We start from the raw sequence: 72,089 nt of genomic DNA, 5'->3' as shown, positions 1-72,089 counted from the left end.
CTGTGCCCCTGACCAAGGCAATGGAAAGAAGAACTGGAGTTGGTCCCCTGGAGCTGCAGCTGCCCACTACTCCTACACAATAGGATGGTTTAAATGCTGAGAACAAATTCGTTGTAACAATAAAACATGTAAGACTACAATGGCGAAATAAAGTGGCTTTCATTTACTTCAATCTCATGATACATGGAGCACACACTGCACCCACGGTTAACAGCAATAAGCAATTCCCATAAACATTTCTAGCTTTGACAATTCTTGTTTTCATGGTAGGGTTTGTGTGATTTCAGTCTCTTTTAGTTTTATATCCGAGCATATCTGTTCAAACCCGTACAGTAAAGCGAGATAGACATTCCTAAATACTAAAATAAATACCAATTCTGTAGCCCTAGCCTAAAGTGTATATGTCAAAAGAGCAATTTTACTTCACATGCCGTCATAGCTGTACAAGGTGGACTTCTAATAGTGATTATTTATCATTTGCAAACATCCAAGTGTTACATGTCTAGTATCAAGCCTGCAACTTTGTGCCCCCCCCCCCGATCACTGAGAACAGGATGCCCAACAGATGCCCCAGCATCCAGATCCAAGGATAAAACCTTGAAAATGCCTGTCACAAAGACTACATCTCTAACTAGAGATTATTAAGGAGAGTCACATCAGGAGATTCAAGCAAGGGTTGGCAGCGTAAGTGAAGTTGGGTTAAGTATTCTGAGTCAATGACCAACTTGGGTGTTTGATGTGGTCTTTTGTTTCTCTAGATATTGACAGAAGGCGGTAAGTGATTCAACAGAAATAAAGACGCTGTGTATAAAAGTGTGCAAACAGCCGTTGACCCTTGCATTAATTGTGGCACCATAAACCATATTGACTCAGGATTAACAGCTCTTGAACTTAACCAGGCATTTATGAGTTTGTCAGTGCTATTTGAGATATTTCACCAAAGTGTGGACTTTCATTTTGATTGATTAGTAACTCTTTTTGGCATCTTATCAGTGAAACCTTTCTCTAGTACACCAACAGTGACGTGATGTGGATACCAATCTGCTCTTATAAATTCTCACATATTGGTGGATTCCCCAACATCTCCTCTGCAAGGTGAGACTGAAGACATGGAATAACTGTTTCTATTGCGGCACTTGTATAATTTCTGTTCTTCATAATCAAAAATTGGGATTTGTGCAGGAATTAAGAATGAGAATATACAATGCACGGATATTTTATTCACATGTATTTGAAAAGGACTGTTTTCTCTATATTTTTTGCTCATTATCAGCAGGTTTGTACACATACCTTGTCAAGATTTGGTCCATAATGAGAGAGACATGGGGTATAGTGTTACTCCTCTTCCTACAGACCGTGGGAAGCACCTCAGGTAAACTGTCTAACAACCTTTTCGCTTGAGACATCATGATTTACATCAAGGTCTTATTCTACTTATCCAAATCTGAACCCTTGCTTTCCTGAAATGTGTACGTATACCCTCCATACAATGCAAAACAAACAAAAAACGAAACATCTATTTCAGTGATAGCTTTAAAAAAAACTGTTTCAGCTGCTGACAGAAGTCGTTGTCTTCGTGGAGTTTGGAGGAGATTTGAGAAGTCTTCAGAGAGTTTCTTAAGGAACAACCCCCCCCCCCCACCCATAATTAGATATGAGCTCAAATGATGAGATGAAAACCAAACCTTATTTGAACATTTTCAAATAAGGCTTGGAGAGCGTTTTTTTTAATATAATTTTCGAAATGTTATTTTTGTCATGAGTACTTTCACACCGAACGCGAATATTACGCGGCGGTAAAGAACGTAATTTCTCTTCTTTTTTTCTTTTTTTTTTTAGAATGGGGCCAGTTTTTCTGCGTTTTTTGCACCGCGAATAAGGCCATCAACCAATCATTTTGCGCGGAATGGATCATACGTCACAACTCCAAAAGACAATGACGGACCTGTCGAGTTTTTTTTTTAAATTTTTTGTTTTTTTGAAAGAGCACCACAGATGCGATGATTGCTTTGAGAATGTTGATTGAGAAGTATAGAGAAGGCCAGAAAGAGTTGCATTGTGTCTTTGTAGATTTAGAGAAAGCATACGACAGGGTGCCAAGAGAGGAGGTGTGGTATTGTATGAGGAAGTCGGGAGTGGCAGAAAAGTATGTAGGAGTGGTGCAGGATATGCATGAGGGCAGTGTGACAATGGTGAGGTGTGTGGTTGGAATGACAGATGGGTTCAAGGTGGAGGTGGGATTACATCAAGGATCGGCTCTGAGCCCTTTCTTGTTTGCAATGGTGATGGACAGGTTGACGGACGAGATCAGTCAGGAGTCTCCTTGGACTACGACGTTTGCGGATGACATTGTGCTCTGTAGCGAGAGTAGGGTGCAGGTTGAGGAGAGCCTGGAGAGGTGGAGGTATGCACTGGAGAGAAGAGGAATGAAAGTTAATAGGAGCAAGACGGAATACCTATGCATGAATGAGAGGGAGGACAGTGGAATGGTCAAGACACAAGGAGTAGAGGTGACAAAGGCATATGAGTTTAAATATTCGGGGTCAACTGTTCAAAGTAACGGGGAGTGTGGAAGAGAAATGAAGAGGAGAGTGCAGGCAAGGTGGAGTGGGTGGAGAAGAATTTCAGGAATTACTTGCGACAGAGGAGTACCAGTAAGAGAGAAGGGGAAGGTTTTCACAAGATGGTTGTGAGACCAGCTATGATATATGGGTTGGAGACAGTAGCACTGACGAAAAGACAGGAGGCAGAGCTGGAGGTGGCAGAGTTGAAGATGCTAAGATTTTCATTGGGAGTGACGAAGAAGGACAGGATTAGGAATAAGTATATTAGAGGGACAGCTCAGGTTGGACGGTTTGGAGACAAAGCAAGAGAGGCAAGATTGAGATGGTTTGGACATGTGTGGAGGAGGGATGCTGGGTATATTGGGGGAAGGATCCTGAATATGGAGCTGCCAGGGGAGAGGGAAAGAGGAACGTCAAAGAGGAGGTTTATGGATGTGGTGAGGGAGGACATGCAGGAGGCTGGCATGACAGAGGAACATGCAGAAGACAGGAAGAGATGGAAACGAATGATCTGCTGTGGCGACCCGTAATGGCAGCAGCCGAAAGTAGTAGTAATAGACACTAGAGGACAATAACAGGACATTTGAATAAACCCCGTTCATTTTCCATTGTAGGGTGATCTTAAGGATGATCCTACGTGCATCCTTAATTGGTCAGTGGTCACATTCATAGTTTATGGATTTCACAAGATTACAAACAGTCCTAGCTTAAAAAAAAGAAGAAGCGTTTTAAGGTGAAGTCTTCATTAAGTCCATTTGGTGTCATAGTTGTCACATGCGGTGAGGTCAGTGGCTGTGTAGGCAGTGGGCATTCACAAATCCAAATTACATGCGTTTGTGCTCACTAATGTTTTATAACAATCTGATCCTTCTTCATTCTTTCAACTGCCACAGAATTCTACAATATTGTGTCCCTCTGGCTGAACTACACTCCAAATGAAAACCTAAACAAAAATATTGTCAAGGGATATATGAATTACTTTTTTTTCTTGTTTGACATGGTTTTTGATAGCTGTGAAATGACCAGGTAACACCATCACCTTTCATTAGAGCTCCCAAAACCATTTTGGATTTCATTGTGGTCACTACTAACAGCAGTTATGAGATACTATTTGTAAACATTGTTGAAACATTACCTGGAAAGAAGGAACACAAACACAACACAAAGAAACAACATTTGTGGTAAAAATATATAATTCAGTATATGTAAAATATACAAATACATATACTGAAATTATGTATGTAATTATTTCATTTCCACTATTATAATGTATAATAAAATGACTGATAGCAGAACTGAGAGTGAATTCATGCAAATGAACTGGATGCTGAGGTGACAGAACGTTGAGATCATATGTACTGGGGTCACCTATAGATCAATTAAAAACACGAATCTTTGGGCATTACATGTGAAAATAGCAGTTAGCCACTTAGGGCATGCTTTTACCCAAAACGATTTAGAAGCAAACTTATAACATCAGCATATTAGGTGACAGATGGTGAGAAGGTAAACATATGATAATGATAACAATAATAATAATAATAATAATAATAATAAATTAAACTTATATAGCGCTTTTCTAACACTCCAAGTCGCTTTACAATAAACGGGGTGGTACAAGAAGACAGATAAACAAAACACAGACATAGAGGAGTGGATGGGAAGGGGGACTACGAGAGAGAGGGAGAAGCGGCAGCCACACACGATGCCAGCAGTACTCTCCGACTTGGACAGATACAAAAGGGAAAGAAAAACAAACATCATAAATCATATAAATCACAGATGAAGTCTGAAGAGGTGAGTCCCGACCAATGACCTGAATGTGGGCAGACCGCATCAGTGTCCGGTGCGCTTGGGGAGGGAGTTGGGGAGAGAGTTGAGGGAGGGGGCAGGTCGAGTGTTCAGTCCCCAGCCTGCCCCAGACCAGGGGTGGATGAGTGGATGGGGAGGGGGGATGCACGAGAAGGCAGTGGAGAAGAGGTGTGTCTTGAGACGGGATTGGAAGAGTGGGAGGGATACTGAGTCTCTAATGATTCGGGGGAGTGAGTTCCAGAGCCTGGGAGCTGCCCTGGTGAAGGCTCGGTCACCAAAGCCGCAGAGGTTGGACCTGGGGGTAGAGAGAAGGGAGGCTGAGGTGGATCTGAGGGACCGAGGGTTGGTAAAGGGAGGGGAGGTCGGTGAGGTATGGGGGAGCCAGTTTGTGAAGGGCTTTATAAGTAAGAACCGGGATTTTGTAATTGATCCGGTGGGAGATGGGTAGCCAGTGGAGGTCTTTTAGGACTGGGGTGATGTGCTGCCAGGATTTGGTGAAAGTTAAAAGTCGGGCGGATGCGTTTTGGACCAATTGGAGTCTCTTGATTAGAGCCAGCACTGATGCCATAGAGGAGTGAGTTGCAGTAATCAAGTCGGGAAGAGATGAAGGCATGGATCAGTATCTCAGCAGCAGGGCGTGTGAGAGAGGATCTTAGCATGGATCCCATCATTACTGCTTCTCCTGTGCAGTTAGATCCCAGTCCAGTTCAAGTACATAACATAACAACTTGTAAATATTTTAAAAAGTGAATCAACATAATCACAAAAATTGTACAATAAAAGTGACCAGTAACTATTATTTATGAGTAATTGCACTGATTTGTAGAAATGGAGGGGCGGCACAGTGGCGCAGTGGTTAGCGAGGTTGCCTCACAGCAAGAAGTTCCTGGTTTCGAACCCCGGGGTTGTCCAACTTTGAGGGTCACCCCAGGTTGTCTTCTGTGTGGAGTTTACATGTTCTCCCCGTGTCTGCGTGGGTTTTCTCTGGCTGCTCCAGTTTCCTCCCACAGTCCAAAGATATGTAGGTCAGGTGAATCGGCCATACTAAATTGTCCCTAGGTGTGAATATGTGGGCCCTGTGATAGACTGGTGGCCTGTCCAGGGTGTCTCCCTGCCTGCCGCCCAATGACTGCTGGGATAGGCTCTACCATCCCCGCGACCCTGATCAGGATAAGCAGCTTGGATAATGGATGGGTGGATGTAGAAACGGAAGACAAATTGAGATAACTTGCACAAATCTGTAAACTTAAAAATAGTTGACAACTTTCAGGGCTGTTTTTGATGTATTAGTGGGAGACGAGTTGTCCATCAATGGAAAGAAAATGTGGCATGATGCCTTGAGCCAGCCTGAAAAAAAACACAGCAAAACGAAGTAATTAAAAAAGAAAAGTAAAGTAAAAAAAGAAAAGAAAAGAAAAAAGACTGTGACTTGGGAAGCCATATATGACCCGTGTACTCATATGGCATTCACAGTTCTCATTTCACATTTAGCCAGTAGAAAACACAAAGCGACAAAAGCATAATAAATGATACTGGCTGCAAAGCATGCATGCAAGCATCCACTGCAGCTAAACACTTCAGTTCAGCTACACAATTTCAAAAGTGCATGAATGTAAGAACAGTGGCATACATTTGTGGACTCTACATTTGTATAGTCTGTGAATGTTCTCATTCATCCAGGTCATGGTTATCCAAAGGAGTTGAATCAAGTGCAACTGGACTTGGTATATATCCGTGAAGACGTTTCGCCTCTCATCCAAGAGGCTTCCTCAGTTCGTGCCTTTCTGACTAGACCAAGCTAGTCTGACTGGCTGGTGATGAGACTCAGTATTTATCCTCTAGGAGTCGTTGTCAGAGCTATTGATATGCGTGGCTCTTTGTGATCAGATGTTTACCAAGGCCCGTCGCTAACAGAGCCATAGATATGCGTGGCTCTTTTGTGTACCGATGTTATGGCCGCGCCCGTCATTATCGGAGCTATTGATATGCGTGGCTCTCCTGTGCTCCGATGTCCGGCCGCGCCCGTCGCCATCGGAGCTATTGATTTGCATTTGTTTAGCCGCGACGGTGGTTGGGGGTGTTGATTTCGACTTCATTGTTCAGTGGTCATGAGAGTCATTGGAGCCGTTAGTGACCGACTGTTGTTCTTGGAGGCTAGGCTTCTTGAGTCTCCTGGGTAGAAATGAAAGGACGGCGTTGTAAGTGGGAGATAGGTGGTGTCACAGACCTCCTCCTCTGTTGAGGAATGGTTTTTCCAGTTTTGCATAGATGGCTTCCTTCACCCCTCTTTCAAACCATCTATCTTCTCTGTCCAAAAAGTGTACGTTGCTGTCCTCGAAGGAGTGTGTCTTCTCCTTTAGGTGTAGATAGACTGCTGAGTCTTGTCCTGAGGAGTTTGGTGACCAAACTCCTCAGGACAAGACTCAGCAGTCCAAGCAGGTCCATGCCTGCAGCAGGAAAGGGTGCCCCAGGATGACCTCAGTGCCCCCAGCGGTGTCGGCCACAACAAAGTTCACACTTGTAACATAGCCCCAATGTACACTGGGATGTCAGCTTCTCCTAAGACTAGCAGGCCTTCTGGCCCGACGCCCTGCAGGGTTTGAGCAACCGATGGTGGTATGGGGGGGGGGGGGTCTGGCCTCTGTGGGAAAGGAGTTGAAGTAGTGGAGGGGCAGCACACTCCTTCGAGCACCAGAGTCCAGCAAGGCGCAAATCTCCAGCCCGTGCATTGTTACCTGCACACACGTCTCATCTTCCTTGCCTTTAGTGCGGATGACCGCTGTGCCTGGGTTAGATGCTGGCGTTGGCCTGACACTCACAGCATGCTGCCTGGGCCAGTGAGGGGCAGGGCAATTTCTTTGAATGTTTCCAATGCCCAAGCAGTTGTGGCAGACAAGCTCCCCAAAGTCCTTTTTCCCCTGTCTCTTATTTCTCTGGGCCCACCACCGCTGGTGAGATTTTTGCTCCCCCTCTGGTGGGTCAGTGGGCCTTACAGCTGCTCTCCCTGGTTCTTCACAGTGCAGCGCGTAAGCATTTTCACGTACCGTAGCTGCTCTGGCTCTCCAATCTGTAGAACTGGGCGCACCTGCCCGCATCAGCTGTGTGACTGCTTTGGCGGCCCTCCTAGTTGTCTCATACCTGTGGGCTATGTTATAGGCTCTTGCCAGGGTGCGTGGCTGCTACTCCAAGTTTTTGCACCATCTCTGCATTGGCAAGGGCATTAATGAAGGTCTCCACACCGATGGCGTCCTGCTCCAGCGCTGTATGATCAGCATACATGATAGAAACCTTTTCGTAGATGTCGTCTCTTAGTGCATGCAAGTGTTCACTTGCTTGCCTGATTCTTTGTCTCAGTTCAATTCTGATGAGTGCCACGTACTCTGAGCATGTTGGAAGCCTCTAGTGTCTTGCTAGCCTATTTAGCTTAGCCTGGCTCGTAGCTGGTAACAAACTTCACAGAGTCCGGACCAATTCTGCGGTGGAGTACGGGGCACTTTATCTCAGCACTGCAGTACAATTTAACACACAGCCTGCCTCTGATGCATAAAAATCATCACTTGGTAATGGTGGCAACCTTCCTATCTGTCGGCACACTGCTATCTCTGTGGCTGCGACTAAAAACAGAACACATACACGGCTGCGTTTACGTCACCCCCACAGATTACCCACAAAGCCCCCTCCTTAAAGGGGCAAGGCTCAGCTTGCAACACTACAAAAAGACTCACTGGCCGATCACCAGGGGGTTGGCCCCCTTTAGTCGAACAGTTAGCGATGTTGCCTTGTGGTGCAGTACACCCTGGATCAGCCAGTGAGTCTTTTGGTAGGTTACAGTACCTACTAAAAGACTCACTGGAGCTCACGAGCCAGACTGGTAACATATGAACAGGAAGTTAGGCAGGATAATAGTGTCAGTCCTTCTGATCTCATCGCTGGAACACAGGAGCATGTAGCTCCACTGCAACCTATGTCTTCAGCTTCCATTCAACCATCTGCTAATGTCAAAGTGGCTACAGTATCTTCATCACCTCCACAGGCAGGTGTGCTTTACCTTGCACATGCAGTTCAAGACAGCACAGCCCTGAACAGACTCCCAATGCCAGAGCCATCTGTATTCACTGGCGATCCAATCCAGTTCATTGAGTGGAAGGCTTAATTTATATCCCTCATAGACAAAAAGAAAATTTCTCCGGCAGACAAACTGCATTATTTAAAAAAAAACATATGTTGGAGGTCCTGTACGACAGACACTTGATGACATATTTTACAGAAACGATGAAGAAGCCATTAAGGATGCATGGAACCGACATAATCAGAGGTATGGTCAGTCCATCATACAAAGAGCATTCAGAGAAAAACTCAAACTGGCCAAAGATCCAGCCAAAGGATGCTGTGGGATTCAGGACATTTGCTGATTTCCTGAGTGCATGTCAGGAAGCTATGCCTCATACTAAAGTTCTGGACATTTTGAATGACTGTGAGGAGAATCAGAAATTGGTTCAAAAGCTACCTGACTGGGTGGTATCAAGGTGGAACCATCAAGCTACTCAAATCATGAAAGAAAAAGGAGAACTCCCAAAATTTGAAGATTTTGCAAACTTCATGACAGTGGAAGCAGGGGTTGCATATAATCCTTTCACCTCCTTTCATGCTCCCCGTACCTCAGACTTCACTACAGGCAAAAGCTATCTCAGAGAGAAGAAGCCAACATCTAATGTTCTCCACACACAGACAATCACAGAGAATGAAACTCAAGGCCACATAAAAACAAGTTTAAAGATGCCATGCATGCTTTGTCACAACAGTAAACATCGCCTGCACTGCTGTCCAGAGTTTGAAAGAAAATCTCTTGATGAACGACGAAGGTATGTTAAAGAAAAGAAACTATGCTATGGTTGCCTCAAGCTAGGCCACAGTGAAAAGGACTGCCGACACAGACAAACATGTGAAACATGCAAGAAAAATCATCCTACCTGTCTCCACGATGACAGCTACACAAAAGTTACACCAGTGGCAGTCCAAAATGAGAGCAACACAGAGAAAGCAACATCCACACAGTCTCTTAGTACAGAGACTGAAGAGCCATCTTCCAACAACTCCATGAATCAGGAACACTTTGTTTTGATTGTGCCACTATGGTTTTCTCCTATGAATCATCCAGGTATGGAAAAGCTTGTTTATACTCTTTGTCACACACAGAGTGGCAGTTTTTATTGACTAAGAAGTTATCAACAGTCTGAAAATAAAGTCAACTCCTGTAAGGATAAAGCTAACTACAATGCTCAGAAAGGATGCTTTAATGCACAGTGAAAGGGTCTCAGGCCTCAGAGCAAGAGGTTAAAACTCCAAAGTCATCATTGATCTCCCTCCTGCTTACACCAAGGACTGTATACCAGTGAATCGGACACATTCCTACCTGTGACATGGCAAGGCATTGGAATCATCTCAACGCAATAGCAGATGAAATTCCACCACAGCTGGAGGGTGAAATTGGCCTATTAATTGGCTACAAGGCTCAAGGGCACTGGCCCCACAGCAGGTAATCTTAGGAGGCGAAGACGAACCCCATGCAGGTCACACAGAACTAGGATGGAGTATTGTTGGTTTTTCCTCACCATGTCATGACTCCACAAGCATCACCAACATGTGCCACAGAGTCACTGTCAAAGTGCTCCCTCCAGTGACTCCAGCAGATGCTATTAAGGTTCTTGAGTCGGATTTTAAGGATGACAACAAAGATAGCAAGACAGTTTCTCAGGATGACATATTATTCCTGAACCTGTTGAAGGCAGGAATACCAATTGGAGATCCAGAAGTCAAAAGGATCCAGACACAATGAAAACAGGACATGTAAGTCTCTTAGACCGGCTGTCATTTTCTTCTTGACACAGAGCCACTCAAGCCATAGCACGTCTCCTCCATTGCGTCAAGAAAGACAAATCAGCATATCACATTACTGTTCAAGAAAGAGTGTGCACGGCACAATATCATAGATGTACAGAGACAAGTATATGAAGAGGAGATAAGGATGCTCAAAAAGAGGACTCCACTTCCATCTCAGAGCAAACTGTTTCAGCTTGATGCTTTCCTAAGGTGCTTTCCTAAGATGTGATCAAGGAACTATCTTTGTTGGAGCTCCAAATTAACTTTGTGACGCTTTAAATCAAGTGGACACCAGTCATCTCAACACGTTTCTGCCTGAAAAGCAGTGTGATTTCATCATGAATGCTCTCCATTCAAGTCATGAAGGTGGTGTATGGGAGAGGCAAATTAGAACAGTGAGGGATGTTCTTCGTTTCACTCTCTCACTTTCGTCCAGCGGACTGGACGACGCCTCTCTGCGGACATTCTTCTATGAGGCTATCGCGATTGTAAATAGTCGTCTGCTCACCATTGATCACTTGAGTGATCCAGATAGTCCAGAGCCACTAACTCTCAATTACTTGCTTACAATGAAGACTATGGTAGCCTTGCCACCTCTCGGCAGATTCATCAAAGAGGACATGTATGCTCGTAAGAGGTGGCGTCATGTTCAATATCTTGCTGAGCAATTCTGGAGTCGTTGGAAGAAGGAGTATCTGTCTAATATAACCAGACAACGATGGCATAATCCAAGGAGAAACCTCATGGTTGATGACATTGTCATGGAGAAGATGGATTGACCTCCTACGGAATGAGTGGAGGTTAGCCAGCATTGTGGACACAGTGGCTGGTAAAGATGGACTTGTGAGAAAGGTAAAGATTCATCTCGGAGACAAGAAGATGGGTAAGGAGGGACAGCATTCTAGCAAGCCATCCATCATTGAGCATCCAGTGCAAAAGCTGGTCCTGCTCTTAGAGACTGTGAATTCCCTCTTCACTTCACAAGTGTATCCTTAACAAGTTTGAAAGTTTTGTTTTTTGAACATTCTTAAAAGCATTGACAGTGTTTGATATCTACAAAGTTTAATAAGCCTTACCAGTTAGAGGTCATTATTGACTGTAGAAATCATTTGTGCTTCACATTCCATACTGTCGTTTAAAGGCCCTAATGATTTGCTGGGAGTGTTAATGACCTTAATGTAGCCCAGCATACTCCCAGTATCTATTACATTTAATGTTTACTCGTTTGTAAGTGTTTTGTACGTTTAAGTCATTAATTATATCATTCGTTTATATATTAAGGTTGACGCTCTTATTTTGAAAGGTTAATGTCGCGCAGTGCAAAAAACCTGTTAAATGATCCATAAAGGGGTGAAAAAGATGTAAACAAAGGAACAGTGTACATATCGCCATGTGTCTGCATAAGCCAGAGTTGTCTGCTAATTGTGAAATAGCTTAAACATTTAGCACCTGGCTGATAAGGGCACAAGCTCTTATGGTGTGTTCACTGAGCAAAAAGAGACAAGGAAAGGAATGGACATTGTATAATGCAAATAAACTTCTGTGAACCATCAGTGAAAGAGTCAGACCATCATTCAGCTGGGAGTGCTACGATTGTAGGTCTGATGTGAATGTGAAGGAAGAATGTGATGTGTGTGGTGTGGGAGTGGAAACATTTATGCATGAGTTTGCTGAATGTTATGAGTTGGAGGGATACATGTTAAGGTGACTGGCAAAGTGAACGGATGTAATGTTAATTTATTAAATTATGTTTTAAGCCATGCAAGGTTTGCTGTCAAGCTAAGGAGGAATACAGTCCATTACGAAAAGAGGAAAGCTGAAGTGTGGAATATTTTTAGGAGTGTAATGGAAAGAGCTGTTAATATGTTGTATGGTTATGTTAGAGAAGAGATTGTTGGTGGATTTGTAGTGGGGAGCACTTTTGTTGTGATTTGCGAGGGTTATGTTGGAGTTTGGTGAAACATTGTACTGTGTGTGGTATATGTGTATTTTTTCTTTGATTTCTTTGATTTGGTGGGGAATATGTGGACGGGAAGCCATGCCAAGGCCTACAAGTTCTGTTTTGTCTACCTGTGTTGTAATTTTTGATTCTTGTCCGCTTTGATTCTGTAGGGTTCAATGGGTTCGTGAAATGTTCTGTTTCCCTATTAGTTTGGTATATGTGTATTGTATTTTGAATGTTTTTTCTGGACAATAAAAGAGAAAAAACGCAATTTCACCTTGTGGTGCAGTACACCTCGGATCGAATTCTGCAGCGGGTGGAAATTATGCTCAGTTACATTAAGTTGCTTTTACCTTCAAAGATTACTTTCTTTAACTTTTAACAGAGGTGACTAGTACGATGCCTTCGATAAGTTCTGTAACCACATCTTCAAGACTACAGACCATCATTGCTTCAGATCAAGCCACTGCCAACTCAGAAACATCATTCAGCAACACAGCAACTGAGGGTGAGGTCCGCCTGGCCAATGGAAGGAACAGCTCCTGCTCTGGCAGGGTGGAGATCTTCCTCCGTGGACAGTGGGGGACGGTGTGTGACGATTACTGGGACTTGAACGATGCCCAGGTGGTGTGTAGACAGCTGGGCTGTGGCAGGGTACTGTCTGCACCATCTAGTGCCCGTTTTGGACAGGGTACTGGACCTATCTGGTTGGATGATGTCAGATGTACAGGCAGCGAGTCAAAGCTCTCAGAATGCAGACACTTAGGAGTTGGATCCCACAACTGTGGTCACCAAGAGGATGCTGGTGTTGTCTGTGAAGGTACAATGAACAGTTGTGACTATGAACTTTTATCTGTCTGTGTGTTTGTCCTTTATAGGATTATGTTATGTTATGGATGTATATACTGTATCAACGCTGCAACATTAAGTTCTTCATCAATATCATCCTCTAGATAGAGTCCATCTTCAAGCTGTCTGTCTGTTAACATCGTTGTGTTGGATGTTTTTCTATCTCAGCTGGTTCTCCAGTGAGGCTGGTCAATGGTTTGTCTGACAATCTCTGCTCTGGCAGAGTGGAGGTCTACCATGATGGCCAGTGGGGGACAGTGTGTGATGATTCCTGGGGACTGAATGACGCTCAGGTGGTGTGTAGACAGCTGGGTTGTGGCAGAGCTCTGTCTGCTCCCAGTTCAGCATATTTTGGACAGGGTACAGGACCCATCTGGTTGGACGACGTCAACTGTTTAGGGAACGAGCCATCAATAACACACTGTAGACATCTAGGGTTTGGGTCCCACAACTGTGGTCACAATGAAGATGCAGCTGTCATCTGTGAAGGTAAATGCAGATGTTCATGTTCAGTAAATTACAATTGTTTTACTCAAATGAAACTGTTTACATCACTTTATTGGCAGGCACTGTTTCATACCATACAGAGTCCACATCATTATATAGCATTACAATCCAACCAAGAGATCTTAGAGAAATCAAAACTGTGACAAGGTGACACCCGTGCTTTCTATTCTCATTTTACCCCTACTAAGATTGTAATGGCTGGAAAGTACATTTCCTGGACAAACAAGTGGCTGAGCTGAAGGTGCTGGAAAAGAATTTACAGTGGTCTAAAGGGGTGTTATGAATTGAACTGCACCATCACCAGTGCTCTCCACTTTAAGAGATTCCAAACATGTTTTGCTGTTCATGTTAAAAGGACATTTTTGGCCAAAATAAACTTGGAAATGTCACAATGTACAGGGAACTTCGCCACTAAAAATCAAATGACTTGTTTCTCTGCCCAACGCCGACCTACTCACAAGCTTTCAGGACAGTTTATCCAGCCAAAGCAAACAAACAGTTGTCACCAAATAAGCTAATGTTTTCAATGGTTTCTGCTTTCTGTTGAGTAGTTCAAATGTTTTTCTGTGTCATTGATTATTTCTTTTTTCTCTACACCATATATTTATGAATGGATACTGAAAGTTTTTGAATATGTGTTACGGAATAGCAGACATTTGCAGAAACATAACCACCGTAGCATTGGTAACATAATGAATAGTCTACCCATGGTATAAACACATCTATTCTAGAGGAGTTCAGAGTGCATTGTACCTATGTACAAACTGTTCTCATACAACAACTGCAGTGCTGTCATGCATTTCTTGGTAAGTTTGGTAGTGAAGGGTCCTGTAGTTGCAATTTTGCGACACTGAGAATTGTTTATTGATGTTTTTTTCAGTTCGCCCAGCTGTCGACACTACAGTTTCTCCAACAACACCAATTTCAACACAGACCACCAACTTCACCACCCCAGAAACATCATTCAACAACACAGCAACTGAGGGTGAGGTCCGCCTGGCCAATGGAAGGAACAGCTCCTGCTCTGGCAGGGTGGAGATCTTCCTCCATGGAGAGTGGGGGACGGTGTGTGATGATTACTGGGACCTGAACGATGCCCAGGTGGTGTGTAGACAGCTGGGCTGTGGCAGGGTACTGTCAGCACCATCTAGTGCCCGTTTTGGACAGGGTACTGGACCTATCTGGTTGGATGATGTCAGATGTACAGGCAGCGAGTCAAAGCTCTCAGAATGCAGACACTTAGGAGTTGGATCCCACAACTGTGGTCACCAAGAGGATGCTGGTGTTGTCTGTGAAGGTACAATGAACAGTTGTGACTATGAACTTTTATCTGTCTGTGTGTTTGTCCTTTATAGGATTATGTTATGTTATGGATGTATATACTGTATCAACGCTGCAACATTAAGTTCTTCATCAATATCATCCTCTAGATAGAGTCCATCTTCAAGCTGTCTGTCTGTTAACATCGTTGTGTTGGATGTTTTTCTATCTCAGCTGGTTCTCCAGTGAGGCTGGTCAATGGTTTGTCTGACAATCTCTGCTCTGGCAGAGTGGAGGTCTACCATGATGGCCAGTGGGGGACAGTGTGTGATGATTCCTGGGGACTGAATGACGCTCAGGTGGTGTGTAGACAGCTGGGTTGTGGCAGAGCTCTGTCTGCTCCCAGTTCAGCATATTTTGGACAGGGTACAGGACCCATCTGGTTGGACGACGTCAACTGTTTAGGGAACGAGCCATCAATAACACACTGTAGACATCTAGGGTTTGGGTCCCACAACTGTGGTCACAATGAAGATGCAGCTGTCATCTGTGAAGGTAAATGCAGATGTTCATGTTCAGTAAATTACAATTGTTTTACTCAAATGAAACTGTTTACATCACTTTATTGGCAGGCACTGTTTCATACCATACAGAGTCCACATCATTATATAGCATTACAATCCAACCAAGAGATCTTAGAGAAATCAAAACTGTGACAAGGTGACACCCGTGCTTTCTATTCTCATTTTACCCCTACTAAGATTGTAATGGCTGGAAAGTACATTTCCTGGACAAACAAGTGGCTGAGCTGAAGGTGCTGGAAAAGAATTTACAGTGGTCTAAAGGGGTGTTATGAATTGAACTGCACCATCACCAGTGCTCTCCACTTTAAGAGATTCCAAACATGTTTTGCTGTTCATGTTAAAAGGACATTTTTGGTCAAAATAAACTTGGAAATGTCACAATGTACAGGGAACTTCGCCACTAAAAATCAAATGACTTGTTTCTCTGCCCAACGCCGACCTACTCACAAGCTTTCAGGACAGTTTATCCAGCCAAAGCAAACAAACAGTTGTCACCAAATAAGCTAATGTTTTCAATGGTTTCTGCTTTCTGTTGAGTAGTTCAAATGTTTTTCTGTGTCATTGATTATTTCTTTTTTCTCTACACCATATATTTATGAATGGATACTGAAAGTTTTTGAATATGTGTTACGGAATAGCAGACATTTGCAGAAACATAACCACCGTAGCATTGGTAACATAATGAATAGTCTACCCATGGTATAAACACATCTATTCTAGAGGAGTTCAGAGTGCATTGTACCTATGTACAAACTGTTCTCATACAACAACTGCAGTGCTGTCATGCATTTCTTGGTAAGTTTGGTAGTGAAGGGTCCTGTAGTTGCAATTTTGCGACACTGAGAATTGTTTATTGATGTTTTTTTCAGTTCGCCCAGCTGTCGACACTACAGTTTCTCCAACAACACCAATTTCAACACAGACCACCAACTTCACCACCCCAGAAACATCATTCAACAACACAGCAACTGAGGGTGAGGTCCGCCTGGCCAATGGAAGGAACAGCTCCTGCTCTGGCAGGGTGGAGATCTTCCTCCGTGGACAGTGGGGGACGGTGTGTGACGATTACTGGGACTTGAACGATGCCCAGGTGGTGTGTAGACAGCTGGGCTGTGGCAGGGTACTGTCAGCACCATCTAGTGCCCGTTTTGGACAGGGTACTGGACCTATCTGGTTGGATGATGTCAGATGTACAGGCAGCGAGTCAAAGCTCTCAGAATGCAGACACTTAGGAGTTGGATCCCACAACTGTGGTCACCAAGAGGATGCTGGTGTTGTCTGTGAAGGTACAATGAACAGTTGTGACTATGAACTTTTATCTGTCTGTGTGTTTGTCCTTTATAGGATTATGTTATGTTATGGATGTATATACTGTATCAACGCTGCAACATTAAGTTCTTCATCAATGTCATCCTCTAGATAAAGTCCATCTTCAAGCTGTCTGTCTGTTAACATCGTTGTGTTGGATGTTTTTCTATCTCAGCGGGTTCTCCAGTGAGGCTGGTCAATGGTTTGTCTGACAATCTCTGCTCTGGCAGAGTGGAGGTCTACCATGATGGCCAGTGGGGGACAGTGTGTGATGATTCCTGGGGACTGAATGACGCTCAGGTGGTGTGTAGACAGCTGGGTTGTGGCAGAGCTCTGTCTGCTCCCAGTTCAGCATATTTTGGACAGGGTACAGGACCCATCTGGTTGGACGACGTCAACTGTTTAGGGAACGAGCCATCAATAACACACTGTAGACATCTAGGGTTTGGGTCCCACAACTGTGGTCACAATGAAGATGCAGCTGTCATCTGTGAAGGTAAATGCAGATGTTCATGTTCAGTAAATTACAATTGTTTTACTCAAATGAAACTGTTTACATCACTTTATTGGCAGGCACTGTTTCATACCATACAGAGTCCACATCATTATATAGCATTACAATCCAACCAAGAGATCTTAGAGAAATCAAAACTGTGACAAGGTGACACCCGTGCTTTCTATTCTCATTTTACCCCTACTAAGATTGTAATGGCTGGAAAGTACATTTCCTGGACAAACAAGTGGCTGAGCTGAAGGTGCTGGAAAAGAATTTACAGTGGTCTAAAGGGGTGTTATGAATTGAACTGCACCATCACCAGTGCTCTCCACTTTAAGAGATTCCAAACATGTTTTGCTGTTCATGTTAAAAGGACATTTTTGGTCAAAATAAACTTGGAAATGTCACAATGTACAGGGAACTTCGCCACTAAAAATCAAATGACTTGTTTCTCTGCCCAACGCCGACCTACTCACAAGCTTTCAGGACAGTTTATCCAGCCAAAGCAAACAAACAGTTGTCACCAAATAAGCTAATGTTTTCAATGGTTTCTGCTTTCTGTTGAGTAGTTCAAATGTTTTTCTGTGTCATTGATTATTTCTTTTTTCTCTACACCATATATTTATGAATGGATACTGAAAGTTTTTGAATATGTGTTACGGAATAGCAGACATTTGCAGAAACATAACCACCGTAGCATTGGTAACATAATGAATAGTCTACCCATGGTATAAACACATCTATTCTAGAGGAGTTCAGAGTGCATTGTACCTATGTACAAACTGTTCTCATACAACAACTGCAGTGCTGTCATGCATTTCTTGGTAAGTTTGGTAGTGAAGGGTCCTGTAGTTGCAATTTTGCGACACTGAGAATTGTTTATTGATGTTTTTTTCAGTTCGCCCAGCTGTCGACACTACAGTTTCTCCAACAACACCAATTTCAACACAGACCACCAACTTCACCACCCCAGAAACATCATTCAACAACACAGCAACTGAGGGTGAGGTCCGCCTGGCCAATGGAAGGAACAGCTCCTGCTCTGGCAGGGTGGAGATCTTCCTCCGTGGACAGTGGGGGACGGTGTGTGACGATTACTGGGACTTGAACGATGCCCAGGTGGTGTGTAGACAGCTGGGCTGTGGCAGGGTACTGTCAGCACCATCTAGTGCCCGTTTTGGACAGGGTACTGGACCTATCTGGTTGGATGATGTCAGATGTACAGGCAGCGAGTCAAAGCTCTCAGAATGCAGACACTTAGGAGTTGGATCCCACAACTGTGGTCACCAAGAGGATGCTGGTGTTGTCTGTGAAGGTACAATGAACAGTTGTGACTATGAACTTTTATCTGTCTGTGTGTTTGTCCTTTATAGGATTATGTTATGTTATGGATGTATATACTGTATCAACGCTGCAACATTAAGTTCTTCATCAATGTCATCCTCTAGATAAAGTCCATCTTCAAGCTGTCTGTCTGTTAACATCGTTGTGTTGGATGTTTTTCTATCTCAGCGGGTTCTCCAGTGAGGCTGGTCAATGGTTTGTCTGACAATCTCTGCTCTGGCAGAGTGGAGGTCTACCATGATGGCCAGTGGGGGACAGTGTGTGATGATTCCTGGGGACTGAATGACGCTCAGGTGGTGTGTAGACAGCTGGGTTGTGGCAGAGCTCTGTCTGCTCCCAGTTCAGCATATTTTGGACAGGGTACAGGACCCATCTGGTTGGACGACGTCAACTGTTTAGGGAACGAGCCATCAATAACACACTGTAGACATCTAGGGTTTGGGTCCCACAACTGTGGTCACAATGAAGATGCAGCTGTCATCTGTGAAGGTAAATGCAGATGTTCATGTTCAGTAAATTACAATTGTTTTACTCAAATGAAACTGTTTACATCACTTTATTGGCAGGCACTGTTTCATACCATACAGAGTCCACATCATTATATAGCATTACAATCCAACCAAGAGATCTTAGAGAAATCAAAACTGTGACAAGGTGACACCCGTGCTTTCTATTCTCATTTTACCCCTACTAAGATTGTAATGGCTGGAAAGTACATTTCCTGGACAAACAAGTGGCTGAGCTGAAGGTGCTGGAAAAGAATTTACAGTGGTCTAAAGGGGTGTTATGAATTGAACTGCACCATCACCAGTGCTCTCCACTTTAAGAGATTCCAAACATGTTTTGCTGTTCATGTTAAAAGGACATTTTTGGCCAAAATAAACTTGGAAATGTCACAATGTACAGGGAACTTCGCCACTAAAAATCAAATGACTTGTTTCTCTGCCCAACGCCGACCTACTCACAAGCTTTCAGGACAGTTTATCCAGCCAAAGCAAACAAACAGTTGTCACCAAATAAGCTAATGTTTTCAATGGTTTCTGCTTTCTGTTGAGTAGTTCAAATGTTTTTCTGTGTCATTGATTATTTCTTTTTTCTCTACACCATATATTTATGAATGGATACTGAAAGTTTTTGAATATGTGTTACGGAATAGCAGACATTTGCAGAAACATAACCACCGTAGCATTGGTAACATAATGAATAGTCTACCCATGGTATAAACACATCTATTCTAGAGGAGTTCAGAGTGCATTGTACCTATGTACAAACTGTTCTCATACAACAACTGCAGTGCTGTCATGCATTTCTTGGTAAGTTTGGTAGTGAAGGGTCCTGTAGTTGCAATTTTGCGACACTGAGAATTGTTTATTGATGTTTTTTTCAGTTCGCCCAGCTGTCGACACTACAGTTTCTCCAACAACACCAATTTCAACACAGACCACCAACTTCACCACCCCAGAAACATCATTCAACAACACAGCAACTGAGGGTGAGGTCCGCCTGGCCAATGGAAGGAACAGCTCCTGCTCTGGCAGGGTGGAGATCTTCCTCCGTGGACAGTGGGGGACGGTGTGTGACGATTACTGGGACCTGAACGATGCCCAGGTGGTGTGTAGACAGCTGGGCTGTGGCAGGGTACTGTCAGCACCATCTAGTGCCCGTTTTGGACAGGGTACTGGACCTATCTGGTTGGATGATGTCAGATGTACAGGCAGCGAGTCAAAGCTCTCAGAATGCAGACACTTAGGAGTTGGATCCCACAACTGTGGTCACCAAGAGGATGCTGGTGTTGTCTGTGAAGGTACAATGAACAGTTGTGACTATGAACTTTTATCTGTCTGTGTGTTTGTCCTTTATAGGATTATGTTATGTTATGGATGTATATACTGTATCAACGCTGCAACATTAAGTTCTTCATCAATGTCATCCTCTAGATAAAGTCCATCTTCAAGCTGTCTGTCTGTTAACATCGTTGTGTTGGATGTTTTTCTATCTCAGCTGGTTCTCCAGTGAGGCTGGTCAATGGTTTGTCTGACAATCTCTGCTCTGGCAGAGTGGAGGTCTACCATGATGGCCAGTGGGGGACAGTGTGTGATGATTCCTGGGGACTGAATGACGCTCAGGTGGTGTGTAGACAGCTGGGTTGTGGCAGAGCTCTGTCTGCTCCCAGTTCAGCATATTTTGGACAGGGTACAGGACCCATCTGGTTGGACAATGTCAACTGTTTAGGGAACGAGCCATCAATAACACACTGTAGACATCTAGGGTTTGGGTCCCACAACTGTGGTCACAATGAAGATGCAGCTGTCATCTGTGAAGGTAAATGCAGATGTTCATGTTCAGTAAATTACAATTGTTTTACTCAAATGAAACTGTTTACATCACTTTATTGGCAGGCACTGTTTCATACCATACAGAGTCCACATCATTATATAGCATTACAATCCAACCAAGAGATCTTAGAGAAATCAAAACTGTGACAAGGTGACACCCGTGCTTTCTATTCTCATTTTACCCCTACTAAGATTGTAATGGCTGGAAAGTACATTTCCTGGACAAACAAGTGGCTGACCTGAAGGTGCTGGAAAAGAATTTACAGTGGTCTAAAGGGGTGTTATGAATTGAACTGCACCATCACCAGTGCTCTCCACTTTAAGAGATTCCAAACATGTTTTGCTGTTCATGTTAAAAGGACATTTTTGGCCAAAATAAACTTGGAAATGTCACAATGTACAGGGAACTTCGCCACTAAAAATCAAATGACTTGTTTCTCTGCCCAGCGCCGACCTACTCACAAGCTTTCAGGACAGTTTATCCAGCCAAAGCAAACAAACAGTTGTCACCAAATAAGCTAATGTTTTCAATGGTTTCTGCTTTCTGTTGAGTAGTTCAAATGTTTTTCTGTGTCATTGATTATTTCTTTTTTCTCTACACCATATATTTATGAATGGATACTGAAAGTTTTTGAATATGTGTTACTGAATAGCAGACATTTGCAGAAACATAACCACCGTAGCATTGGTAACATAATGAATAGTCTACCCATGGTATAAACACATCTATTCTAGAGGAGTTCAGAGTGCATTGTACCTATGTACAAACTGTTCTCATACAACAACTGCAGTGCTGTCATGCATTTCTTGGTAAGTTTGGTAGTGAAGGGTCCTGTAGTTGCAATTTTGCGACACTGAGAATTGTTTATTGATGTTTTTTTCAGTTCGCCCAGCTGTCGACACTACAGTTTCTCCAACAACACCAATTTCAACACAGACCACCAACTTCACCACCCCAGAAACATCATTCAACAACACAGCAACTGAGGGTGAGGTCCGCCTGGCCAATGGAAGGAACAGCTCCTGCTCTGGCAGGGTGGAGATCTTCCTCCGTGGAGAGTGGGGGACGGTGTGTGATGATTACTGGGACCTGAACGATGCCCAGGTGGTGTGTAGACAGCTGGGCTGTGGCAGGGTACTGTCAGCACCATCTAGTGCCCGTTTTGGACAGGGTACTGGACCTATCTGGTTGGATGATGTCAGATGTACAGGCAGTGAGTCAAAGCTCTCAGAATGCAGACACTTAGGAGTTGGATCCCACAACTGTGGTCACCAAGAGGATGCTGGTGTTGTCTGTGAAGGTACAATGAACAGTTGTGACTATGAACTTTTATCTGTCTGTGTGTTTGTCCTTTATAGGATTATGTTATGTTATGGATGTATATACTGTATCAAAGCTGCAACATTAAGTTCTTCATCAATGTCATCCTCTTGATAGAGTCCATCTTCAAGCTGTCTGTCTGTTAACATCGTTTTGTTGGATGTTTTTCTATCTCAGCTGGTTTTCCAGTGAGGCTGGCCAATGGTTCGTCTGACAATCTCTGCTCTGGCAGAGTGGAGGTCTACCATGATGGCCAGTGGGGGACAGTGTGTGATGATTCCTGGGGACTGAATGACGCTCAGGTGGTGTGTAGACAGCTGGGTTGTGGCAGAGCTCTGTCTGCTCCCAGTTCAGCATATTTTGGACAGGGTACAGGACCCATCTGGTTGGACGACGTCAACTGTTTAGGGAACGAGCCATCAATAACACACTGTAGACATCTAGGGTTTGGGTCCCACAACTGTGGTCACAATGAAGATGCAGCTGTCATCTGTGAAGGTAAATGCAGATGTTCATGTTCAGTAAATTACAATTGTTTTACTCAAATGAAACTGTTTACATCACTTTATTGGCAGGCACTGTTTCATACCATACAGAGTCCACATCATTATATAGCATTACAATCCAACCAAGAGATCTTAGAGAAATCAAAACTGTGACAAGGTGACACCCGTGCTTTCTATTCTCATTTAACCCCTACTAAGATTGTAATGGCTGGAAAGTACATTTCCTGGACAAACAAGTGGCTGAGCTGAAGGTGCTGGAAAAGAATTTACAGTGGTCTAAAGGGGTGTTATAAATTGAATTGCACCATCACCAGTGCTCTCCACTTTAAGAGATTCCAAACATGTTTTGCTGTTCATGTTAAAAGGACATTTTTGGTCAAAATAAACTTGGAAATGTCACAATGTACAGGGAACTTCGCCACCAAAATGAAATGACTTGTTTCTCTGCCCAACGCTGACCTACTCACAAGCTTTCAGGACATTTTATCCAGTCAAAGCAAACAAACAGTTGTCACCAAATAAGCTAATGTTTTCAATGGTTTCTGCTTTCTGTTGAATAGTTCAAATGTTTTTCTTTGTCATTGTTTATTTCTTATTTCTCTACACCATATATTTATGAATGGATACTGAAAGTTTTTGAATATGTGTTACTGAATAGCAGACATTTGAAGAAACATAACCACCGTAGCATTGGTAACATAATGAATAGTCTACCCATGGTATAAACACATTTATTCTAGAGGAGTTCAGAGTGCATTGTACCTATGTACAAACTGTTCTCATACAACAACTGCAGTGCTGTCATGCATTTCTTGGTAAGTTTGGTAGTGAAGGGTCCTGTAATTACTAACTTTGCGACACCGAGAATTGTTTGTTGATGTTTTTTTCAGTTCGTCCAGCTGTCAACACTACAGTTTCTCCAACAACACCAATTCCAACACAGACCACCAACTTCACCACCCCAGAAACATCATTCAACAACACAGCAACTGAGGGTGAGGTCCGCCTGGCCAATGGAAGGAACAGCTCCTGCTCTGGCAGGGTGGAGATCTTCCTCCGTGGACAGTGGGGGACGGTGTGTGACGATTACTGGGACTTGAACGATGCCCAGGTGGTGTGTAGACAGCTGGGCTGTGGCAGGGTACTGTCAGCACCATCTAGTGCCCGTTTTGGACAGGGTACTGGACCTATCTGGTTGGATGATGTCAGATGTACAGGCAGTGAGTCAAAGCTCTCAGAATGCAGACACTTAGGAGTTGGATCCCACAACTGTGGTCACCAAGAGGATGCTGGTGTTGTCTGTGAAGGTACAATGAACAGTTGTGACTATGAACTTTTATCTGTCTGTGTGTTTGTCCTTTATAGGATTATGTTATGTTATGGATGTATATACTGTATCAAAGCTGCAACATTAAGTTCTTCATCAATGTCATCCTCTTGATAGAGTCCATCTTCAAGCTGTCTGTCTGTTAACATCGTTTTGTTGGATGTTTTTCTATCTCAGCTGGTTCTCCAGTGAGGCTGGCCAATGGTTCGTCTGACAATCTCTGCTCTGGCAGAGTGGAGGTCTACCATGATGGCCAGTGGGGGACAGTGTGTGATGATTCCTGGGGACTGAATGACGCTCAGGTGGTGTGTAGACAGCTGGGTTGTGGCAGAGCTCTGTCTGCTCCCAGTTCAGCATATTTTGGACAGGGTACAGGACCCATCTGGTTGGACGACGTCAACTGTTTAGGGAACGAGCCATCAATAACACACTGTAGACATCTAGGGTTTGGGTCCCACAACTGTGGTCACAATGAAGATGCAGCTGTCATCTGTGAAGGTAAATGCAGATGTTCATGTTCAGTAAATTACAATTGTTTTACTCAAATGAAACTGTTTACATCACTTTATTGGCAGGCACTGTTTCATACCATACAGAGTCCACATCATTATATAGCATTACAATCCAACCAAGAGATCTTAGAGAAATCAAAACTGTGACAAGGTGACACCCGTGCTTTCTATTCTCATTTTACCCCTACTAAGATTGTAATGGCTGGAAAGTATATTTCCTGGACAAACAAGTGGCTGAGCTGAAGGTGCTGGAAAAGAATTTACAGTGGTCTAAAGGGGTGTTATAAATTGAATTGCACCATCACCAGTGCTCTCCACTTTAAGAGATTCCAAACATGTTTTGCTGTTCATGTTAAAAGGACATTTTTGGTCAAAATAAACTTGGAAATGTCACAATGTACAGGGAACTTCGCCACCAAAATGAAATGACTTGTTTCTCTGCCCAACGCTGACCTACTCACAAGCTTTCAGGACATTTTATCCAGCCAAAGCAAACAAACAGTTGTCACCAAATAAGCTAATGTTTTCAATGGTTTCTGCTTTCTGTTGAATAGTTCAAATGTTTTTCTTTGTCATTGTTTATTTCTTATTTCTCTACACCATATATTTATGAATGGATACTGAAAGTTTTTGAATATGTGTTACTGAATAGCAGACATTTGCAGAAACATAACCACCGTAGCATTGGTAACATAATGAATAGTCTACCCATGGTATAAACACATTTATTCTAGAGGAGTTCAGAGTGCATTGTACCTATGTACAAACTGTTCTCATACAACAACTGCAGTGCTGTCATGCATTTCTTGGTAAGTTTGGTAGTGAAGGGTCCTGTAATTACTAACTTTGCGACACCGAGAATTGTTTGTTGATGTTTTTTTCAGTTCGTCCAGCTGTCAACACTACAGTTTCTCCAACAACACCAATTCCAACACAGACCACCAACTTCACCACCCCAGAAACATCATTCAACAACACAGCAACTGAGGGTGAGGTCCGCCTGGCCAATGGAAGGAACAGCTCCTGCTCTGGCAGGGTGGAGATCTTCCTCCGTGGACAGTGGGGGACGGTGTGTGATGATTACTGGGACTTGAACGATGCCCAGGTGGTGTGTAGACAGCTGGGCTGTGGCAGGGTACTGTCAGCACCATCTAGTGCCCGTTTTGGACAGGGTACTGGACCTATCTGGTTGGATGATGTCAGATGTACAGGCAGTGAGTCAAAACTCTCAGAATGCAGACACTTAGGAGTTGGATCCCACAACTGTGGTCACCAAGAGGATGCTGGTGTTGTCTGTGAAGGTACAATGAACAGTTGTGACTATGAACTTTTATCTGTCTGTGTGTTTGTCCTTTATAGGATTATGTTATGTTATGGATGTATGTACTGTATCAACGCTGCAACATTAAGTTCTTCATCAATGTCATCCTCTAGATAGAGTCCATCTTCAAGCTGTCTGTCTGTTAACATCGTTGTGTTGGATGTTTTTCTATCTCAGCTGGTTCTCCAGTGAGGCTGGCCAATGGTTCGTCTGAAAATCTCTGCTCTGGCAGAGTGGAGGTCTACCATGATGGCCAGTGGGGGACAGTGTGTGATGATTCCTGGGGACTGAATGACGCTCAGGTGGTGTGTAGACAGCTAGGTTGTGGCAGAGCTCTGTCTGCTCCCAGTTCAGCATATTTTGGACAGGGTACAGGACCCATCTGGTTGGACAATGTCAACTGTTTAGGGAACGAGCCATCAATAACACACTGTAGACATCAAGGATTTGGGTCCCACAACTGTGGTCACCATGAAGATGCAGCCGTCATCTGTGCAAGTAAATGTGCATGCAAATTGTGAATAAATTATAATTTCGGTTACACACAGTGAGGATGTTTGTGTTGTGTATGATTTTATTATTTTTCTAGAATGGGTGGACAGTATATATTCTTTGAAAAAATATTTAAGTGTACCTTTCAGATCTTCAAATATGATCTCACTTCGGTTTCATGTATTAGACAAAGTTTTTTTCCCCCCTCTCCTCTCTCTATCAATTTCTTCTGATTATCCTTATTGTCATTTTACTTCTTTCTTTAGTCAAAAGACCTCCAATCCAAGCTTCCCAGCTTGTATGTGGGCAGAATCAAATACAAGTTGGGCTCTATTTAGATAGCCTTGGATCTTCTGGTTTGAATGCATCCTCTGGACACTTTGCCAACCCCTGCTGCTCTGAATACAGAGAAGGTGATGGGATGGTGTGGTACCAAGTGAGGCCATGGGCAGACATCTGTGGAAATAAACTCACGGTGAGGATTTTCCTGCTAAATTTTGTGTAATCTTGTGAGGAAAAAAAAAGTTCCATAGGGGACAATTAAGTACTCTATTCCTCTGGTCCATTGGGCTATTCCCTGTACTATGACCGTTCTGCTGCAAGTTAGGGTTACATTTTAGGTGCTTCATGTACTAGCAATGTTGGCCGTGGTGCATTCTGGATATACAGCCCCACCATCTTGTGTGTATATTACAGGATTAAATTAGAGGCCTTTCAACATGAAGATATAAAAGAACTAACTAATTAGTGTTTCACAAAAACAATATCATGAGCGTCTGCAAAGTTTTAACTGCTATTATCAATTTGAGCTCTATGAGCAAATTCCATCTCTACTTTTCTACCTCATATAAAATCAGAGCACAGAGTTAGCAACAAAACGGAGCTCCCGGTGCTGGTTACATCTACACTACCGTTCAAAAGTTTGGGATCACCCAAACAATTTTGTGTTTTCCATGAAAAGTCACACTTATTCACCACCATATGTTGTGAAATGAATAGAAAATAGAGTCAAGACATTGACAAGGTTAGAAATAATGATTTGTATTTGAAATAAGATTTTTTTTACATCAAACTTTGCTTTCGTCAAAGAATCCTCCATTTGCAGCAATTACAGCATTGCAGACCTTTGGCATTCTAGCTGTTAATTTGTTGAGGTAATCTGGAGAAATTGCACCCCACGCTTCCAGAAGCAGCTCCCACAAGTTGGATTGGTTGGATGGGCACTTCTTGCGTACCATACGGTCAAGCTGCTCCCACAACAGCTCAATGGGGTTCAGATCTGGTGACTGCGCTGGCCACTCCATTACCGATAGAATACCAGCTGCCTGCTTCTGCTCTAAATAGTTCTTGCACAATTTGGAGGTGTGTTTAGGGTCATTGTCCTGTTGTAGGAGGAAATTGGCTCCAATCAAGCGCTGTCCACTGGGTATGGCATGGCGTTGCAAAATGGAGTGATAGCCTTCCTTATTCAGAATCCCTTTTACCCTGTACAAATCTCCCACCTTACCAGCACCAAAGCAACCCCAGACCATCACATTACCTCCACCATGCTTAACAGATGGCGTCAGGCATTCTTCCAGCATCTTTTCATTTGTTCTGCGTCTCACAAACGTTCTTCTTTGTGATCCAAACCCCTCAAACTTGGATTCATCCGTCCACAACACTTTTTTCCAGTCTTCCTCTGTCCAATGTCTGTGTTCTTTTGCCCATCTTAATCTTTTTCTTTTATTGGTCAGTCTCAGATATGGCTTTTTCTTTGCCACTCTGCCCTGAAGCCCAGAATCCCGCAGCCGCCTCTTCACTGTAGATGTTGACACTGGTGTTTTGCGGGTACTATTTAATGAAGATGCCAGTTGGGGACCTGTGAGGCGTCTGTTTCTCAAACTAGAGACTCTAATGTACTTATCTTCTTGCTCAGTTGTGCAACGCGGCCTCCCACTTCTTTTTCTACTCTGGTTAGAGCCCGTTTGTGCTGTCCTCTGAAGGGAGTAGTACACACCGGTGTAGGAAATCTTCAATTTCTTAGCAATTTCTCGCATGGAATAGCCTTCATTTCTAAGAACAAGAATAGACTGTCGAGTTTCAGATGAAAGTTCTCTTTTTCTGGCCATTTTGAGCGTTTAATTGACCCCACAAATGTGATGCTCCAGAAACTCAATCTGCTCAAAGACGTGCCCATCCAACCAATCCAACTTGTGGGAGCTGCTTCTGGAAGCGTGGGGTGCAATTTCTCCAGATTACCTCAACAAATTAACAGCTAGAATGCCAAAGGTCTGCAATGCTGTAATTGCTGCAAATGGAGGATTCTTTGACGAAAGCAAAGTTTGATGTAAAAAAAATCTTATTTCAAATACAAATCATTATTTCTAACCTTGTCAATGTCTTGACTCTATTTTCTATTCATTCCACAACATATGGTGGTGAATAAGTGTGACTTTTCATGGAAAACACAAAATTGTTTGGGTGATCCCAAACTTTTGAACGGTAGTGTATGTCTCGCTCAGGGGCACCTAAGTAGGATTAATTGCTCCTAACATTGCAGCTTGAACCTTCGTCCACTTACTGAAAGACACTTTTAAGCCATTATTCCACCTTGGTGCAGATAGCAGTTCAGTTGACTGAAAATATGATCACCCCCATTTTTTTCCAGACCAACAGCACCCACGCCATCTACTCAAACAGTTTATTTTTCTACTTCGTCACTAATGAGACCTTGGTCATTCCTGTGAGCGTTTCCTTCTCCTGTGCCTATCCCTTGGATACAGAGAGCAGCCTACAAGTGGCTATCAGACCTAACCTCCCGTAAGTAGTCCCATGTTTTTAGGTGAGCATTACTAAGACAGCACACTTTATTAATTCTACTACTACTTTTGGCTGCTCCCGTTAGGGGTCGCCACAATGGATTGTCTGTTTCCATCTCTTCCTGTCCTCTGCATCTTCCTCTGTCACGCCAGCCACCTGCATGTCCTCCCTCACCACATCCATAAGCCTCCTCTTTGGCCTTCCTCTTTGCCACTTGCCTGGCAGCTCCATATTCAGCAATATAACAAGCGTCTCTCTTCCACACATGTCCAAACCATCTCAATCTTGCTTCTCTTGCTTTGTCTCCATACCATTCAACCTGAGCTGACCCTCTGATAATATACTCGTTCTTGATCCTGTCCTTCTTCATCACTCCCAATGAAAATCTTAGAATCTTCAACTCTGCCACCTCCAGCTCCACCTCCTCTCTTTTCGTCTGTGCCAACGTTTCCAAACCATACAACATAGGTGATCTCACTACCATCTTGTAAACCCTCCCTTTAACTCTTGCTGGTACCCTTCTGTCGCAAATCACTCCTGACACTCTTCTCCACCCACTCTACCCTGCCCGCACTCTCTTTTTCGCCTCTCTTCTGCACTCCCCATTGTGTTAAACAATCTAGTTAAAAACTCCACTGCCATCTCTCCTAAACATCTCCATGCCTCCACAGGTATGTCATCAGGACCAACTACCTTTCCACTCTTCATCCTCTTCAGAGCTGCCCTCACTTCCTCATTACTAATCCTCATCCAACCCCATCTCTCTTTCATTCTATTCATTTATCAGCCTCTCAAAGTACTCCTTCCACCTTCTCAACACACTCTCCTCGCTTGTCAGCACATTTCCACCTCTATCTTTCATCACCCTAACCTGCTGCACATCCTTCCCAGCTCGGTCCCTCTGTCTAGCCAATTGGTACAAGTCATTTTCTCCTTCCCTAGTGTCTAACCTTTCATACAACTCGCCATACGTCTTTTCCTTTGTCTTTGCCACCTCTCTCTTTGCTTTATGCCACATCTCCTTGTACTCCTGTCTACTTTCTCCATCTCTGTGATTATCCCACTTTTCTTTGCCAATCTCAGATACCTAAATCTATGCTATCTTTTGTAATCATCCTTGTTGTTATATTGGCCTTTGGTTAGTACCATAAAAAGGGGCTGTTGAAAAAGACATCTTGAATGTGCAATAATTCAATAAGACATGCTTTTGCCTTTGTGTCCAGTGAATACAGATCTTTTGCATCACCAACTTCATTATAACTAGTTACACTCTTTATTAATGTAGGTATGTCTATTTTTTAACAGTTCTTAAATTGACAGGCTGACAGCAAGTCAGAATAAATCATAAAGACAGAAAATACTACATATACCATTTTAAACTGGAAATTTATGAAAAAACTGGATCGCCAGACTCATCACTATTGGGGAACAAAATATCAACTTGACAATGCACACAACACACTTGTGGTGGAGCTCTACTATGGCAGTTTACCTGAGGAGGGACAATGAAAATTAAGTAGCTTATATAGGCTGGTGGGCCATGTAACCTAACTACAGGACAGTTTAGATAACGGTGGCTTTGTGCTAACATTTGTTCCATAAATGAACCACAGTATGGGCTGAGATCAGCAAGGTTCAAAGCTACTTCACAGTGAGTGCTGATGTCTTATCAAACACAGCTCATTGTCTTTATAGCTGATTAAAGTCAAGTCAAATTTATTTATATAGCCCAATATCACAAATAAAAAATTTGCCTCAGTGGGCTTTACAGCAATAAAAAAATCCTGTCCTTAGACCATCGCATCAGAAAGCATTTATTGAGGTAGGAATCTCATGGCAGACATCCGCCGTGTCTGATCTTAGTTGCACTGTTAATGAACTAGTTCATGTTGGTTTATTGCATTTTGCAAAAAACAACAGTGTGCTGGAAAATTTGAGAGGATGGAGGGTACAAGCTGGGCAGGAACAAAAAAAAAAATATTGAAATTTTATAGCAACACTTCCGACGTAATAAAAAAAAATCGCAAAATTCTACCCAATTTTGAGATAGATAACATTTTATATCCTAAGTTTTGATTTTTAGTCACATTAACATACACCCGCAAGTCGCCCAACCCACTCAGATAGCCAGAGAGTCATGTGTTTCACTTGAATGGGTCTTTAGAGGAAATATATTTTTGACCTCTGTCAGTAATCAAGTGACATATTTTCTTGATAGGCTTGAAGATGACGTTTCAGGTGTCGGTGCTAAAGCCAGAGCCTCCATGTCTCTGTACCAGTACTCCAATTACACAGAGCCCTACCCAGTGGGCCAGGTCAACCTGACATTGGGCTCTGCGCTGTATGTGGGTGTGTCAGCAGAGGGAACCGATCCAAGCATTGCCGTCGTTCTGGAGGACTGCTATGCCACTCATTCCCCCAACCCTGATGATCCCATGCGATACTTCCTCATTAAGAACAAGTATATTCCCTTCTTTACCTCTGGCAAAAGAAATGTGACTGAGGAGAATGCTAAAGAAGATGTGTAATGAATAGAAGATTAATTCCCACTGTGTATCAGACTGACAACCAGTCCTCTCCGTTCTCCTAGGTGCCCCAGTGACCGCCGTCAGGTGAGGGTGGATGAGAGCGGGATGTCTCACCAGGCACGTTTCTCTGCACTGCTCTTCCTGTTTCAAAGAGAGAACAGCAGCATATTCCTTCACTGTAGCCTCAGTCTTTGTGACCAGAGGGGCTCTTCCTGCCATCCGGTACGTCACAAAAATGGCCCTCTGTCTGTCGATCAGCTGTAGCAGAGATAAAAGCTGCTCTGGTATCTCATTAATTCATATCTTTCCAACTGTCTGATCACCACTACCTGCACAGGCTTGCTCCACAAGGACATATCGCTCCGTTTCTAGATCTATAACCACCAAGCCCTTCACCATTGGACCAATCACCTGTAAGTATAAGTGTCTTGGGAGTGATGCCTCAGTTGTCACAACCTGGCTCAAAAGTATGTGACAAAAGAGGGAGACCACACATAGTCTTTAGAATAATGCTAAATGTTTCAATAAAGTAAATGAAATAAGCAATACCATAGGGTGTGTCTGTCAGCGGTCAGTATGTATGCAGGGTCTGTGTGAGTGGTGGGGAGTGAGTGTATGTATGAGGAAACACAAAATACAAACAAATGACAATATCAGTCAGCAGGCCAGGGGAACAGAGAGAGAGAGAGAGAGGATCTTGCAGGTCTGATTTATAGCCTCCTGAGCCCAGCCTGCTTTAAGGTGTGTTACATCTCTGACAAGGTCTCAGCCCCCCCCCCCCCCCCCATCAACTTCCTGGAACAAAAGGAAAAAATACAGCCAACAAGGAAGGACAAGATAGGGCCTATCCTGAGGCCCTCATACAATATTGTCAAGTATGAAATGTTAGAAAAAAAACATGCTTTTTTTTATTGTTGTTCTTCTTCAGGGGTGTTGTAGCTTCAGCAGCCTTCAGCAACACAGGAGCCGAATCTGAAGAAGAAGCACCTTGTCTCTCTCTTTGCATAAACACATCATGCACAAGATTTCAAGTTTGTTGGTCTTAGTTACCTACAGTGAATATCGTAGTGAGCCAAAGCATATTTCATCCATCACGTTGTTTTTATTTCATTTGTCTTTTGTTTGATAAAACAATGCAGGTTAAAACAAATGGCTCCCAGAATATTAAAATTTTACTGAATGTCATCATCTTTGCTGTCGTCAAGTATTTTTTAGCTTTTACAGCAGAATTATTTCGACCCCAAAATAATTGTAATGAATAATGATATGGGGGGAAGGGATCATTTTATCTTTGCAGTTCTGTGTAATCCATGAAATAAGCAAAAAGAATCTACTAAATGTATGACAGTAAAATTAATTTGCAAACATGTTTCTGGCCTTTTTAAATTTGTTCTCAAAGACAACATGTTTTCACTTTAGTTCACTAACCACAGACCCAATATACATACTATATAGTATATATCATTCAACTGCATGTTATAATAGGAAATTTTATACATTGAATGTTGTAGTGACTGTTAAAGTGTGTTGTTTCCTTCTACTAATAAGACTTTACAACTTGTTTCAACCCCACTGGGCTATAACTTCGGCACGTAAGGTTATACATCACGCTCGGTCCGTTATTCAAGGTGCAACAACATAAACGACCTCTGTGGAAACAAGGAACTAAACAATGGTTCCTAACAATAGTTCCTATTGTTACATCCTTTCTCTTTTCAGAGTTTCTTCTTTTTTAGAACCTTTAATACATTTTTTTAATTGTCTATCGCTGTAAACAATAAAATATAAACAAAACTCTTTGCTACTAACAGTGCTGGAATATCAACATTCAAAATGTTTTTCATATTAATAATGACATATATTTATCAGTTACTTATAGCTACTAATGAAAATGATCATTATCAACTACTGTGTATCAAAGTGCTATGGCTTCTCTTCACAGTTTAACATAACCAATGTTTAAATGAATACCTGAACTTGCAGATAACCAGGTGAACAAGAACATATGTACACAACATTTGTGATTCACTTTTTTTTCTTTTTCATCTATGCCCCCCCCCCCCCCAAAGTCCATTAGTGCTACAGATCCATTCATCTGTGTGAGGTCACAAAGTCTTTGTATCGCTGCGGCTGCACCACCGAGTGGCCTGATCTGGTGGTAACAGGGTTGGCCCTGTCACCAGTGTCCTTGGTTTTGTGTCCTGCTAAGACACTGCGAGAAGGAACACTCTCTGAACGTCCGGGTTCAACACTCTCTGGCTGACTGGGGCTGCTGATCTCCATGTCCATAGTGTCAGTGAAGATTGCCCCTGGTGCATGCCTGAGGTGTCTACGATTTCTCCTGATGACACCACCCATGTGCAGCTGGACCTCATAGGATCTCCTGTCGACCGGCCTCAACACCTTGCCCACTCTCTAGCCAGTGTGGGGTGCGAGAGGCTGAACTCTCACACATTCACCTGGGGCAAGCGTGTCCAAGTCTTTAGCCGACCTGTCGTAGTATGCCCTCTGACGTTGTTGGTTATTTTGTAAATCCTGTTTCACCTGCACAACTTTCGGCTGTAACAGGCTTGCTTTGGTTGGCAGTAGTGTTTTGGTACGGTGACTGAGCAGCCGCTGTGCTGGTGTGGTATCAGTACCCTGTGATGGCGTGTTGCGGTGGTCCAGAAGGGCGAGATAAGGATCCTGTCCAGCAGCCTTGGCTTTGAGCAAGAGTCTTTTTGCTGTCTTAACGGCTGACTCAGCTTTGCCGTTGCTTTGCGGGTAACCTGGTGATGAGGTTTTATGTTGAAATCCCCACAGTCGACTGAACTTCTGGAATTCTTGTGACGAATACTGTGGGCCATTGTCCGAGATTACAATATCTGGGATACCTTGGCGGGCAAAATGAGCTTTCAGCTTCCGTATCACTGTGGTTGACTTGGTATCTGCCAGGTAATCTATTTCCCAAAAATTTGAGAAAAAATCAACAATTATGAGGTAGTCTTTGTTGTCAAACATGAACAGATCCATGCCCACCTTTGCCCACGGCCTGCTTGGCACATCATGTGACATTAGTGTTTCTTTTTGTTGCTTAATGTCCATTGATCTGCAGATGTCACACTTTGCTATATATGACTTTATTTGGTCGTTCATGCCCTGCCAATAGACACACTCCCTAGCCCTCCGTAGGCATCCTTCCACACCCAGATGTGATGCGTGTAGGCGGCAAGTGATGTCTTTCCTCAATGCATCAGGGATGACAGCGTGCTCACTCCTAAACACTATTCCATCTTGGTGGCTTAACTCCTCTTGGAATTTTTGACTTATCGTCAGGCCATCCTTGCTGCATCATTTTGATGAGAAGCTGCAGTGTTTCATCCTCTTTTGGGGCAGATCGTATATCATGTAGCCTGTCTGCTGCGATAGGTAAGTGTTGTACCATGTTGACAGTCTCTAGTTCTGCATCAGGTGCACTCTCAGGAAGATAAGCTCTGCTCAGAGTGTCTGCTAGCAGCATGTCTCTACCTGGCACATATACTACATCTAGATCATACTTTTGTATGCGCAGCATCATTCTCTGCAGCCTTTTGGGTGCACTCTACTGAGTGCACCCAACGGCTTGTGATCACTTTGCACCGTCACTTTTCGGCCATATGTGTACTGGTGAAATCTTTCCATGCTACAAACCATTGCTAAGAACTCCCTTTTCTATTTGCGCATACCCACGCTCTGTTTGAGTGAGTGCTCTGCTTGCAAATGCTATTGGCTTACCCATCTGCATAAGCGCTGCGCCTAAGCCTGTGTCTGAAGCGTCACACTGCACTGTGAGTTCCTCATCTGGGTTGTAATATTTCAGTACTGGGACCTTTGCTATAGTTTCTTTCAATTTGAGGAAAGCCTCCTCGTGCTGTGCTGTCCAGTTCCACTCCCTGTTTTTGTGTGTCAAATCTCTCAACACTATGCACTGGTCTGAGAGGTGGGGACAAAACTTGGCTAGATAATTTACCATACCTAGCAGCCTTTGCACTCCTTTCACATCAGTTGGTGCCGGCATCTTCTCAACGGCACGCACTTTCTCTGGATCCGCCCTGAGTCCATCAGCCGTCAGGCGGTGTCCAATGTATGTGGTCTCCTTTTGTCTCAGCTTGAATTTGTCTTTGTTCAGCTTGATGTTCTTTTGTCTGCATCTTTCAAGAAACAGTCTCAGTTTTCCATCATGGTCACGCTCAGCTTCCTCCTGTGTTTCCCCTTGGCCTGTGATCAGTACATCGTCAGCTGTAATGTACAAGCCTGGTACACCGTCCAGCGCTTGTGTGAGCTTTCTCTGAAAGATTTCTGGGGCCGGACTTATCCCCATTGGCATCCTCAGCCACCTGTAACATCCGAATGGAGTGGCAAATGTTGTTAGATAGCTGGACTCCTCCAGCTGCACATGCCAGAATCCATTCTTGACATCACACACTGTGAACACTTTTGCTTTTGACAAGTCCGGTAAAATGTCCTCAATGGTTGGCAGTGGGAAGTGACTGCACTTTAGAGCTTTGTTCAAAGGCTTGGGATCGATACACACTCTTGGTTTCCCACTTGGTTTCTGTACCACCACCATTGCACTGATCCAATCTGTACTGCATTCTACAGGTGTTATGATCCCTCTTTGCTGTAGGTCTTGTAGCTCGTCCTTCAGCGGTTTCATCATGGCGACTGGGACCCGCCTCTTTGGCAGCTGTACTGGTTTCACTGTGCTGTCCACCTCTATTTTGTATTTTCCCTCGAGGCACCCATCGCCAGTGAACACATCAGCATACTCATCTTTAATTTGTCCCATTGTCCACTGTCCTGTTGTTGTTTCTGTTGTGACAATACTGTCTATTGTCATGATGTTTTCATATTGCACTTTTATCAATTTCATTGCCTCACTGGCTCTCCTACCCAGCAGAGGCACTGTACCAGCTGCATTCACCACCTGGAACTCTGAGTGATATAGCTTGTTGTTTCTCAGGTTTCTTATTTTCACTTTACATTTTCCCAGTGGTTTTAATTTGGTTTTGTTGTACATTACTAGTACACTCTTCGTGTGTTCTAATTTGGCATCTGGATTCAACAGGTTAATTGGGATGATATTGCATAAAGAAGCTGAGTTTTCTTCATTTTCTCAGTTTCTTTTACATCCTCTACAGTCTTTGTATGCACATCTTTCCCTGTGTCAGTCTCTACTGCATCTACAGTTTTTTTCTCAGTTTCAGTAACACAGGTGATAATATCTTCATATTCATCACTCTCAGATCCAGTTGTTATTTTACTCACATATTTCTTTTTCCTTAGTTCCGGTTTTACTCTGCATTTTGCTGCAAGGTGGTTCTCTCTTCCACACTTTGTGCACTTCTTCCCAAACGCTGGGCACTTTTGTTTACTTTTCTCATGCGTTTTTCCACAATATCTGCACTCCACAGTGTTGCTCGTCTGTTTCCGATACTGTGCTCCTTGCACTGCATGTACCTCTTCCACCATCGATCCCGAGATGGTTTTCACATTGTCCTTTGAGAGCTCAGCGGCTCTGCACAGCTGCAAACATGTGTCCCGTGTCAAGTTTTCTCCGGAGCAGTCTTTCTCTTATGATTGTGTTGTTACCTCCACACACAATCCGATCCCGAATGGGCGAGTCTCTCAATGTCCCAAAGTTGCATGTTTTTGCCAACACTCTCAGTTCCATGACATAACGGTCTATATTTTCACTGGTGCCCTGGTTTCTTGTATAAAAAGAAAACGATAACGTTCCACAGTCTCGTTAACGTTGGGGTCGCAGTGATCATCAAACTTCTTGATAACGTCATCTAACTTCCATGCATCCTTCGGTGTGTCGCCCAGTAACGTGTCCATAAGTTCCCTGCCGCTCTCCCCGACAAGACAGCTGAACAGTTTCACCTTCTGTTTGTCATCGGCGTCAGCCATGGCTAAATCCACATACAGAGCAAACTCGTCCCTCCAGGCCTTCCATGTCTTCGGAAGGTTGCTTGAGTCCAGACATAACGTTTGAGGTGGTTTTAGCCCATCCATGTCACACGGCAGTCTCACACTAGCAGCTAATGCTAACATATACTGAACGTTGCTCAGCAACACTAACTGCTCTCCCGCTCCTATAAAACTTTTCCGCACCAAACTTCAAACCGAGTCGTCCGCCGCTGCCACCATGTTAAAGTGCGTTGTTTCCTTCTACTAATAAGACTTCACAACTCGTTTCAACCCCACTGGGCTATAAACTTTAATAATAACTTCGGCACGTAAGGTTATACATCACGCTCGGTCCGTTATTCATGGTGCAACAACATAAACGACCTCTGTGGAAACAAGGAACTAAACAAGGGTTCCTAACAATAGTTCCTATTGTTACAGCGACAACAGCGCTGAACATTTCTGGCAAAAGTGTATACCCAGAGGATACATGATGACACTGAGAAAGTAATGGCAAAAGAATCATTTGCATGAACAACTCTTTCTTGATTACATGTTGTTCTTCTTTTAATCGGATTATTAGGTCACAAGAAACTGGGAATAATGTAGAGTCGGTATATTGCTTTTTTTGAGAAAGCAGCTGAAAACAGTCTTAATCTCTGAAAATCTTTAACCTAGTTATTTGGAACAGAAAACTATCTGCGTGTTTGTTTACTTATAGGCTTTGCCCATTGCTAAAATGCGGAACAGTCTTGATGTTATGATAGCACTGAAAAATAGTTTGGTTTTGCAGCACTAGCACATGCACATAAAAGCAAATTGTAGGGAAGACACTTCGGAGATTATGCCCTTGTGAATATTATTTTAAACCATACAGCTCGTTTGTTATTTTGTAAGGCCTCATATGAAAGCCTTTCATAAAAGACCAAGTTCATTTTTTCCCTTGCAGTCCCTTCCCATTGCAGCATACATTCCCTTCCAGAAAATGCATGCTTCATGAGGGCTGGCTGTGTTATGTTGTAGATTCCTTGGCCTGTCTTTCTTGTCTTTCTTGTTAGTGCTCTGTATGAAGGTAGTAAGCCCTACTATAAGTATAAAAATAAGATACAAACATCAGGCATGGTTAGAACAAGTATGTAGCTGGGTATCATGAAGAAGCCTGTGAAGCCTTTAAATCTTGGGCTGTGACATGCAGACCCAGACAAGGGCCTGAGCTTGAACACAAGAAGCGCACTAATACAAGATACAAAATTGTAGAGATGAGCAAGCCATGAGGGCAGATTCCGTGGCTAAGAAGGTGCTAGGAAATAATCCTGCTAATTTTTGGAAAGAAGTGAGAGTTCTCCAAAGGAATTGAATCGAGTGCAACTGGACGTGGTATTATCATACCACGTCCAGTTACACTCAATTCAATTCTTTTGGATAACCATGACCTGGATGAATGAGAACATTCACAGACAAGTGAGAGTTCTCAACAACTATAAAACATCTCATCTCTACCATGCACTGAGTTATGGCGACAGCATTATAGTACCTTATTCAACTGTGTCCAAAGTAATCTGTTTAAGGTGGGCAATATTGAGAGTGAAGATTCAATGGTGATCATGTCACACGAGGTGTACCAAGCTATAAACAAGCTGTCAACAACGCAAGTGGCTTAGATCATGTTACTGCTGAACACCTTAGATATGCCACTCTGAGGATAGCTCCTCTCCTTGCTATTTGTTTTACTGGCTTTATGGTCCATGGCTTGTTACCAGACTCAATGTTGTTTGTACTGTTAGTGCCAGTCATTAAGGACAAAGCTGGTAAAATATGCAGCCTAGATAACTCATCGGTTCTTATGTGTTTTATTGAGGCTTCCAAAGCGATCGTGTTAATCATAGAAATTTGTTTGTTATGCAAGTAAAATGGGGTAATAGCGTTTCAGTCCCATTTGGGGTTAGCAATGGTGTCAGACAAGGGGGAATTCTGTCTCCAGTTCTCTATAATTTATACATTGATAATTTGTCGAAGCAGTTGAAAGCTTGTAACACTGGGTGCATGATTGGTAATACCTTGGTGAACCATATTATGTATGCAGATGACCTTGTCATCCTTAGTCCCTATAGTGCTGGTCTCCAGCAGCTCCTTGATATGTTCTGTGTATGGTGTGGAACATGATATCAAATACAATGCTAGTAAGAGTGTTGTCATGATCTGCAGAACCAAAGAGGTCAATCATCTAAAATTTCCTGATTTTAAATTGTCTGATAATAATCTTGGGGTATGTAATAAGGTAGACTATCTTGGGCATTATATTACTGAACAAATGACAGATGATGATGATATTTATAGGCAATATCACATGATGTATGCACAAGCAAACACTCTGTCATGCAACTTTAGTACGTGTCCAGTTAGTGTGAAGATGTCTCTGTTCAGAGCATATTGTACACCACTTAATACTGCACACCTGTGGTCAAACTACAAAAAAGCAAGCTTACAGAGGATTCGAGTAGCTTATAATGATGCTATGAGAATACTACTAAGAAGACATAGATGGTGTAGTGCAAGTGAAATGTTTGTGGCTGCAGGAGTCAATACCTTTCAGGCTCTTCTTAGAAATCTCATGTATAAATTTATTTGCCAGCTCAATGACTCTGATAATGTAATCATCATGAGTTTAACTAATATAAGATTCAGTGCCACACGCTACCAATCCTGGCAGTGGAACCACTGATATAGCTGCCTCATATAAGACACGGATTTGTTCCATTTGTGTTACGTTATTGTGTTTACTCTGTGTATGTGTGAGTTGTTTTTTTTTTTAAACCTATTTGTCTTTGTCTGTTATGGACCCCGAGTCTGCAATAAAGTTTTGAATTGAATTGAATTGGGGAAATTTGTTGACAGCCTGAATCAAAATATAAGTTTACATCCATTTATATTTTATCCATATACCAATACACTCTCGCACATGGGAACACAAGTAAAACTACATACTACAAGCACACGCACGTGCTATTTAGTGCAACATAAGGGGCATGTACACTGATGCGGACAAATCAGACATTATGTACTGCACTCTGCAATAATTCAAAAAATTACTTTTCCCAAACACAGATTATGGTGGATACAGAAGTTAAAACTGGGCACGTTAATTTCCAGAGTAGCTGGAGAATAATTCTTTGAAATGTAGATCTAGTACAGGGCCGATCGTTTCGTCGGTTCATGAGTTTTGTCCTACTTAAATGTCCAGATGCATAGTTCTATCACTGCCCATTGTTCTCGTTTTCCCTCAATGAGAAATTATTGCAAAGTGGTGTCACGTCGATTCATTTAGGTGATTGTTTTGAAAGTCCACGGAATGGGGAAGTTACTTTTTGATGGATTGACCCCCAGCCAATCAGAGCATCTTGCGGAAAAATGGGGGCGGGATGGCAAGTGTTGAATGGTTTTCACTCGGGCACACACTTGAGTTGGGTGTAGGCTTCAGGCTTATGTTTAGGCTTTTTTTTTTTACACCCCCTTCTGCATTTATTCAAAGTTAGTTTCAAACCCTAATCCTCGCCTTGAAAGCCCTCGTCGTCATGTCAAACAACAATGCAAGCAGCAACCTGGTCATCGCACAAAGAGCCGTAAAACAACTTCGATTAGAGGCCAATGTCCGGAGAATCAAGGTACGAATGACTGAAAAACAAAACAACTTGACAGATAAACGCGGAAGACCGGGGGGGCTCAACACCACATACTGTAGAATGTCTCGGAACTAAACGGAAATAAACTACTACGTTGTAATGTTTCACTAGGGGTGTCTCATTTGCTCTCTAATTCGTACAAATGACACGAAGGAAGTGGTTACATCGTCCCAAACAAAAAACAAAATATTTACACAAGTTTTTAGATGTTATTCGAAGCACCACGACATCGGTCTCAATGCTGCACCGTCGGGTGACATTTTGCGCAGTGTTCGTGAGAAACGCGTTAAAAATTAAGCCAGCTAAGATTTTCATAAAGTCCACTAAAACTCGGCGCTTCCTTCACGATTGACTTTGACGTCGTAGCTAACATGCTAACTTAGCTTTTTGGGGTCAGTGTCAGTGGTGCCGTGGAGGGTATACGTACCCACCTCTTTTTCTGTCAGTTTAGAGTGTAATCACCTATCAGCCAAAACGCCACTGATATAGTAGAGTATACCCACATTCTCCTTAATGATCTACCCATCTAAGGTCGCAGTATGCCTACCTCCTCAACCACCACTACACCACTGGGTAGTGTGTGTTGAGGTTGGGTTTTTTTTTTGTAGCCCAATTTGTTGTCGGTTTACCGTTTGCATTGGAAAGATACCTCTCTGACTTTGCTTCCAACTTTTATGCAGAAGACTTAAAGTGAGTGAGAGAATGAGTGGGATGAATGGATCACCCTGTATGTAACTGTTTCCACTTGGGCCTACTAGTTGTACTTGGAGGTTTGGTCTTATGAAAAGGCTTTTATCTGCTTCAGTCGGTACTGTTTAATGGCAATTTGGGCAGGAATTATACACCATGGTCATGGCTATATTTAGTAATGTACAGCTTTCATTCTGGCTTCCTGAAATGTCGCCCTGTCACAAGTACACAAGTAAACTACCTCGGTGACGTAAGAAAGGTCAGTTCGCAGTAGCATACCGTGGGATTTAAGTCAGGGCCTTCAGTAACAAACTGTACACCCCCCCCCCACACACACACACACCAGCATCATCATCAGAGCTCCCTTTGTCATTCAGCAACCAGATTGCACACGCACACCACATGGTACAAAAACAACAAATTTTCACAGTTGATATAGTGTTCACCAGTCACTCGCGCAACTTCAACAAATTCAATTAAATATAGCCACAATATTATCTGTGCACTGCCTTCAGGTCAATAACAAAAATGTGCATGCTGACCTGGAGTTGAAATTTGACCTCACTTGAGAGACTTGTTGCAGCCTTCTCTCACAAAATTCATCCAGTGATTTAGTCAGTTTGGGAGAACGTGTAAAAAAATAGAGACAATCCTCCCCTTGCAAAATACACGAAGTAGATCGGCAACAAGATCATCAGTAGCTGTGAATGTGATGGCCATTGCAATTAGTTCGCTCACAACTCGCCAAAGGCTCATGTTCAAAGTTGATAACAACACCAGGGCTAGCATCAATACATTGCAGGGCCCATGGGGCGTTATGTCACTACTACTACTTTTGGCTGCTCCCATTAGGGGTCCCCACAGCGGCTCACCCGTTTCCATTTCTTCCTGTCCTCTGCATCTTCCTCTGTCACACCCGCCACCTGCATGTAATCTCTCACCAAATCCATAAACCTCCTCTTTGGCCTTCCTCTTTTCCTCTTCCCTGGCAGCTCCATGTTCAGCATCCTTCTCCCATTACCCAGCATCTCTCCTCCACACATGTCCAAGCCATCTCAATCTTGCCTCTCTTGCTTTATCTCCACACCGTCCAACCTTAGCTGTCCCTCTAATATACTCATTCCTTATCCTGTCCTTCTCTGTCACTCCCAATGAAAATCTTAGCATCTTCAGCTCTGCCACCTCCAGCTCCACCTCCTGTCTTTTCGTCAGTGCCACTGTCTCCAAACCATATAACATAGCTGGTCTCACAACCATTTTGTAAACCCTCCCTTTAACTCTTGCTGGTACCCTTATGTCGCAAAGCACTCCTGACACTCTTCTCCACCCACTCCACCCTGCCTGCACTCTCTTCTTCACCTTTCCTCTGCACTCCCCGTTACTTTGTACAGTTGACCCCCAAATATTTAAACTCATATGCCTTCATCACCTCTACTCCTTCCATCCTCACCTTTCCACTGTCCTCCCTCTCCTTCACTCGTATGTATTCCGTCTTGCTCCTACTGACTTTGATTCCTCTTCTCTCGAGTCACTACACATCAAAATTTGATCGGTTGATGTACAGTCACTTAAAGTTGTAATCAGTTTGCAGCTTCGAGCTTCAGTGAAAGGCTAGCAATACCACTAGTGCTGGTCCAAGGAGCTGTGATGTGTTTCGATGACATTCCAATATAGGAAATCCCTACTCAGCCCTATGAGAAAACAAGTAATTGAATTCAAACACATTTCAGGCACACTTCAATTTAACTATGAGAAACACATTATGATTTAATTTTGACAGTGTCAGCAGAGAAGGCCCTGATGGCCCTGACAGCTCACCATTCAATTTCTCGACAGCTCGATTTCAATTCTGTGAATTTTTGGACGCAGGAGACAATGTACTATGGAGACAAATAGTGATGCTGTATCATCGCTTGCTAGCTACTGCTAGAATCTATACTGCTCAAAAAAATAAAGGGAACACCTAAAAACACAATATGGACCTCGATGAATGAAATATTTCAGCTGAAAATCTTTATTTATTAGACAGAGGAATGTGTTTCGAGCAAAATAACCTAAGAATGATCAATGGAAATCAAAATCATTAGCCCATTAAGGTCTGGATTCAGAATCATACTCAAAATCAAAGTGGAAAATGAGAACATAGGCTGATCCAACTTCTGTGGAAATTCTTCAAGACGATTCAAAATGAGGCTCAGTAGTGTGTGTGGCCTCCACGTGCCTGTATGCACTCCCTACAACGTCTGGGCATGCTCCTGATGAGACGACGGATGGTCTCCTGAGGGATCTCCTCCCAGACCTGGATCAGGGCATCGGTCAACTCCTGGACAGTCTGTGGTGCGACATCGCGTTGGCGGATGGTACGAGACATGATGTCCCAGAGGTGCTCGATTGGATTCAGGTCTGGGGAACGTGCGGGCCAGTCCATAGCATCAATGCCCTCGACATACAGGAACTGCTGACACACTCTGGCCACATGAGGACGAGCATTGTCATGCATGAGCAGGAACCCAGGGCCCACTGCACCAGCATATGGTCTGACAATGGGTCTGAGGATCTCATCCCGGTACCTAATGAGAGTCATGGTACCTCTGGCTAGCACGTAGAGGTCTGTGCGGCCCTCCAAGGATATGCCTCCCCAGACCATCACTGACCCACCGCCAAACCGGTCATGCTGGAGGATGTTGCAGGCAGCAGAACGTTCTCCACAGCGTCTCCAGACTCTCTCACGTCTGTCACATGTGTTCAGTGTGAACCTGCTCTCATCTGTGAAGAGCACAGGGCACCAATGGCGAATCTGCCAACCAAGATGTTCTCTGGCAAAGGTCAATTGGGCTGCACGGTGTTGGGCTGTGAGCACAGGCCCCAATTGTGGACGTTGGGCCCTCATACCATCCTCATGCATTCTGTTTCTCGCTGTTTGAGCAGAAACCTGCACATTAGTGGCCTGTTGAAGGTCGTTTTGTAGGGCTCCGGCAGTGCTCCTCCTGTTCCTCCTTGCACAAAGGACCAGATAGCGGTCCTGCTGCGGGGTTGTTGTCCTCCTGCCGCCCCCTCCACGTCTCCTGGTGTACTGGTCTGTCTCCTGGTACCTCCTCCATGCTCTGGACACTGTGCTGGGAGACACATCAAATCTTCTTGCCACAGCACGCATTGATGTGCCATCCTGGATGAGCTGCACTACCTGAGCAATTTCTGTAGGTTGCAGATACCGCCTCATGCCACCTCTAGTGGTGAGGGCACTAGCAAAATGAAAAACTAACCAAAGATCGGCCAGAAAAGAGGAGGACAGGCAAATGGTCTGTGGCCACCACCTGCAAATCCATTCCTTTTATAGGGGTTGTCTTGCAAATTGTCTAATTTCCACCAGGTGGAAATTAGACAATTTACCAACAGGTGAAATTGATTCACAAATCAGTGTTGCTTCCTAACTGGACAGGTTGATATCTCAAAAGTGTGATTGACTTGGAGCTACATTGCATTGCTTATGTGTTCCCTTTATTTTTTTGAGCAGTGTATTATAGCCCATCCAAACATGACGCAAAACGACACAACATTTCTTTCAGTACTTTAAATTCATCTGACATAACGAGCTCCGTGCGACAGCGAACGGGGCAAGAGACATTTCGCTTGGTTGAGAAATCGCTCACTTTGGCTCTGTTTGAGCAGTTTCATTGACTTGTTCCAATGACAGTTGAAGCAAAGTTAATGCCCACTATGCAAGCTGACCGGTGACCGTCATTTTTTTACTGAATCTGCGACATTATCAGATCCTGTCTGGACACTTGGATGAGTGAAATTGCCATGCATTTGCTTACTCGTATTGTGTTTGGTATGTTAGGAACCGGTGTTAGCTGCAGTAGCTACAAACAACATGACAGCTTGTAGTAATAGCCAGACAGCTAATTGATCCATAGAATTCAAGTATTGTAAATCATGCCAACTTACAATCACTAATACCTTGGAATCCTTGAATTGGAGGCTGATCAACTTCAGGTTCATTTTCTGCAGCCGATTATGGCTCATTTTGATACGGGCTGAACAGCTGGCATATTTCAAAACATGCGAGCTCAGAGATGTTAACACACCAGTGTGGGAACCCATGTGGATGTGTTTTAATTTTCCCGGTCAATCAAAATTTTAATGGAAGGGTCTTGTCACTTTGAACGCAGCCACTTCTCAAAAGGGGGTTTTGGCACTCCAGTGAAATCTGGGTATATAAAACATATTTATTTTTATTCATTCTTACTGAAATTTAGCGAAAAGAGATGAATTGCCATTAGGAAACATCACTCCATCAGTGTTGATTTGAACTTAACATATTCTAAGCCATTAGACCTGACCTTTAATACTATCGTTGTGCTGCAGGTGTCTCAAGCTGCTGCCGAGTTAAGAAACTTCTGTCTGCAGAATGCTGCCAAGGATCCTCTTCTGGTTGGGGTACCGTCCAGTGATAATCCTTTTAGGCCACCCAAGTCCTGCTCACTTTTCTGAGGTATGATTTATTGTACTTAACAGGAATGTTATAAAAGGAAACTAAAGAACTTATTCCTTCCCCATTTCAGTAGCAGCCTCAGTTGCATTGATTTGGATAGTAAACTGAAAATGTTACAGCTTTTACAGGTAGTTTTGTTCATGCACCACATATGAAAATTTCTAAAAGTGGTATGCTACTATTCGTATTAGGCCAAATGTTGATCATAGCCTGTTTTATACATATCAATTACCAGTTTTGTTATCTAATTCATAAATTAATCATAATTTCTATTCTCTTCAGAGCTGAAAGCAGCATGAAGGCACTCTGCAGTTTATCGCTCAAAGGCTTTCTTTTTCACTTCTACTGGAAAACCCTGTAGCTACCATCTTCTCAAAATGGCGGGACATGGGGCTGATGGGATATGGTGGATTGGTTCTCTTATATGCCAACACTAATGGTATCACCAGTTCCATTTTGTTACATTCTGAGCAGTGCCAAACTGTATATTTTCCAATACCGGGAAGATATTGTTATTGACACTTGACTAATGATAAGATCTTACTTGGTTTACCCAGAATTAAACGTATCTATTCTCCATTAACTGCAATGACACTCAGTATTTAGTCTGGGAAATTGAGCCCATGATATGGAGTTTAGCAAGTAAATATTTGCCATGCCTTTTTTTTAAAGCATATAGGAAAAGAATCAAACATTGAACCAAGTGTCACTTGGGATTGGGAAACTTTACTGTGTAGTACAGTACAGGTATTTCTTAGGTAGATGATTCACCTTTGTGAATGAGGCAAACTAGAAATTCTGAACAAAAATGTCACTCGTGGAATTCATTTTGCATGGACTAAGGTACCAATAGATTTCTGAATGCATGATACATTCATGTATAAAGCTGTCTATGATCTGTGTGGCAACAGTGAATGCATATACATGCTGGCATCAGGATATAAATGGTACAGGGACATTAATACCAACGTAGTGCAGGACACTATTCTGCTATCCCATGTTGCAACTGTATGGTGATACAATCATCAATTTGATTGCCTTTTTCCCCCGTCCATTTTTATATTTATTTGCTTGCTTATACATTCCAGTGGTGAGCCTGTATTAATTTGTCTGTTTATTCTGTTATCATGTGGAAAGAATACTCAAATGTCAAATTGAACACAAAATATCTGATACATTGTATAGAGGGCAATGTAATTTAACTGATACAAAGATGAATATGATAAATATGGGCATATTGCAAAAGTTCACTTCTTTATAAAATTGTATACATCTAAATATTCATTGGACCTCATGCAGGAATATTCTTTTACCTTTCCCTTATATTTGTTTAATTTTATTAAAGTGGCAGTAGACAACCTTTTTGTTTGAACTTATTATGAAGTAAATGTTGATTGCACAGTGTAATGGCTATAGAATAATGACACCACCAGCATTTAGATTGGTTCCCTATAACCCTTGCTTTCACTTGCTTTTACTCTGCAATTCTGTCTGCCACCGGGCATGATCTTGCAGTAAAGTGAAGGCTCAATTTATGGCACAAAGGAAGCGCAACAGCCATTGCGCAACCAAACTAGAAAGAGGATGGTGCTTTTGTTTTCCCTGGTAGCCATCCCCTGTAGTGGAAATTGCAGATGGTGGAACAACTGAAGTGACAGTGGAAACTCTGCCTGGCTAGAGAAAAAGAATCCCGTGGATGAAACGGGCAAAGGACACGAGGAGGGAGAGAGATAGAAACAGGTAAAACAAGAGTGAACCTCAGACGGACATTCACTTGATGGAGCGAGCTCCAGTTTTGTATCAAGCTCTGTTTCCCTGTTGAGATCTGTTTCCCCCAAGCCAGACGAAAGCGTTCCCATGAAAACAGGTTAGCTATCGGTTACAATTCGGTTAAGGTAAGCATTAGGTTAAGCTTAGGGTTAGGTTGAGGTTAGGTTAAGTTTAGGGTTAGGCTGAGGTTAGGTTAAGTTTAGGGTTAGGCTGAGGTTAGGTTAAGGTTAATTAAGTGTCCTGGTTTTGTATTGAACTTTGGCTAGGGGGGAATATCTTGACGGGGAAACAGAGATCGAGAGGGTTCCAAACCGATATTCAGTTGGCACTCTTTCTACTGGATCAGTAAGTAACACAACCTGCCTATTTATTAATACTACCAGATGTTTTACTCTGCCTTTATCATAACACTGAATTTGAGGTTTCTAGTTTAAATTGGGATTGTTACAGTTGTTTCTTGCTTTGGACAGTGGCCAGGCTCGGGGGGGCTGAAACATTGTCTACTGCCACTTTAAATTTGTTGTTAAATTTGCAAAGTGTATAAGAAAAATCTAATCGGATTCATGAATCATTCTTAGCTACCCATATTGGCCCTTATACAAGTTTCTTGGTTGTTGAAAGCCACTTGTTCATAAATTGAATGTGCTAACTAGTGAACCTTCAACTAGCACATTTGGCACCTCAAAAAGTCAATGTAAGGACAGTTTATTTTTAGTGTTGTGTAAAACAGAAAAACGATTTGGAGGAATCTGGACAGATGCTCAGGTGCTGCCTTTACCGCCAGACATGTTGCTGTAAAAATGGATCTAAAGTGTCGCTAGCTGTAGTTATGCATGCTGGTTATGAGCAGTGTGCGGGAGTTTAATTAGTGTTACGTGTGCTTTAGCTTTACACCTTCTGTTTGCATCAGCGTTAATAATTGGTAGGTATACAAAGGATTTTCTAAGAACTGACAAGGAATTATTCAAAGCAGGGCCCTACTGGTCTCAATCCATATGAGCTGGCAGTAGCATTTCTGCCTCCATTTAAATATATTTTCCGTATCAGAACAGAAGGTATCTGGAAATGATAACAGCATTTTTTAAATTTCCTCCAATATTGAAACTATTCTTTCCATGAGGTATACAAACAATTTGTGGACTTTTCCCTCTTGAAAATACATGGTTGACTGAGACTTGTGCATATTTATTTGCAGCATGTCTGTATCGCTCTCTCATTCAGGTCATACCAACGAACAAATACAAAATAAAAGGACTGGTAAATGCCTCAAGAGTTCTTAAATAGTTTGCAGCACAATTTATGAACAGATCTGTGTGTATCAACAGTTTTTTACATGAGGCCCACTGCATTATATTTGAAAGATTTTGTTTAGCTATTGTCTGGAATGAAATTATGAGTTGATTAAAAGCGCCATGTACTAAAATTTTTAACATTGTTAATCTGTCTTAAATTTGCTACTGTGCCCAACTTTAAAATTTCATTAAATTGCTTTGTTGAACACTGAATATTGTATGGTGATTAAATCTTTATCAAGTGTGTCTAATGTCTGCAAGAAAAGAGTACTTGCACGTTGTGAGGGTTTTTTTTCTTTCTTTCTGATTAAACCGGGGAACATGCAAACTCCACACAGAGGACGACCTAGGATGACCCCCAAGGTTGGACAACTCCGGGGTTCGAACCCAGGACCTTCTTGCTGTGAGGCCACAGCGCTAACCACCGGGCCACCGTGCTGCCCAAAATTTGCAAGACATCATCCTCCTAGAGAAAGGCTTGTACTATACACTTTTTTGAATATTGAATTTGTACTATGTAAATTTGCCAGTATACATTCATCACACATTAAAGGTCACAATGGGAGAGCCGAGGCATGCTGTTGGACTAGGTACACAAAGGTCTATTTCTTGGAAGGCGTCCTCAAACGTATTTATACTGCAGGCAAGAAAATCGCAAAGGTTGAATCTGTTCATCTGGACACAACGTTTATTGAGAGAGAAACGTTTCGTCACGCATCTGTGTTACCTCTTCAGTCTCAGCTGACTGCAGGTTATGCCACACAGTGGCATAATGACCGAAAACAATAGGTTTCATATGCAAAGCATTAACTGGCATTACAATGGCAATGTGTACTTTTCGTGTTTCTTCCTGATTCCTGGTTGCAATCACGCCATTGTGAAATGGCGACAGACGTACGCTTAGACCCCACCCATTTCATGGATGGTCGTTGGTATTGGTCGACGCAACAGCCAATCACGGTTACTTCCGTCCCTACACCCCGTTGGATCTAGCAACAACCATGGTGGTTCCTTCAGTCACTGCCCGATCCGTACCGAAAACCCTATTCGTTCAACGCATGTGCAGAAATGCGTCTGCATCCTATCGGAAGTACTATGTCGAAGCAATTTACCGCAGTGGCTGGGGTTTAAATAAAATAATGTTATCTTTGTTTTCATAAATTATGAAATAGAAGATTAAACATTTTCTTATTAAATACGCAGTTTTCTTGTATTTGTAAAGAACATGAATAAATACGCATTTTTTCTTTCTTTTGTGAAAGAACGTCTTGTCATTGCCCGATCGATACCGAAGACCCGATTTATTCAATGCATGTGTGGTTATTTGGTCTATTTTACATTTGATGGATTCAAGAGTAAATCTGTTCTAGAGTACAATGAATTCATTGATAAATTCAATGTGACGTGTACAAAAAACAATAATGGTTATCAAGGCAATCCCACAAGTAGAATATGATAAAAGGAATGTCTTATGACGTGTTAGTACCACAGCTGCCTTCACTTTACGTAGACAATCTCGATTTTACGGAGGTAAAAATGCACAAACAAAATTGTAAGGGGTGCCCTTACCTCCGTACTCTTTCCTCTACCATTAAAAAGAATATATACATAAAGATTATCCTAAAGAGTTTATAATCAGAACTAGAACCAGATACCTCACTCTCCCTATTTCACCAAAAGCGAAAGAAACTCATTTTAAAATGATAAATGATATTTATCCTTGTAATGAGTTTCTGAGACAAATATTTAACATTGATTAAAAACAATTGTATGTTTTGTGATTCTGTTATCGAAATGTTAGAACGTTTGTTTTATACTTGTAATTATACTAGAGCCTTTTGGGAATTATTTCAAAATTGGATATCTGAAAAGAACTTTCATTTGCCCAATTTAGATTATAAGGATATTAAATTTGGAGTTATAATGGAGGAAAAAATATGGAAATGTTGTACAATAGCCTGATTATTATGGCTGAACAATGTATCCGTAGATCTAGATTTATTAATGCCAAGCCAATATTCTTAATCTTCATGAATGAATGAATAAATTTTAAGAAAGCATTGAAATGTATACAAACCAAACAAGCTTTGCATATTTACAAAAACATAGATATAATGACTTCTGATTAGGCCTCTGTCTTTTTGTCTTTTATTGTTATTTTTTTCCTTTTTTTGTTTTGTGAAATACAAAAAACAAATTGTAATGTAATAGCTCAGTCTGAGTCGTACTATTTGCTAATTTGTTATTGTTATGGCCACATTTTGTTTATATAATAAAGGTATTCAAAAAGCATGTGCGGAAATGCGTCTACTTCCTATCGGAAGTATGTCGAAGAAATTTACGGCAGTGTCTGGGATTTAAATAAAATAACGTTATCTTTGTTTTTATTGATTATGAAATAGAAGATTTTTTTTCTTATTAAATACCCATTTTTCTTGTTTTTGTAAAGAACGTAAACAAATACGTATTTTTCTGTTGTGTAAACACAATATCTATTACACGTTGTCAGTCTTGAGAGAGAGATCTCCCCTGTGAGCCCATTCTCACTCCCCCTGCTGCTCTCCCTGAGGTTTCTTCCTATTTTTTCTCCGTTTTTTTTTTAGGGAGTTGTTCCTTATCCGATGCGAGGGTCTAAGGACAGGATGTTTTGTTGCTGTAAAGCCCCTTGAGGCAAATTTGTAATTTGTGATATGGGGCTATACAAATAAAATTGACCTGACTTAAAGAACGTCTTGTCATTGCCCGATCCGTACCAATAACCCGATTTGTTCAGCGCATGTGCGAAAATGCGTGTACTTCCTATCACCACTATCCCCCCCTCCAAAAAAAACTTTAATTTACAACAGAGGTCATACGATTGTCAGAGGGGGGGGGGAGAGGGCGAGAGAGAGAACAAATTTGTCCAGACAAGGGGAGTTCAAAGTCCACTCGTTTTAAGTCCTCTCAGAGTTCAAATAAAATGTACTTTAATTAAAATATCGACAGTGTTTATAGCTTTTTTGTTTTTCACCTTTTCAGTTAAGGTGCCATACTGCTGGAGTTCAACATCAAATCGATGAAAGCAGAGTTTGGAGTCTGACCATTTAGATTTGTGGATGTAGAGTTTACCAAGAATAATCAAAAGCTGAATTATATAGGTAATATTGCTGTCCATCTCATTAAAAAAAAGAAATATATATATATCTACTCATATATTTTCGTAATGTGTGTGTGTGTGGTGCTAGTGTGTGTGTGTGTGTGTGTGTGTGTGTGTGTGTGTGTGTGTGTGTTAGTTAGTGTAGATAGCGGGACCGAAAACTAAAGCACTTATGATCCTAATTCTTTTTGGAGGTGGTAGGTATTTTTCCAGAGAATACGGGAAAAATCCCAGAAAATTAAAATTATGCATAATTATGCATACATATGCAAAATATGCATTTTTCTAAAAATGGCTAAAAAACCACGTTTCTCGGCATTTCAGATGATTCTGAGCATCTTTGATTGTTTCTCCTATATAAAAATTTTTTTCTGGGACTCATGTTTTGGCATTATGCAAAATATGCATTTTTGCAAAAATGCACTTATGATCCTAATTTTTTTTGGAGGTGGTGGGTATTGTTCCAGAGAGGACCAGAAAAATAGCAGAAAATTAAAATAATTATGCATAATTATGCATAATTATGCAAAATATGCATTTTCTAAAAATGGGTAAAAACCACTTTTCTCGGCATTTCAGATGATTCTGAGCATTTGGGGGGAGGGAGTTGGAGTGGGGGGGCGGTTAGCTGGCAGGATGAAGAGGAGGGAGATTTAGACGGGTGGATAACCAAACCGCTACATTGTAGCGGGGTTCTTCTAGTCTACTCATATATTTTCGGAATGTGTGTGTGTGGTGTTAGTGTAGATAGCGGGACCGAAAACTAAAGCACTTATGATCCTAATTCTTTTTGGAGGTGGTAGGTATTGTCTCAGTGAGTAAGGGAAAAATCCCAGAAAATTAAAATTATGCATAATTATGCATAAATATGCAAAATATGCATTTTTCTAAAAATGGCTAAAAACCACTTTTCTCGGGATTTCAGATGATTCTGAGCATCTTTGATTTTTTCACCTATATAAAAAAATTTCTGGGACTTAGAATTTTGGCATTATGCAAAATACTAGAAGAACCCCGCTACAATGTAGCGGTTTGGTTATCCACCCGTCTAAATCTCCCTCCTCTTCATCCTGCCAGCTAACCGCCTTCCCCCTGCCCCTAACCCCCCCCCCACTCCAACTCCCTCCCCCCAAATGCTCAGAATCATCTGAAATGCCGAGAAAAGTGGTTTACCCTCCACTCCAACTCCCTCCCCCCAGATGCTCAGAATCATCTGAAATGCCGAGAAAAGTGGTTTTTCGCCCTTTTTAGAAAATGCATATTTTGCATAATTATGCATAATTATTATACTTATTTTAATTTTCTGCTATTTTCCTGGTCCTCTCTGTAACAATACCTACCACCTCCAAAAAAAAATTAGGATCATAAAGGCATTTTTGCAAAAATGCATATTTTGCATAATGCCAAAACATTTCTAAATCCCAGAAAAATGTTCTTATATAGGTGAAAAAATCAAAGATGCTCAGAATCATCCGAAATGCCGAGAACAGTGGTTTTTAGCTATTTTTAGAAACAATTTTATTTTGCATAATTATGCATAATTATGCATAATTTTAATTTTCTGGGATTTTCCCCTTACTCTCTGAGATAATACCTACCACCTCCAAAAAGAATTAGGATCATAAGTGCTTTAGTTTTCGGTCCCGCTATCTACACTAACTAACTAACACCACACACACCCAAAATGGGGCAAAAGGGACTGCTGGGGGGGGGGGGAAAGGGGGGGAGAGGGAAAAAGAAAAGGAGGAAAAAGGAAAAAACATACAATATATCCATTTCTTCTCTACTCATTTATCTTTTTAACCTTGTTTTCACACACTTCCGCACTTACTGCAAGGGATATCTTCACTTTTATTCTCACATCTCTTGAGGGATTCGAAGCTATTCTGTGGCAAGATCCTTATGTACCGCCTTAGACACTCCTATAGCCTACTGTAGGTGGCAGCATGCACCAAAGCAATGCATTAACTGTAATGAAATCATGAAGGATGAAATGAAATGCATTTGATTAGTTTATTAGACATGAAGGTAAACAAAGTTATAAAGAGCAACTTAACTTATTAAAAATTAAAAAGTTTCAATATTAGACTTCTGTAAACATTTTTAGAAATTTGGTCGCAAAAAAACATACCTCTACATACATGAAAATAATATGTACATTATCTAGCTGCTAGCAAGCTAATGTCTGACTATAGCTAACGCGATGGGTAGAGACTAGTTAACTGTTAGGTTTACAGACACCAAAGTATTAAAAAGCAACGTTGATTTAAATCGCTTGTCAATAATATAAATAATGGTAGAACTGACGAGGATTATGTCCACAAAACCAATGCAGTGGTCTTTGAAAACAGCAAATATAGCCAGAGGTGGGAGATATGCGTCTGTCCAACTCACGCTCTTGTAGTCTGAGGTGGAATGAAGTCTCGTGACAAGCAAAAAACCTGACGTTAATGCACGAGCGCTCACCAGCTACCTTTCATAGTAACCGCCCTAGCAACGCTACCACCCATACCGAACGCTACCGAACAGCTGATTAGAACGCCATTGTCGCGTCGTCCGGAAGTTTTTCCCCGGCCGGAACAAATTTACTGTGACAATAGTAAATTTGTTCCGGGCTTTTTCACGGGCATGCCGTTATTTATATCACGTGACTTGTTCGGAGTGCTGTTCGGACCTTGTTAGGATCTGGATGTTAGGACCTCGGTGGCAGTCCAGAAACCGCTCGGCCTAGCCCCGGCCTAGCCCTTGGCCAACGAGTCGGACCCTTTAGTCGACTGGTTAACGTTGTCGCCCGCGGTGCAGAACATACGGGTTCACGTCCCAGCTCTGGCGGTTCCCACAGCTGCCTCCTGAATTCGCTACATTGATGCCAGAAGTGGGATCTCTGGCCGGGGACGCCCTATCCCGAAGGAGGGGGGTAGTGTAACGTAGACGAATGAATAGACTTGTTTAATGTGTCAGACCCTTTAGTCGAGTGGTTAACGTTGTCGCCCACGGTGTGGAAAATCGGCGTTCGCGTACCGGCTGTGACGGTCCGGTCGGGCTGCCCCCCGAATTCGCTACAATACTGGAACTCTTTTCTTAATAAAAAATAAATGAATAAATAACACTCTGGAACACATAGGTTTTTTTTTTTTACTAGGGGCTCCGGGTCGACTATGAGCAGCCACGCACCCCGTACAACAGGTTTTTTTGCACCATCTCTGCGTCGGCCGGGGCGTTAGTGTAGGTCTCCGCACCGATGGCGTCCCGCTCCAGCTCTGTACGATCAGCATACATGATAGTCGCCTTTTCATAGAGGTCGTCTCTCAGTACATACAAGGGTTCACTTGGCTGCCTGATTCTTTGTCTCAGTTCAATGCCGATGACTGCAGCGCGCTCTAAGCATGGCCCGTAGGCGGCCTCTATCTCACGTACAATCCGCTGATAGCTCCACCGACCAGATATTGGATTCTTATGGACGATAGCAGCAGCTGCTCCGGTCAAACTGAACCTAAGCTGTACCCCCATAGTTTCGTCTGTCCAGAGGTTAGCTCGTGTATAGCTTTCAAAGTGACAACGAAAGTCTTTCCATGCACTGGACCCATCAAACTGACCTGGCCGCAGCGTGGGAATCCTTCTCTCCTTTTGCTCATAATGCTCATCGTCGCTGCTGTCTGTGAGGCCGTAATCGCACAGCTCGGGTTCTCCTCCCCTTTGCGGCGGTGCATCCCTGAGCGGGGTGTTGTAGCCCAGGACACGCACTCTATGACTCACGCCTACTAGGGGTATGTTTCTCGCTTCGGGTGCGAGAGGTCCCAGGTTCAAATCCCGGACGAGCCCCCAGTGTTACCTCTCCAGCTTCGCGGCCCCAAAACGTTGTTGGAAGCCTCTGGTGTCCCGCTAGCCTATTTAGCTTACCAGCTCGTAGCTGGTAACAAATTCAAGAAGAGCTGGACCAACTCTGCGGTGGAGAACGGGGCACTTTATTTCAGCACTGCAGTACAATTTAACACACAGCCTCCCACTGAAGCATTAATATAATCACTTGGTAACAGTGGCAACCTTCCTATCTGTCGGCACACTGCTATCTCTGTGGCTAAAACATAGCATACACACGGCTGCGTCTATGTCACCCCCACAGATTACCCATGTAGCTCATGACTTCCAGCCAGTCAGGGCTGGAGTAATGGTATAAGTGCTTCTGTGAATACGCGAGGGGTCGTATCAAATATATTGTAGCGGGTTCGGGGGACAGTCCGGGAACCGCCAAGGCCGGGACGCGAACCCGTGTCTCCCGCTCCGCAAGCGACAACGTTAACCAACGTGTTTACTTATCCATGCACGTTACAATAGCTTCACCTTTCTCAAGGATACTGGCCTGATGGGAAGGATATAAATGAAGGACGCTTTGATGTAACAGTAGATGGCGATAATGTTCCATCTGGTTGCAATTCGCCAATAAAATAGAAGAAGAAGACATCGAAACGAATGCTATGAAAGAGAACACTAAAGCCAAGTGAAGGCTAAAAAAAGTGGCAGCGGCGGTCACTAGAATATATGGTTGTGGGGTTGTTTTGTGGTCAGCTGCGCATCATGGCATCGAACAGACAAAGTTTTCAGATCTGGGGAGACTACACTGGACTTTCGAATACCATTCCCCAGGGGCAGAGCACGTCTGACGCCCAAAGTTTTCAGATCTGGGGAGACTACACTGGACTTTCGAATACCATTCCCCAGGGGCAGAGCACGTCTGACGCCCAATCGGATTCAGCCTCGTCTTCGCACTACACGCTGCACAGTGGGCCACAGCCAGCCTGCAGGAGCGCACCGGAGATGGAGCGGCGTAGCATCGGATTTCTGATGTCGGATTCTCCAAGTCATCACGCCCGCGACGAAAGACGAATGCAAGCTTTGGCCGTTTGCCATGCATCCGACACACGAAGCAGGGCGGCAATCCCTGAACCGGAAGAGCGAAACCAAAGGCCAACACGTGCCATGGCACCTGACGTTCGGGAAGCGCCGTCGCAGCGCACGGTCTGCGGATTCTGCAAACACAACGGCGAATCAGCGGCGGTGTTTCTTTCTCACCGCCTGAAAAACCAAGCCGGAGATGTGCTGTGTCCCTATCTTCGGAAGTACGTCTGTTCGCTCTGCGGCGCAACGGGGGCCCGAGCGCACACCAAGCGTTTCTGTCCCATGGTAGACCGCGAGTACAGCTCTGTTTACGTCACCCCAGGCAAATGAAGGCAATACCGTACGGCTGCAGCTCGACGTCCCTCTGACGAGGCCGCGACTTTTGAAACGAGGCTGTTTTTTTCATGTACATAACGGTTTTGTTGTTTGATACTATGTTTTAACAACTCTGATTTTATTTGCATGCTTTGACACGTTTGTAGTGTTGTGTAGTGTTTGTGTGTAAAACGTTTACTTGTTGATTTTTTTTTCTGTTGCATAACATCGGTCAGCTTCTGTAAGTCACGTGGCAGGAAACTCCTATGAATGACTACCCGATGCTTTTGTGATGAGACCTTTCAAAATGCTGTCAAGTTTTTTATCAAAATTTCAATACATATATATATCACATTTTCAAAATGCATATTCGTTTTAAAGCATGACCAGTTGACGTTAATTTAAATTTTTATTGAAATGCTTTTAAAGATGGCAATATCTGAAATCATTAGTCAACGGTGAAATAGTATAACTTGCAAGCATCATGACCGTCAGCATTTTAAAATAATAATCTAACTTCATGTGTTTGACTGTTTTATTCATGTCATGCCACATCCACATTGTTAATCATATTGCATGTTCACAAGACATCTACTGCACGAAGTCGCCTAAAGAGAAATCAAATTCATCTGAACTAAACACAACATCTAATGAAATATAACAACTTAAGGTTAAACAAATACCAAAGTTAATTTTAGAAGAATCAATAACAAACAGTTCAGAATATGAGCATTACAAACAGTAGTAGCTGAAAAGAGTAGAAATTCCTCAGGTATCATGAGACTGAACAGTAAAGAACTTTGACCTTCCACAAACCCACGGGTGGGAAAAAAAGCATTTCAGAATTTCAGGGAACTGGACTAAACTTCTTGTTGCTTGGGTGCCCTCGGACCCCTGGTACCTCTGCGCAAGTTCTCCAGGTCTCGATGAGCGGCCATAACAGTTCGGCTAGAAGAAAACAATGTTGAATCGACACTTGTTTTGAACTTTTTTTTTTAATCCAATATTCTGGCCATTTATTGCCACCTTTCCTTTAACACAATGAATGGAGAGAATATTTGCAAGAGAAGAGTTAAAGGTCTTTGTGCAATATTGTGTTTTTCCTGAAGCATGATTAGTAAATACACTGATGAGGCAAAACATGACCACTCAGGGGAATCGAATAATGCTGATCATCTCCAAACAAGGACACATGTCAAGGTCTGGGTAGAATAGATGGTAAGCAAACAATCAGTTCTCGTAGTCAAGGTGTTGGATAGAGGAGACATGGGCAGGAGTAAAGACCTGAGTGACTTTGACAAGGGCCAATTTGTTATGGCCTGACGACTGGGTCAGAGCATGAGTGAGTACCTACTGACAGTGATCGGAGGAGGGACAAACCACAAACTGGCGACAGGGTGCTGGGCACCCAAGGCTCATTGATGCATGAGGGCAATGAAGGCTACGCCGTTTGGTCCGAACTGACAGAAGGTCACAAGTCACAGAAAATTTTAATGGTAGTTATGGAAGGAATGTGTCACAGAGGATGTGCTTTCTCCGCCAGCTCAAGAAATCCAACCTGCCTTAGGAACTGTTGATTCAGTTCTACACTGCAATAATCCAGTCTGTCCTCTGCACATCCATCACTGTCTGGTTTGGTTCAGCTACCAAACAACAGGGACAGACTACAACGGACAGTTAGGTCTGTAAAGAAAATCATTGGTCCCAGCCTGCCCTCCATTCCAGACTTATGTACTTATGTACTTATGTACTTACTCCAGAGTCAGGAAATGGGCAGGCAACATCACTGCAGACCCATCACACCCTGAGCACAACCTGTTCCAACTCCTCCCCTCTGGTAGGTGCTACGCTGCACTAGCGCCTCCTCTGGTCAGTCAGGGCACCTGTTAAGCCTCCCACATGCTACGCCCCCCTAGAGAAACTCCTCACTGTCGGGTGAAAAGAAGCGGCTGGCAACTCCACACGTATCGGAGGAGGCATGTGGTAGTCTGCAGCCCTCTGCGGATTGGAAGAGGGGGTGGAGCAGCGACCAGGATGGCTTGGAAGAGTGGGGTAATTAGCCAAGTACAATTGGGGAGAAAAAGGGAAAAAATAAAAAATATTGTCAAGCAAAGTGTTGTTGCCTACAAATAGTTATATATACAAAAGTGAGGCCTGGCATACTACATCATGGCTGGACCACTGTATTTGCACTGCTTATACACATGCCTGGTGTGGGAGTATGAGTATTATGTATGGGGCAGCAATGACTGATCACATACCTCTTGCTATGGCTATAAATGTTGAACATCTACCTGTGCTATCTAGTAATGGTGATAGTGACAATGCAGGAAAGTTGGACTAGTAAACTCTTACAAAGGAGGATATCTTAGCCTATCATGCTAGTACAGATGAAACCTTGGGTAATATACATCTGCTTAGAGATGCGGTTATGTGCAGAGACACTGATTGTAAGGATATGATGCATAGGAGAGATTTCTGCTGCATGTATGATGATATTGTTAGTGCTTTGTATGGAGGCAGTAAGCGCTACTATAAGTATAAAAATAAGACACATAACATCAGGCCTGGTTGGAACAAGTATGTAGCTGAGTATCATGAAGAAGCCCGTGAAGCCTTTAAATCTTGGGCTATGACAGGCAGACCTAGATAAGGGCCTGAGCTTGAACACAAGAAGCTCACTAATACAAGATACAAGTACGCTATTTGCTTCATTTGTAAAAATGAACAAGCCATGAGGGCAGATTCTGTGGCTAAGAAGCTGCTAGGAAATAACCTTGCTAATTTTTGGAAAGAAGTGAGAGTTCTCAACAACTGTAAAACTTCTCTACCATGCACTGTTGATGGCATCTCCGGTACAGACAATATTGCTGAGTTATGGTGACAACATTATAGTACCTTGTACAACTGTCCAAAGTGATCTGTATAAGGTGGGCAATATTGAAAGTGATGATTCAATGGTGATCATGTCACATGAGGTGTACCAAGCTATAAACAAGCTGTCTGTTAACAAAGCAAGTGGTTTAGATCATAATACTGCGGAAGAACTTAAATATGCCACTCTGAGGATAGCTCCTCTCCTTGCTATTTGTTTTACTGGGTTTATGATTCATGGCTTGTTACCAGACTCAATGTTGTCTGTACTTTTAGTGCCAGTCATTAAGGACAAAGCTGGTAAAGTATGCAGCCTAGATAACTACAGGTCTACAGCTCTAGCCAGCATAATGTCATACTTGGTGATAAAGTTTGCTGACGACACAACAGTGATGGGCCTGATCATCGACGATGACGAGATGGCATACAGGAGTGAGGTCAACAATCTAACAAAGTGGTGCCAGGAGAATAACCTCTCTCTCAATATCGACAAAACCAAGGAGCTGACTGTGGACTTCAGGAAGAGAGGGGGGAGGCTGGACTCCACCACCATCAACAGGACTGCTATAGAGAGAGTCAAGAGCTTCAAGTTTCTCGGTGTCCACATTACCGAGGACCTCACCTGGGATGAACACACCAGCCATATGGTGAAAAAGGCACAGCAACACCTCTTTCACCTCAGGCATCTGAAGAAGTTCGGCATGGGACCCTCTACCGGCCTTCTACAGAGGCACAACTGAGAGCGTCCTGACTGGATGCATCGCCGCCTGGCATGGGAAATGTACTGCCCACAACTGCAAAATGCTGCAGAGGATTGTGTGGACAGCCCAGGACACCAGTGACTGTGAGTTTCCCTCCATCCAGTACATATATAACGGACGTTGTGTCAGCAAAGCTCGCAGGATTAACAAAGACTCCAGCCACCCCAACTATGGACTGTTCCAGGTGCTACCATCAGGCAAGCAGTTCCGCAGCCTCAAAGCCCGGACCAGTAGGCTCTGCAATAGCTTTTTCCACCAAGCAACCGGACTTTTAAACAAACAACATTAAAGACACTAAACCTGTTGCCAGACTGACTGGTATTGACCCATGGTCTTCAGCGGCTCATCAGTTTACACACACACACACACACACACACACACACACACACACACACACACACACACACACACACACACACACACACACACACACGTAGTTTGGCATACACAAACACACACACAAATATGCAAAAAAAACTAAACACACATACGTACATTTATTAAGGCAGCGCCTACATACACACAGCACCTTACATACACCACACACTCTTCATTACTGCTTTTTTTGTTTTATTTTTTATTTTATTACTATTATTACTGCAGCGTTGAGGAGCCGAAACACAAGAATTTTACTCTCTTGTACTTGAGAGACTTAACAATAAAGGATCTTGAATCTTGACTCTTGAAGTCCTAGAAAGAATCCTGCTGGATAGAGTGCATGAGTTTATCAACTCCACGGATAACCAGTTTGGTTTTACAGCTAAACATAACACTGACATGTGTGTGTGTGTGTGTGTGTGTATATATATATACATATATATATATATATATATATATATATATATATATATATATATATATAAATAAATATATATACTATACCTTAAAGGAAATTATGAATAAATATAGAGGCCAAAACTCGTCGGTTCTTCTGTGTTTTATTGATGCTTCTAAAGCTTTTGATTGTGTTAATCATAGAAAGTTGTTTGTTAAATTGAGTCAAAGAAGGCTGCCGAAATACATTGTGAGAATTCTGGCTTATTGGTATGCCCACCAGACTATGCAAGTGAAATGTGGTAATAGTATTTCAGCTCCATTTGGGGTTATCAATGGTGTCAGACAAGAGGGAAATCTGTCTCCAGTTCTCTACAGTTTATACATTGATGCTTTGTCCAAGCAGTTGAAAGCCTGTAACACTGGGTGCATGATTGGTAATACCTTGGTAAACCATATTATGTATGCGGACAACCTTGTCATCCTTAGTCCCTGTAGCGCTGGTCTCCAGCAGCTCCTTAATATATGTTCTGTTTATGGTGTGGAACATGATATCAAGTACAACGCTAGTAAGAGTGTTGTCATGATCTGCAGAACTGAAGAGATCAATAATCTAAAATTTCCTGATTTTAAATTGTGTGACAATAATCTTGGGGTATGTAATAAGGTGGACTATCTTTGACATTATATTACTGAACAAATGACAGATGATGATATTTATAGGCAATGCTGCATGATGTATGCACAAGCAAACACTCTGTAGTATGTATCCAGTTAGTGTGACGATGTCTCTGTTTGTCTGTGAATGTTCTCATTCATCCAGGTCATGATTATCCAAAGGAGTTGAATCAAGTGTAACTGGACGTGGTATATATTCGTGAAATATATGCCAAGTCCAGTTGCACTTGATTCGATGTCTCTGTTCAGAGCATATTTTATACCACTTTATACTGCACACCTGTGGTCAAACTACAAAAAAGCAAGCTTACAGGGGCTTCGAGTAGCTTATAATGATGCTATGAGAATACTACTAAGAAGACCTAGATGGTGTAGTGCAAGTGAAATGTTTGTGGCTGCAGGAGTCAATACCTTTCAGGCTCTTCCAAGAAATATTATGTATAAATTTATTTGCCGGCTCAGTGACTCTAATAATGTAATTATCAAGAATTTGAACTAATTTAAGATTCAGTGCCACATGCTACCAATCCCGGCAGTGGGACCATTGGTATAGCTGCCTTATATAAGAAACCGATTTGTTCCTTTTATGTTATTTCATTGTGTTTATGTATTGTCTAGGGTTTATCTTTTACCTATGGTTCTTATCTTTTATGGCTTTATTCTTTCTTCTCTTTTTCTTTTTTAACCTTGTCTTTGTTTGTTATTGACCCTGAGTCTGCAATAAAGTTTTGAATTGAACTGAACTGAATTGAATTGAAAGAGATGACGCTTACCAGCCTAACTTTGGTTCTCAAGAATAGGGGGTCTTCTTACTTAGTGTAAAATCCAAAAGATAGAACTTGTTCATTAACTTTAGAGAAAGTTACAAGTTTAATAAAGACGACCCCACTGAGATATCTCTGCTCTGGTCCTCGGCATAAATAATTTTTTTTAAAAACGCGATCTGCAGTGAGGATGTGCACTCTACTGGTGAGAACGGGAAACTACGTTGGAGTTAACGCCACATAGTTACAGACCAGAGTTGTAAAAACCAGGTACAGAAAGTAAAAGTTCAAACCATGTATTTGCTCCACTCATGCACTACACCAGCAGATTCTAGTCAACACCACTCCTCAACGAGGTAGGGAAAACTAGCTAATGAAATCAGCTGGTTTAGTAACATGGTTGAAGCCAACACACGGTTTGGACATTTACTTTCTGGACCTGGTTTTTACAACTCTGGTACAGACTCACTGTCTTGCACAAATCACGGGGGTTACATCCCCTCCTGAATCTGCATGCGTCCCTGTATGTTTAACTTTTATACAGGCGAAAGTTAACTAATGTCAAGGGTAGATGTAAAATCAAGTACTTGTGTAAAAACTTGGTCAAGACTGTTCAGAATTGAGTGCATAACTAACACTAGAGGATTGCCAAGTGATTTGTATGTTAGTCTGTCAGGCTCGGCTCGTTGTCTTGTTGACCTCCTTCACTTGCTTCAACTGTGTTTTCTCTTTCAGATTCATTTTGGACTATTTCATCTTCGACTTTTGGATCATCATCAACAGATATGTCTCCTTCAACCGGTAAGTTTCTTTCCACAGGTACGTCTCCTTCCTTTTCCTCAGGATTATTTCCTTTCAGGTCTCCCATGGGCTGGAATGCATCAGCCTTTGGATTCAGATTTGGCTTTTCAGTGCTCATTACATCTTGGTCATCCTCTCTAATTGGGTTGAATTGTGCTCAAGGGATTTCATGGACAATGGTTGTCAGAAATGTGATATTCTCCTGAGTAGTCTGTGGGCAGTAGTACTCCACTTCCTCTTCACTTTCTCACTGTTTCTCTGGTTCACTTTCCTCTTGAGGTACTTTTTTCCCCTAAGGAGTTTGAGCTTTTTCTCTTTTCCGTTACCTGATCCACTTCATCTCGAATGGATGGAGATAGAAAACCACAGGGTAACAGCAAGTCTCGGTGCAGTGTCCTCTCTGGACTGTCAGAGCATTGATGTATGACGGGCACTGGCCATTGCTTCTGAAAGGATACCTCGGTGTTGCAACAGTAACCGTGTCACTATCATCCTCATCAGGATCTGCTTTAGTGTCCTGTATCTCAGCATTGATCTTTTTAAAGAAAGAAGAGTTTTTGGTTATGGAATGTCCATCTTCGGTTGCTGTGACCATCGAGCCTTTGACCTTTGACACTGTGTAAGGCTCACTGTTGTACGGGGGGTTGAGCTTGTTGTGCTTGGGTTGTTGGTGAAACACAGTATCACCAGGAGTGAGTGCGCTTCACTTGGCATGACGGCACGCGTCTCAGTCAGACTTTATCTTTGCTTTAGCAGTCTTGTCTCATTCTCTGATTTTGTGGTCAATATCACTTTCAATGGTTGTGGTGATCATCGGGATCTTGGTGTGGATTTTGTGTTGGAACATCAGTTCTGCAGGTGATGCTTCAGTGGTGCTGTGTGGTGTGGAGCGGTACTCATGGAGAAACAGGTTGAGTCTCTTTTTCCATGAGATGCTCTGAGTTTCTGCCACGCGGATGGCTTTTCCAAGCGTGTGCATGAAAGCGTTATGCTGTTGCATTTCCTTGACGCCAGAGGGGCGTTATTTTCTGGTGGTGGAAACCTAGATGTCCAGCAAACTTGGAGAACTGTTCTCTATTGAAAGGAGGGCCATTGTCTGTTTTTAGGTTTCTTGGAATTCCAAACATGGAGAACACTTTATCTATGGCTGGGATTGCTGTGTTGGCTGAAGTGGCTCTCACAATTTCAACTACTGGGTAACGTGTGTATTCATCTATGATAGCTAACATGTATTCTCCAGTAGGAAGTGGGCCATAGAAATCTGCACTGACATTATGCCTTTGAAGATGTCCGAACTGGTAGTTCGGACATCTTCAAAGGTTCCAGCTGTGCTATGGGTGTATTGGCCTGGCATGCTAGACAGTTCTTAACAGTGAGTTCTGCTTTCAGGTCAATGTTAGGAAACCATACCTTTGATCTGAGGAGTGTCTTTGTCTTTACAATGCCCTGGTGTCCTTCATGGGCTAGCTGTAGCACTCTGTTCAAGAGATGCAGGGATGACAATCTCTGTGCCTCGCAGGATGATGTCATCAGTCTGTGACACAGCGAGCTCACTACCAATTTGTTTGTACTTCTTGAGTGTTTCAGCGTGCTGTGTGTCTGTGTCACTTGCAACTTTGTACCATGTATTGTCTCTGATATGGGTACTGACCTTCTGCAGGAACTGGGTCTTTAAGTGTTTCCTCTTTTATCTCTGTGAGAGTCATTGCTTTGGATGTGGCTTGTTGTGCCACGAAGTTCACATACTCCTCCGCCATCTTCTCTGCTCTTGTGTTTCCACTTGTCTGCACTGGAACAGGGTGACGGGATATGTAGTCTGCAGGGTTCTCCGCTCCTTTTCTGTATTCTACCCTGAAGTTGTAGGGTTGTAGTCTCAGTCCCCATCTTTCAATCCTGGCAGGTGGTTTCGATCGGGGGTTGTTCCAGATCACCTCAAGTGTCTTGTGGTCTGTGACAAGGGTGAAAGGGTTGCCATACAGGTGGAAGTGTTCACAACTCCAAACAATGGCCAGTGCTTCTCTCTCTGTTTGCGAGTAGCGTCTTTTCCACATCACTGAGGGCATGGCTGGCGTAGGCTATGGTGCGTCTCTCGCCTTCTTCCTTGTCATGGGGCTGGCATCCATGACAAGTTCTGTGACTTTGCTAGGGTCAAAACATGACATTATCGTGTTGCTGGTCAGGCTTTCTTTGATGGTCTGTAGTGCTTTGTCTTGCTCTGGGCCCCGGTGCCACTGTGTGTCTTTTCTAGTCAGCTTGCGTAGTGGTGCTGAAATTGAAGCCAAGTCTTTGATAAAGCACGAGAAATACAAATAAGCAGACAACTTATTAAACAAACTCGGAACTTTACTGGAGAAGCTCAGGTTCAATGCATACAGCCGTACTGTGAACTACTGTCTGACTAACTGATTTCGCGGGTTCTGCCTCACGTGATGTATGGCTGCACATGACAGCAATACGTCACTGTCGTAAATATTAACCACTGTAATGTTGTACATAGCTGTAAACATTACATCCGGTTATGACCAAGATGTTCTTCGTTCCACATCCACCAGGTTCCAAGGACAAGTAGTCCATGCAGACAAACTTGAGTGGTCGACTTGTCTGGATGTTCACAAGACGGGCAGTTTCCTCAGCTTTGGTCTTACAATGGATACATCTTTCACAGTTTCTGACTTTCCTTTCAAAATCCACGAACATCCTTGGCCAACAGAAAAGTGCACGAACGACATCCAATGTTCCGTCCATTCCCATGTGGAGACCTTCAAGTGCCATTTATCTGAACTTCGAGGGGATAACTAGCTGGTAGAAGGGCTCGCCTCTGTTCATGCATTTCCTGTACAGAACGCCATTGTTTAGTACAAGTTGATCCACCACTTTAAGGATGAGTTGAACTTCTCGGTCTTCCTGTTAGTGAACATGGTAAATGAGACGTCTTCCTGTGCTGACAAAGTCTATGACTGCTGATCAGGGGATAATTTCGTTGCTCTGCAGCCCGGCCTTGCTGTGAAATCCTAGGTAGGGTGCAAGATCCATGCAGTAAGTCAGCTCGAAAGAATTCTGCTGGGATGGCACTCACATCAATGGCGAGACATTCTACTATGACAGGTGAGTGGCTGCCCTCTTCAGTGTCTGGAGCTTTGTCTAGCTCATGTCTTTCCTATTTCTTCCCATACTCTGTATGGGAAGAAAAGGAAAGTTGGTTTCATAGGACAAAAACTGCTATCTATTTTTAAAGTAACTGGTGAACCAGAGCAGTGCATTGTTTCTAACTCCAAGATGGGAAAACTTCTGAAGAAGAATATGGTGATTAATTGTGTCGAATGCCTTAGATAAATCTAAAAAAAAAACTAAAAAAAACTAGTGTTTTCCTTTCTATCTCTAGTTTTGTATATTTCATTAATTAGATGTGTAAGTACAACTTCCGGTTATGGCGAGGGACTAGGGGGTCGCACATCTCAAGCTCTGCAGCTACCGTGTAAATTAATCCTACAATACTAATCCGAATCTTGTCTAAAGTCACGCAATACGTGTATAAGAGTACCCAAAACTAAAATGTCAGGGAAAAACCCGAAAGAAAAGGCAAAGAGAGAAAAAGAGAAGGAGAAAAGGAAATCGCGACACGAGGAAGAGGCCGAGAAGGTTAGCGACGCCATGCAAGTTGAAAATATGGCTAACGAAGGAGACGATCACGAGGAAGATGACGAAATGTTAGACACAGATAAGAATAGCAACCTAGATATCATGAAAGCCATACAGTCTTTGAAAAGTGGACTTTACAAGAAAATTGATGGAGTGCAAGCGACAATTGCGGATGTAAAGAAACAAATACAGGAATGCACGGGCCGCATGGAACAGGCCGAGCAACGGATTTCTGACGTGGAGGACGACGTTAAGAAGCTAACATCCCGAGTTAGCACGCTGGAAAACACCGTCAAAAGCCTTACTGACAAAGTGGAGGACTTGGAATGCAGGAGTCGGCGAAATAACGTAAGGTTGGTGGGCCTACCGGAGAAAGAAGAGGGCCAGGATGCACCTGCATTTCTGGAGAAGTGGTTGCCGGAGGCTCTGAACATGGATCCGCGGGAGGGCTTGGTGGTGGAGCGGGCTCATAGAATCGGCGCTCCGGTAGACTCTCGCACGGGTCGTCCAAGGACATTGATCATGAGGTTCCTGAACTTTAAGGACAGGGAGCGAGTACTAAAGGCAGCCAAAACCAAGGGACAGGTCCTTTACAAGAACACGCCGGTCCGTTTTCACATCGACCTCTCTGCTGGGGTGCACAAGATGCAGCCCGACTATGACCAGGTCCGGAAGAAGCTGAGAGACCAGGGGATCCACAAGCACAGAATCATCTTTCCAGCCCGGCTCCTGGTAACACACGACGAGAGACCCCACACCTTTCAAACCCCGGCAGAAGTGGAGCGGTTTATTCAATCCCTCGGAAAAGGACTGATGCAGTAGGCTATTAAGCTCACTTTATTTTATTTTATTTCCATTTACACGAAAGATGTAGCTACGTGTTCGGGCTGTCGCCATTTTGTTTTTGTTTAGGCTTTATTTTTCTACCTGGACAGGACGGAGTCTGGTTTATAGCTAGACTATTCAGCTTTTGTGAAATGCACTTAACCCTGAATGAGAGACAATGTCCAAGCACCAGCCGAAATGACATGGGCACATCCAAGTAGGCCTAGACCTAAGGGACAGAGAGAGTCATCATCGGTTTATGCGCCTGTCGGAGGAAGGAAGGCCCGATGCATCGCGGACTCTTGTGACCAGGCTACAGACTTTTCCCTCTCCTCGTCTTCCAGTCTGCATGCACGGGTTCCAGGTTTGTGTATGTGCTCGGATGGTTAATTTTATATATGCCTACATGTTGTTGGCGTTGAACAGTTCATTAATGATGTTATCTGTGATTAGTATTTAGAAAAAGTAAGATAGCGAGCTAGAGCGAGAAGAAAAGAAAAGTTAGAGAAACTCGTTTTAGCGGTAGTTAAACGTGGGATGGGAGGGGATGTCCAGAGTTCATGGACTTTAGGTTCGTATGGGGTTGAGGGTGGGTTGTTGTGGTTTCATTTTATTATTTATTCTTTCATCAGTGGGTGTGGTTTGTCAAAGTACTTCTTCACTACGGTTCCTAATATAACATACCGGAATCAATGTCAGAGAGTTGCAAGGTAAAATTTACTTCGTGGAATTGTAGGGGTTTGATCAAACTCACAAAAGTGAAGCAGGTAATGAGCAGGATAAAATCCTTGAAATCAAAAATCGTTTTTTTACAAGAAACACATGGTGGATGAGGACGTTCCCAAAATAGCAAGACGATGGCAGGGTCAAGTGTTGTCTGCTCCTTACACCACTCATGCTAGAGGGGTTATGATACTAATTCATAAATCGGTTCCATTACGGGTACAGCATGTAGTTAAGGACCCTGCAGGGAGGTATATTATAGTCCAGGGTAGGTTATTATCTGAAACCTTAACTTTGATAAATGTTTACGGCCCCAATGAAGATGACTCTAAATTCTATAATAGTCTGTTTTTGACTGCTTCAAATCATCCTGGGAAATACATAATAGCTGGCGACTTTAACTGTATGTTAGATCCTTCAAAAGACAGGTCAACTGGTTTAGATGATACCCACAGTAAGTCCAGAAAGACGATACACCATTTTATGAAGGAATTAAATTTGTTTGATGTTTGGAGGCATGGTAAACCGAACGCAGTAGAATATTCCTGCTATTCCGGTACTCATAGAACTCACTCACGCATAGACTACTTTTTGGTTTCAGCGCTACTTGTCTCCAAAATAGATGAATGTCATTATAGTAGTATAGTTCTGTCTGACCACGCTGCAGTATCCTTGACCTATGAAGATAATAACTTAGTGTGCGACCCCCCGAGATGGCGTTTTCAACCCGGGTGGCTTGCGGATCCTACATTCATAGATTTCTTAGATAAGCAGATTGACCTGTATTTTGAATGTAACAAGTCCCAGACTTCTGCTAGCACAAGGTGGGAGGCTTTCAAAGCCTTTATCAGGGGCCAAATCATTTCCTTCACTAGTTCCAAGAAAAAGGCTACACGACTTGAAATGAAGACATTAGATGAGGAAATTAAAAAACTGGAAACAGAAATATATAATAATAGAAATATACCTACAGATGTTCATACAAGACTGCTACTGCTTAGAGCACAGTACAATGAACTGGCAGCTAATAAAGCGGCTGCTGATTTAATGAGACTCAAACAGTCCTACTATGATCAGGGGGAAAAGCCCGGAAAACTTCTAGCATGGCGCATTAAACAACAACAAACAGAAAGGTCTATTAATTGTATTGAAGTCCCAAGTGGTAGAACTATAGTGGACCCGACAGAGATTAATGAAGCCTTTAGAGACTTCTACAGGAAATTATACAGCTCTGAGTGCTCTCCTAATCTGGACACGCAAACACAATTCCTAGACAATCTTAATATTCCTAAAATTTCGGGAAGAGGAAAGTAGAGTATTAGATCAAGATGTAACTGCATTGGAAATTGCAGAAGCAATTGGGTGTATGCCGGCTGGAAAATCAGCGGGTCCAGATGGCATCCCTATAGACATTTATAAAAAATTTCAAACCAAATTAATACCACCCCTCTTGGAGATGTTTCAGGAATCCTTTGAGAATGGTCTTCTCCCTACATCTATGAGGGGTGCCCTAATCACTTTACTCCCAAAACCGGGGAAACCAAATACAAAATGTGAAAATATGCGTCCAATTAGTCTCCTAAATTCTGATACAAAAATACTCTGTAAAATTCTTGCAAGAAGATTGGAGGATCTTCTACCTAGAGTAGTGGGAGAAGACCAGAACGGATTCATTCAAGGGAGACAGGGTTTTCATAACGTTAGACGAGTGCTCAATATTTTATACAGTCAGAGGGAGGCGCCTGACACGGCCTTACTTTCACTTGATGCAGAGAAGGCCTTCGACCGTGTTGAATGGCCTTATCTGTTTGAAGTGTTAACACGATTTGGCCTTGGGGATACATTTATCAAATGGGTAAGATTGCTTTGTACAGGGCTTACCGCAGAAGTTTTGACGAATAGTAAGGTTTCTAAACCTTTTAACATTTGTAGAAGTTGCCCTCAAGGGAGCCCTTTATCGCCTTTACTTTTTATCCTAGCGATAGAACCATTTGCTATAGCGGTGAGGACACACAGCGATATTTATGGAATTCGAGAGGGACATCTGGAGCACAGGGTAGCACTCTTCGCCGATGATGTGATATTAATGCTTAAAAATCTGCATAGATCTATCCCAGCACTCCTAAGCCTTATTGAATTATTTGGGAAAATATCTGGTTATAAAGTTAATTACTCCAAATCATCTATAATGTTACTGAATGAAACAGAGAGGAAGAATGGTCTTGTTTATGCTTCTACCTTCAATCCAACAGACACATTTACATATCTGGGAATAAAAATTGTCCCTGAGGTGAATAAGATTGCTCAGTCAAATTATGAGCCCATCCTGGACGCTAGTATTGCTTCGATAGAGC

The 72,089-nt window shown here is 42.8% G+C and overlaps 3 protein-coding genes across 3 annotated transcripts; all 3 read left to right on the top strand.

Moving 5' to 3' along the window:
- Nucleotides 1–12,597: 12,597 nt before the first annotated feature.
- On the top strand, nt 12,598–33,536 carry LOC130112926 (deleted in malignant brain tumors 1 protein-like). The gene is made up of 22 exons (XM_056280448.1): nt 12,598–13,018; nt 13,216–13,536; nt 14,435–14,851; nt 15,049–15,369; nt 16,268–16,684; nt 16,882–17,202; nt 18,101–18,517; nt 18,715–19,035; nt 19,934–20,350; nt 20,548–20,868; nt 21,767–22,183; nt 22,381–22,701; nt 23,600–24,016; nt 24,214–24,534; nt 25,433–25,849; nt 26,047–26,367; nt 26,628–26,836; nt 29,012–29,163; nt 31,382–31,624; nt 31,754–31,913; nt 32,029–32,104; nt 32,620–33,536. Exons 1-22 carry the CDS (start codon nt 12,598–12,600, stop codon nt 32,628–32,630), a joined length of 6,759 nt encoding a protein of 2,252 aa, XP_056136423.1. The 3' UTR covers nt 32,631–33,536.
- Nucleotides 33,537–41,191: 7,655 nt separating this feature from the next.
- si:ch211-286b5.5 (uncharacterized protein LOC100003596 homolog) lies at nt 41,192–50,133 on the top strand. The gene is made up of 3 exons (XM_056279547.1): nt 41,192–41,284; nt 46,361–46,487; nt 46,770–50,133. The coding sequence occupies exons 1-2, from the start codon at nt 41,195–41,197 to the stop codon at nt 46,484–46,486; spliced, it is 216 nt and encodes a 71-aa protein (XP_056135522.1). The 5' UTR covers nt 41,192–41,194; the 3' UTR covers nt 46,487; nt 46,770–50,133.
- Nucleotides 50,134–57,260: 7,127 nt separating this feature from the next.
- nanos3 (nanos homolog 3) lies at nt 57,261–57,911 on the top strand. The gene has a single exon (XM_056280447.1). The coding sequence runs from the start codon at nt 57,261–57,263 to the stop codon at nt 57,909–57,911; it is 651 nt and encodes a 216-aa protein (XP_056136422.1).
- The last annotated feature ends 14,178 nt before the right edge of the window (nt 57,912–72,089 follow it).

The sequence above is a fragment of the Lampris incognitus genome, chromosome 5 (assembly GCF_029633865.1).
Source record: "Lampris incognitus isolate fLamInc1 chromosome 5, fLamInc1.hap2, whole genome shotgun sequence".
Classification (NCBI taxonomy): Eukaryota; Metazoa; Chordata; class Actinopteri; order Lampriformes; family Lampridae; genus Lampris; species Lampris incognitus.
The sequence above is the reverse complement of the archived record's forward strand: the minus strand, read 5'-3'. Positions and strand labels throughout refer to the sequence as shown.

What these genes read in the sequence shown, in the direction of transcription:
- LOC130112926 (XM_056280448.1), top strand. Translation starts at nt 12,598, where the DNA reads ATGCCTTCGATAAGTTCTGTAACCACATCTTCAAGACTACAGACCATC. An exon ending in TGCTGGTGTTGTCTGTGAAG is followed by an intron (nt 18,518 to 18,714) that starts GTACAATGAACA and finishes TTTCTATCTCAG; the next exon opens with CGGGTTCTCCAGTGAGGCTG. An exon ending in TACTTCCTCATTAAGAACAA is followed by an intron (nt 31,625 to 31,753) that starts GTATATTCCCTT and finishes CCGTTCTCCTAG; the next exon opens with GTGCCCCAGTGACCGCCGTC.
- si:ch211-286b5.5 (XM_056279547.1), top strand. Translation starts at nt 41,195, where the DNA reads ATGTCAAACAACAATGCAAGCAGCAACCTGGTCATCGCACAAAGAGCC. An exon ending in CCAATGTCCGGAGAATCAAG is followed by an intron (nt 41,285 to 46,360) that starts GTACGAATGACT and finishes GTTGTGCTGCAG; the next exon opens with GTGTCTCAAGCTGCTGCCGA.
- nanos3 (XM_056280447.1), top strand. Translation starts at nt 57,261, where the DNA reads ATGGCATCGAACAGACAAAGTTTTCAGATCTGGGGAGACTACACTGGA.